The sequence below is a fragment of the Nicotiana tabacum genome, chromosome 17, assembly GCF_000715075.1.
Source record: "Nicotiana tabacum cultivar K326 chromosome 17, ASM71507v2, whole genome shotgun sequence".
Classification (NCBI taxonomy): domain Eukaryota; kingdom Viridiplantae; phylum Streptophyta; class Magnoliopsida; order Solanales; family Solanaceae; genus Nicotiana; species Nicotiana tabacum.
Window position 1 is genome coordinate 73,766,184 of NC_134096.1, and position 72,089 is coordinate 73,838,272.

At 38.7% G+C, this 72,089-nt stretch overlaps 3 protein-coding genes across 5 annotated transcripts; 2 read left to right on the forward strand and 1 right to left on the reverse strand.

Annotated features, from left to right (window-relative positions):
- Positions 1 to 2,652: 2,652 nt before the first annotated feature.
- LOC107827496 (reticulon-like protein B13) lies at positions 2,653 to 4,175 on the reverse strand. Of its 2 annotated transcripts, none has more exons than XM_016654643.2 (5): positions 3,913 to 4,175; positions 3,750 to 3,821; positions 3,447 to 3,633; positions 3,095 to 3,306; positions 2,653 to 2,989 (listed from the first exon to the last, which is right to left on the reverse strand). In XM_016654643.2, exons 1-5 carry the CDS (start codon positions 3,962 to 3,964, stop codon positions 2,796 to 2,798), a joined length of 717 nt encoding a protein of 238 aa, XP_016510129.1. In that variant the 5' UTR covers positions 3,965 to 4,175; the 3' UTR covers positions 2,653 to 2,795. The 2 variants fall into 2 exon arrangements, with proteins under 2 accessions (XP_016510129.1, XP_016510130.1); XM_016654644.2 differs by having other exon boundaries at positions 3,756 to 3,821; positions 3,913 to 4,174.
- A 12,014-nt stretch (positions 4,176 to 16,189) lies between these two features.
- Positions 16,190 to 20,040, forward strand: LOC107832365 (L-ascorbate oxidase homolog). The gene is made up of 9 exons (XM_016660205.2): positions 16,190 to 16,367; positions 16,451 to 16,637; positions 16,730 to 16,839; positions 17,582 to 17,852; positions 17,962 to 18,058; positions 18,153 to 18,498; positions 18,805 to 19,170; positions 19,260 to 19,338; positions 19,654 to 20,040. The coding sequence occupies exons 2-9, from the start codon at positions 16,494 to 16,496 to the stop codon at positions 19,855 to 19,857; spliced, it is 1,617 nt and encodes a 538-aa protein (XP_016515691.1). The 5' UTR covers positions 16,190 to 16,367; positions 16,451 to 16,493; the 3' UTR covers positions 19,858 to 20,040.
- Positions 20,041 to 35,437: 15,397 nt separating this feature from the next.
- Positions 35,438 to 39,879, forward strand: LOC107832366 (L-ascorbate oxidase homolog). 2 transcript variants are annotated; one of them, XM_016660206.2, is made up of 8 exons: positions 35,438 to 35,540; positions 35,904 to 36,077; positions 36,455 to 36,564; positions 36,737 to 37,007; positions 37,113 to 37,212; positions 37,312 to 37,657; positions 38,395 to 38,760; positions 39,336 to 39,879. In XM_016660206.2, the coding sequence occupies exons 2-8, from the start codon at positions 35,934 to 35,936 to the stop codon at positions 39,607 to 39,609; spliced, it is 1,611 nt and encodes a 536-aa protein (XP_016515692.1). In that variant the 5' UTR covers positions 35,438 to 35,540; positions 35,904 to 35,933; the 3' UTR covers positions 39,610 to 39,879. The 2 variants fall into 2 exon arrangements, with proteins under 2 accessions (XP_016515692.1, XP_016515693.1); XM_016660207.2 differs by lacking the exons at positions 35,438 to 35,540; positions 36,455 to 36,564 and having other exon boundaries at positions 35,945 to 36,077.
- Positions 39,880 to 72,089: the final 32,210 nt, after the last annotated feature.

A 72,089-nucleotide genomic window follows, 5' to 3' on the forward strand; every position in this document is an offset into this window, starting at 1 on the left:
TTTGAGTGTTTTGTCCAGCATTTTCGCTTCTGCGGCGTCGCAGAAGCGACAACATACCCGCATCTGCAGTTCCCACGCTCTTGCGGTCAACTCTTCCGCATCTGCGGAACTTCCACTTCTGCGGTCCTAAATCCGCTTCTGTGGACTCGCTTCTGCGAGACAAAGACCGCTTCTGCGGAGCTCCCCTTGCCAGGTCCCTTCCGCTTCTGCACTGCCTCCTTCGCATCTGCGATCTCGCAGATGCGGAATTTTCCTCGCATCTGTGACCTCTGCCCACACTGCTCCAGCCGCTTCTGCGTCCCAAATGCCCGCTTCTGCAAGCTCGCACCTGCAGTCAATCTTGCACAAGTGCGATTACACAAGAGCTGGTGCTTTCAGCCATTCACACAAGTTCAAATTTGATCCGTTAACCATCTGGAGTCCACCCGAGGCCCCCGGGACCTCGGCCAAACATACCAACCAGTCCTAAAATATCATACGGACTTAGTCGAGCCTTTAGATCACATCAAACAAAGCTAAAAAATACGAATTTCACATCGATTCAAGCCTAATGAACTTTATAACTTCAAACTTCTACATCCGACGCCGAAACCTTTCAAAACAAGTTCGATTGACCTCAAATTTTGTGCCTAAGTCATAATTGATATTACGGACCTATTCCAATTTTCGGAATCGAAATTCGACCCCGATATCAAAAAATTCACTCCCTGTTAAACTTTTCAAAAATTATCCAATTTTTCAACTTTCGCCAATTGACGCTAAAATGACCTACGGATCTCCAATTCAACATCCGAACATTCTTCTAAGATCAAAATCACCTTACGGAGCTATTGAAACCGTCAAAACTCTATTCCGGAGTCGTCTTCATACAATTCAAACTACGGTCGATTCCTACGATTTAAACTTTTATTTTAAGGACTATGTGTCCCATTACACTCCAAAACCAAAAATAAATCCTCCCGGCAAGTCACATGACCACAAAATGAAGTAGAGGGAGCAATAAATAGGGGTTCGGGGCTAACATTGTCAAAACAACCGGCCGGGTCGTTACAATGAAGTTGAAAAATACAAAGGTCGCATTGTCGCACAAGGATTCTCACAATGACCTGGAGTCGATTATGAAGAAACATATTCACCCATTATGGATGCCATAACATTTTGATATCTCATCAGTTTAGCCTTAGGTGAAAGGCTTGAAATACATCTGATGGATGTGGTTACAACTTATCTATACGGGTCACTTGATAATGAGATTTACGTGAAAATTCCTGAAGGATTTAAAATGCTTGAAGAAAATTCAAAATCTCGAGAAATGTATTCAATCAGATTACAAAGATCTTTTTACGGTTTAAAGCAATCTGGGCGCATGTGCTATAATCGCCTTAGTGAATATTTGTTGAAAGAGGGTTACATAAATGATATTATTTGTCCATGTATTTTTATAAAGAAAATGACATCAGAATTTGTTATACTTGCTATTTATGTTGATGACATAAATTTTTTGGAACTCCAGAATAGCTCCAAAAGGCAATTGAATATCTTAAGAAAGAATTTGAGATGAAAGATCTTGAAAGACAAAACTTTGCCTTGGTCTGCAAATTGAACATTTAGCATACGAGATCTTTATACATCAATCTTCCTATACATAAATGGTCTTAAAACGCTTTACATGGACAAAGCACACCCATTGAGTACACCAATGGTTGTTCGATCACTTGAAGTGAATAAGGACCCGTTCCGACCTCCAGAAGAGGATGAAGAACTCCTTGGTCCTGAAACACCCTATCTCAGTGCAATTGGTGCGCTTATGTATCTTGCTAATGCTACAATGCCTAACATAGCATTTTTTGTTAACTTACTAGCAAGATATAGCTCTTCTCCTACACAAAGACATAGGAATGGGATTAAGCATATTTTTTGATATTTAAATGGAACACTTGATATGTGTTTGTTTTATGCTAACAAAGGTTGTGCAGATCTTGTTGGTTATGCAGATGCAAGTTATTTATCTGACCCTTATAAAGCTCGATCTCAAACCGGGTACGTGTTTATATGTGAATGTACTGTCATATCATGACGCTCCATAAATCAATCTATTATTGCTACTTCTTCAAATCATGCTGAGATAATAGTTATTCATGAAGCAAGTAGGGAATGTGTAGGGTTGAGATCAATGATTCATTTTATTCAAGAAAAATATTGTTTGGAATGTGATAAAAGATCTACAATTTTATACGAAGACAATGTTGCATGCATAGTCCAATTAAATGGAGGATTTATAAAAAGAAATAGAACGAAACACATTTCACCAAATTTATTCTATACATAGGATCTTCGAAAAAATGGTGACATCAATGTGTAACAAATCCGTTCAAGTCACAATTCATGACTCAAATATTTAGAACAAGATTATCTATCATAAGGGAGTGAAATAGGTGGGTTTTTCTTGTAAGGTCTTTACTTTACTTGTCTTTACTTAAAAACTCTCGATTGCAATCCGTGCAAAAGTGCGGGGATTGAACCCGAAACACGCAACCTTTTGATCTGGAGTTAGACGCACTACCATTGCGCCACGGAACATTTTCCTATTAAATATTTTATAGTATTTACTTGGTGCATCAACATTAATTCCGTAAAATCATCACACTCGTGCAAAAGAAAATTTATATCATTTGTATATACATATACCTAATTACAACATATGTAAACTGAAAGATTCCAATTCATAGAAAAATCACATTCACTTTATTACTACCGAACAAAGTTATTTTTTAAAAAAAAATTTGAACCAGTGACTACTCCATTTTCTTCCTTTTCTTCTCCTGCATCTTGTTCTTCATTTCCTGCAGCTTGTTCTTCATTTCCTGCGCCTTCTGCACCACCGTGGCATAACATCTTTGATACCTCACTCTTACTTTCTGCCCCCACTCCTTAATCTTGTGCTCATATTTCACATATACAAATGGTCCAGTCAGTCCCACCACGACACCTGCTCCCAAAGCCAGGGAATTAAGTATGAACACATAATTAAATCCTTCACCAAAAATGAATTTACTCTCTCTCTCTATATATATATATTAAGAGATTGTATTACCAAAGTAGAGAAGCGAAAGTAAATCAAAGTAGCTAGCAACCACCGAGATCAAGCCCAAAGAAGCTACACTTCCGGCAAAAACGAGCCATTCTTTCTCGGCACTCACGCTAAATACTAATCGCAGGCTTTTTTCCACATATTCCTGGATTTTGGCCCCCATTTCCCTAGCTGATTTCTCGCTTATATACATCGCTGACATGTCCACTGGCTCTCTGCAGAAATAGTGACCGCACTAATTAATAGTAATATGTAGCTACTACTCATGTTCAAAGCTAAAATAAGCAGAACATACACAAATATATATATTGATAGAACGATTACTAAAGAAAAATTAAGTTTGGCGGATGCTTACTTCCCCAAAAGCCTATGTATGTTACCCCAGAAAAAGAGAAACGCAACCGCGAGCATGGACATCCAGGAAAAGAGTGTCACGAATTTCAATTCATAGACTTCAAGTGCTAGCCATATGGCTGTAGCTGCTAAAAGTGTTAGAACACTCAAATTCTTCCTCTTCCATAATATTACATCTCTGACTATATCTGAAAGATATACCGTAAAATACTTGTATCAGTAACTTTACGCAAAGAGACCAGGTGAAGAAGGAAAAATTAATTAAGGCGAGTGGGTTATCAAGGAGAAATGAGACTAACGTAACCTGTACCGTTGCTAACATCACGAGTTGGTGAAGGGGTTGGAAACTCTGTTGAAGTAGTGTGCATGTTGGATGCTGCAAATAAAGCAAAAATTATAGACAGAAAGGGAGTTAAGAAGGGGATCTTTCACTGGACAGTACTGTGACAATTGAGTTATGGAGATACCTGAATCGTTGCCAATTTCACGAGTTGGTGGAGAATCTGTTGAAGTCTGCATATTGAAGGCTTCAAACAAAGCAAAAAATATAGACAAAAAAGGGACTTATTAAAGTTTCTGGTACACTTTGAAAGAGCAATTTGAGATAGGTATTGTGTTCAGCTGAGAAATGTGAAGGACAACAGAGTGTAGAACAACTGAGCAGGTCATTCGAGATAAACACATGGCGCTCAACTAGACGAAACGTGGACCGAAACCATGCAGGGTCGCGCCACGATGTAATATAATGATCGTCATCTAAACGGGCTGCTTGTAATTAAACCCACTCTACCCATAATGCCAGGGCTCGCATTCTTATATTTGATAGAAGAATTAACTCAAATAATAGCCGCCAGACGTATAATATATGTATAATTAATATATAATTTATATATACATACTAAAAGAAGTAAATATTGAATATGACCGACTATTTATATAGCTAAAAGTCCAGGCCCTATAGAGTAGCAACTCGAAAAGGTCTTTACAAGGTTGAGATCACAAAGCTGGGTGAAATTTAAAAATAGTCAGATTTACAAGTGGCAATTAAAAAATAGCCACAATTTTAAAAGTAATTGAAATTTAGCCACTTTTTATGTAATATACTGGAAGTTCATACACAGGTGCACCAATCTCCAGTATATTATGCTGAAATTTTCCGTGTTGCAGTAAAATAGTAGTTATTTTTCAATAACTTTGCAAATATCGGCTATTTTTCAATTACCAGTCAGAAAACTGGCTAGCTGGTGCTATTTTTACCTCAAAGCTGCATCAAAATGTTGGGCCGCACCAGAATGTATGGTAAAAGAATCCTAAGCAAAATAGCCAAGGTGAGACCGGCCATCAATTCTCTACTTGCACTGCAATTTCCTAACATTTCAGTGACATAAGCTTTGTTGTTAAAGGAAATAATCTCCTATTATCATTTGCAATTTGAATGGAGTAAAAATGATCTAGTTTTCATGTCGTAACTCGTATGTATCCATCTCTCGCAAAAAAAACATATATAAAACTGAAACAATATATTTTAATGAACTATACATCGATCTCATCTTTATTTATTTTTTTAGAGCAAATTCATAAAAATTCAAATTTCGCGTCTGTTAGTGTTAGGCGAAAAAGGATTTTTTAAAAAAATTTCTATAAGAGCAGCCTATTTCTTTATTAGAAGAGTATTACGAGTAACGTTATCGACTGCTTTTTAATAGACTAAGTTAGGAAGCTAGTTCTTGAGGGCATTGCAAATCAAAAGAAGGTAAAGATGAGACTTTAGTGCAAGTGAATTGCGCGCACCTAAGTGGTACAATGCAAAGTTCAACAATTTCATTATTCCGTGGAGAAAGGTTGATGGCTTTTCTCAATATTTTGTTTCCAGGGTTTTGTTTCTTCCTCGAAATGAATAGAATGCCCAGTAGCAGACGATGACCTTTCGAATTGCGACTTAAAGATATCCAGCGTGTGGTTGCCTTTGCAATGTGATAAAAAGAAAAACAAAGCGGAGAAATGAAGAAACAGACATGCCACGTGCAAGCTCATCACAAAGTTAAGAATTATGCACATACACTTCACTTTTCCCTTTTCCCTTTTCATCAGTTTGAAGAATAACGAACCACGGTGTATTTATGCCATGCATTGTTGAATAAATTAACTCAACATGCTAGCCAAGAGGATTTTGGGGTATGGTCATGCACCATTCACTATGCAAATTAAGGGTCTTGCACCTACGCTAATTCAGGATTTAAATCATATTGATTTAATTTTCACGATTTTTAGCATTGAACTCATTATATTTTTAAAGTTATGGGTTCATAAATATTATTTTTACGATTTTAATAAATTTTTACATATAAATTTTTACTTTGCATCGAAAGTTATAGATTTAATTGAATCCGTTAGTTGAACACTACCTTCGCCATGGTCTTGCAGGTACATTTTACTATATAACATCATGATGACGATTTTCGCGCATAACCCTGATTCACATGACTCCTTTCGAATGAGATTGGTAAGAAACAACATAGAAAACTCATAATAAAACACGTGGGATCTTTGTAGAATTATTTTTTTCATAGTCAAATTATAACAAGTTATTGGAGATTATTTCATTGATTTCATAGTTACCGATACATCCCTAAAGTTCAGTGCTAAAATGTCACAAAATATGTCTAATCGGTTTTGATATGTGAATTTCACCCACATTTAAATTGAAAAGCGTATGTTTAGAACTTTGTGATAGTATATACTCCTTCCTAAGTTCGAGCTCAAAAACATTTATCCTAGAACACTCAAAAGGATTCTCATGTCACAATTCAAAAGTAATTATCTCCAAACCAAATCAAACCACTCATACACAAAAATAAAAATAATTATAGAAAAACCCAACACAAATAGGGTAAAGAAAAAGCAAAAAGTGTTATGAAATAAAGACTGTAAAGTAAAGACAAGTATAGACAGAAACTGATATATTATTCAAATTTCAAAGTTATGTACATAGTGAACTTAAATCTCCTTTATTTATAGAAGAAAGGAAGTTGTTGTGTAATCTGCTTCTGCAAGCTGCTGTGTAAGCTGCTTGTAAGCTGCTACTGTACCATATATATAGATAATCTTCTACCGGGGTGATGTTTATCCATAACGGAGAACCGAAAGGATAAGCTCATTGTACCAGATATAGATAATCTTCTACCGGAGGCCGGTGATGTTTATCCATAACGGAATACAGAAAGGATAAGCTCATTGTACCAGATATAGATAATCTTCTACCGGGGGTAATTTTATCCATAACGGAGTACTGAAAGGATAAGCTTATTGTACCAGATATAGATAATCTTCTACCGGGGGTGATGTTTATCCATAACGGAGTACCAAAATGATAAGCTTCTTTAGGAGGCTTATTTTCAATAGAGTACTAAATAGATAAATATATTTACGGCGGAGTCTCATATAGATAAGTTTCTCCAGGAATCTTATTTACAACGGAGTACTAAATGAATATCCATAATATAATATATTTATAACACTCCCTCTTGGATGTTCAATTAAAAGATAATGTGCTTCATTAAATCCTTACTAGGAAAAACCACGTGAAAAAAAATCCTAGTGAAGGAAAAAGAGTACACATATTTAGTAATACGCATAACTAGTTGTCTCATTAGAAACCTTATAAGGAAAACCCTGTGGGAAAAACTTTAGTAAGGAAAAAAGAGTATAGCGCGTATTATACTCCCCCTGATAAAAATCTTGTTTTAAATATTTGAGTCTCCGCATTCCAATCTTGTATACCATCTTCTCAAAAGTTGAAGTTGGCAAAGATTTAGTGAATAAATCTGTCGGATTGTCACTTGAACGGATTTGTTGCACATCAATGTCACTTTTTTTCTGAAGATCATGTGTGTAGAATAATTTTGGTGAAATGCGCTTCGTTCTATCTCCTTTTATAAATTCTCCCTTTAATTGGGCTATGCATGCAACATTGTCTTCGTATAAAATTGTGGATTTTTTATCACATTCCAAACCATATTTTACTTAAATAAAATGAATCACTGATCTTAACCATACGCATTCCCTACTTGCTTCATGAATAGTTATTATCTCAGCATAATTTGAAGAAGTAGCAACAATAAATTGCTTTGTGGAGCACCATGATATGACAGTACCTCCACATGTAAACACGTACCCGGTTTGAGATCGAGCTTTATGTGGATCAGGTAAATAACCTGCATCTGCATAACTAACAAGATCTGCACTACCTTTTGTTAGAATAAAATAAACTCATATCAAGTGTTCCCTTTAAATATCGCAATATATGCTTAATCCCGTTCCAATGTCTGAGTGTAGGAGAAGAGCTATATCTTGCTAGTAAATTAACAGAAAATGCTATGTCGGGCCTTGTAGCATAAGAAAGATGCATAAGTGCACCAATTGCACTAAGATAAGGTATTTCGGGACCAAGGAGTTCCCTATCCTCTTCTGGAGGTCGGAACAAATCCTTATTCACTTCAAGTAATCGAGCAACTATTTGTGTACTCAATGTGTTCTCTTTATCCATGTAAAAACGTTTTAAGACCCTTTCTGTATAGGCAGATTGGTGGATAAAGATCCCATATGCTAAATGTTCAATTTGCGGACGAAGACAACGTTTTGTCTTTCCAAGATATTTCATCTCAAATTCTTTCTTAAGATATTCAATTGCCTTTTGGATCTCTTCTGGAGTTCCAACAAGATTTATGTCATCAACATAAACAACAAGTATAACAATTCTGATGTCATTTTCTTTATAAAAAATACATGGACAAATAATATCATTTATGTAGCCCTCTTTCAGCAAATATTCACTAAGGCGATTATACCACATACACCCAGATTGCTTTAAACCGTACAAAGATCTTTGTAATCTGATTGAATATATTTTTTGAGATTTTGAATTTGCTTCAGGCATTTTAAATCCTTCAGGGATTTTCATATAAATTTCATTATCAAGTGAACCGTACAGATAAGCTATAACTACATCCATTAGATGTATTTCAAGCTTTTCATATAGTGCTAAACTGATGAGATATCGAAATGTTATGGTATCCATAACAGGTGAATATGTTTCAATCAAAATCGACTCCAGGTCATTGTAAGAATCCTTGTGCGACAAGATCTTTCAGTTTTATTTTTATCATTACTTTTTCGCACAAAAAACTCATTTATGACCAACTAGTTTTAGACCAGCAGATGTTTGGACTGCTGGTCCAAAGACCTCTCTTTTAGCAAGTGCATTTAATTCTGATTGAATTGTCTCTTGCCATTTTGGCCAATCATATCTTTGTCGACATTCTTTGACAGATCGGAGTTCAAGATCCTCACTATCTTGCATAATGTTAAGTGCAACATTATATGCAAAAATATTATCCACCAATATTTCAGATCGATTTAAATTAATCCCTTCATCAGTAGAGCTTATTAAAATCTTTTCACTCACTTGAGTCTCGGGTTCATTGATTTCTTCAGGAATCTCAGAACTAATCAGATCTTGGGTCTCTTCAAGGGATACCTTCATAGTATCGTTTTGATCATTTGTCGATTTTCTTTTTCGAGGATTTTGATCCTTAGAACCCAAAGGCCTACCACGCTTCAGGCGTGCTTTAGGCTTACTAGCTCTCATGCTAGTAGATGGTCATGCTGGGACATAAATTCGGATAGGCACATTCTCTGCAGGGATATGTGACTTAGTTATTCTTTTCAAATCAGTAAACGTGTCTCGCATTTGATTTGCTATATTTTGTACATGGATGATCATCTGTACCTCTTGATTACATATAGAGGTACGTGAATCAAAATGGGATAATGATGAAATATTCCACACAATTTCTCTTTTGATTTTCTTTTTCTCTCTCCCTAATTGTGAAAAATTTATTTTATCAAATCGACAATCTGCAAAATCGAGAAGTAAATAAATCTCTCGTCAATGGTTCAAGATAGCGAATAATAGAGGGTGATTCAAACCCAACATATATTCCTAACCTTATATGCGGGCCCATCTTACTGCGTTGTAGTGGTGCTATTGGCACATATACAACACATCCAAAAATTCGTAGATGGACAATATTTGGTTCATGACCAAAAACTAATTGTGACGCCGAATATTTATTATAATGTGTCGGTCTGAGACGGATAAGTGATGTTGCATGCAAGATAGCATGGCCCCAAACAGTAGTGGGAAATTTTATTTTCATAAGTAGTGGTCTTGCTATCAATTGCAGGCATTTAATAAATGACTCTGCAATGTCATTTTGAGTATGAATATAAGCTACAGGATGTTCAACTTTTATCCCAATCGATAGACAGTAAACATCAAAAGGTTGAGATGATAATTCTCCAGCATTATCAAGGCGAATAGCCTTTATAGGATAATCTGGAAATTGTGCCCTTAATCGAATTATTTGGGGTAATAGCTTTGCAGACGCCAGGTTGCGAGATGATAGTAGGCACACATGAGACCATCCTGAAGATGCATTTATTAAGACCATAAAATATCTAAACAACTAACTTGGTGGGTGAATAGATCCACATATATCCCCATGTATACGTTCTAAAAAAGCAGGGGATTCAATGCCAACCTTCATTGGTGATGGTCTAGTGATTATTTTGCCTTGATAACAAGTATCACAAGAAAATTCATTATTTATAAGAATCTTCAGGTTCTTTAATGGATGCCCACTCGAATTTTCAGTAATTCGTCTCATCATTATTGAACCAGGATGGCCCAAACGGCCATGCCAAAGCACAAAAATATTTGAATCAGTAAACTTCTGGTTTACGAAAAAATGTGCTTCAACTGTACTAATCTTTGAATAGTATAAGCCGGAAGATAAAGTTGGTAACTTTTCTACAATGCACTTCTGGCCAGAAACATTCTTTGTAATACAAAGATATTCCATATTCATTTTATCTATGTCTCAACATGATACCCATTTATCCATAAAACTCAACAAGTTTTTTGGGACTTGGAGGAGAATAATGCATTATCTATTGTAAGTTTTGTTCCCTTAGACAGAAATATAGTGGCTCTTCCGGAGCCTTCAATCAAACTTATATTACCGAAAATTATTGAAACATTTACTTTTTCCTTATGCAAATAAGAAAAGTATTTCTGATAAGTTGTTCCACTATCAATTACACAAATATCTTCATGATTGGTCTTTGATCCAAACATAATTTGAGGATTATCCATATTATTCAAAATGACATAAACAAAATTAATATGATAATAAACATCATTATCAAAGCATAACTTTTATTTATGTATAACAATTACATAACCATACTATCTACTACAAACAACAAAAATTAAAATATTTACATTTCTACAGATTCATCACCGATAACATAACTTGTTTCTCCTTCCGGGAATGCAAAGTAATCAGCTACATCCAAATGCAAGAAGTCTAAATTATCTTTAGAAATAAAATTTGCTTCAACATTTTTCTCTGTCTTATTCAGGGAGGCTTGATACAGTTCAACCAGGTGCTTTGGCGTACGACAGGTACGTGACCAGTGCACTTTTCCTCCACATCTATAACATGCATTTTCTGCCTTTGCTGCTTGTACCGCTTCATGCTTTTATTCCTTCCCTTTTCACTACTGGTGGTGAGGAGGGGTTCTTTGGTGCATTATTATTACCATGACTAGATTTTCTTCCCTGACCATGGCCATGACCACAACTGGGGCCACGTCATCTTCCACACTTCGCTTAGTGGAAGTTTGTCTCATTCACTTCAGGGAATGGACAAGAACCAGTAGGTCGGCTTTCATTATTTTTCATTAATAGCCCATACAAGAAGATGTGAGATAAGTTCAGAATATTTTTTGAATCCCATCTCTCGATATTGCTGCTGCAGGAGGATATTCGAGGAATGAAAAGTGGTGAAATTTTTCTCCAACATATCATGATCAGTAATATTATCACCACATAATTTCAATTGGGAAATAATTCTGAACATAACATAATTATACTCACTGATAGATTTAATATCTTGTAACCTTAGATGAGTCCAATCATAACGTGTCTGTGGAAGAACGACAATCTTCAGGTGGTAATATCTATCTTTTAAATTATTTCATAGTATGACTAGATCTTTAATAGTGAGATATTCTATTTTCAAGCCTTCATCAAGATGATGGCGTAGGAATATCATTGCTTTGGCATGGTCTTGGTTTGATACTTGATTTTTGTCCTTGATGGTGTCTGCCAGACCCATCGCATCAAGATGAATTTCAGCATCAAGCACCCAAGACATGTAACTTTTGCCCGATATATCCAGGGCTACAAATTCAAGTTTAGAAAGATTTGACATTATTTAGAAAAAGAAAGTTTGTACCTCTGATATTTTCAAAGTATTTGCTCGAGATGGCAGAGTCTCGTGATGATAACATATTATGAAATAAAGACTGTAAAGTAAAGACAAGTATAGAGAGAAACTGATATATTATTCAAATTTCAAACTTATGTACATAATGAACTGAACTCTCCTCTATTTATAGAAGAAAAGAAGTTGTTGTGTAAGTTGCTTCTGCAAGCTGCTACTGTACCAGATATAGATAATTTTCTACCGGGGGTGATGTTTATCCATAACAGAGTACCGAAAGGATAAGCTCATTGTACCGGATATAGATAATCTTCTACCGGGGGTGATGTTGATCCATAATAAAGTACCGAAAGGATAAACTCATTGTACCAGATATATATAATCTTCTACCGGGGGTGATGTTTATCCATAACGGAGTACCGAAAGGATAAACTACTTTAGGAGGCTTATTTCCAATAGAGTACTAAATAGATAAACATATTTATGGCGGAGTCTCATATAGATAAGTTTCTTCAGAAAGCTTATTTATAACGGAATACTAAATGAACATTCATAATATAATATATTTATAACAAAAAGAGATTAGCAGTGAAAACGAAAAAAAAAGAAGAAAAATATATAAAAATAAAAGGTGCCTAGATCCTTTCCTTTTTTACCATGAAATTTTTGTGTTACTCCTCCGACTCTCTTCTTTTTGCACTTCATTTCTCTACTTCTTCCTAATTTTAAAATTAACATAAATAATCGTCTTAAATTAAAAATAACCGATGTATATAATTAATATATAATCTATATATATTTGTTAGAAAAAATAAATAATAAATATAGTGTAAATATCTCCTTTTTCTTTTCTTGGATATAAAAGGAATTTGAAGTGCCTCCTAAACTGGAAGCATGGCGGTGGATAACCCCTTTCCGTGTGGTACCCCACTCCACCCCATATTTTCCGATCAATCAAACACAACACACAAATCAACCAACACATCACATGGGTGCCCATCATTCATTAGCAAATAGTATTCCTTATTTCCCTATTGACTATTGAAATATATATTAAGTATTATGTTAACTAGTAAAATTAAGATTTTGGCCAACTAATGCTTTATTTATTTAAGTTCTCTATCTTCCTTGTTATACAATATTCCATGAACTCATTAGATGTTTAGGCCCACCTTATTATTGCAAATGATTCGCCACTTGCCACTAATGAAATTTTGAGTTGAAAGCAATCAAAAGCATAAGGAAATTAAAACTCAATTCAGGCCTTAATTTTCCGTCTCCAAAGGGATCATTGATTAGTACCCTATGGAAACTTCTCGATTTCCAGAATGGCGTTAACTTTAAATTCTATCTAAAGCTAAAAAAAAGGTCAACTGTTATTTTCGCTATGTGATATATAAGGGGAGGAAAGGAAACAGTACTAAAATAATTTATCTCGCAGTTCCTGTTGATTAAATTATTTGTCTATTTCTAAGCATTAGTTTTCCTATTTTTACTTTTCTCATCATTTATTCTATCAAATTCGAACTCACTATGGCAAGGTAAATTTATCTCGTGGCCTGTTGTTAGAACACAGCCGACTGAGTACTACGAGTTTATCTAAATCCATAATTTTGGACGCGGAATATAGATTTATATATAAAAACTTACTAAAATTTAAATAAATATTAGATTTGAACCCAAAATTTTAACAGTATAATGAGTCTAATACCAAAAATATTAAAAAATGAACTCATTAAATTTAAATTCTAAGTTCGCCTATGCTCATTCTACTGTTCAAATTGTTATTTTCTCGTAGAGTTCGAGCAAGCCTGTTAGATTTCCTTCTACCTAAACCCATCCATGAATAAATAGGGGATGCACTCCATTAATCAAGCAATAAAGAGATTTCATTAACAAATCCCATTTCATTTCCATTAGCATCTTCATTCATAATTTCCAGATTAATACAAGTTTATAGATATAATGAAAAACATGTTTGCAAAATACCAACATTTCTAGTTCAATTCCCCATATCAAACACTACCCACAACCTGTCTACGTAGCCTCTAAGTGCTACAGAAGAGTAGTGTGGAAGTGCCGGCAACAAGGCCTGTTGAATAGAGAGTGACAACTCAAATGACATCAGGCCCGGAATAGTGTAGGGCTCACCAAAACCTGTTGAATAGAGAGTGACTGCTAACGAGGACCAAAGCTGCCCGCTGATCAAGGAAATAACAATTGAGGAACTGTTTACGGTATAATAATTTTTTCATCCCAAGTTAGGCTCGCTATTAAAATAATACTTGTTGTATTAAATGGAAACGGTTTCAAATAAATTTACTTTATAAAGAAGTTGACAATTGTTCAAATAATAATGGAACCTAAACTTACTTTAGTAGTAATACTTAAATAATGAAAGAATAGTGATTAGGGTAGAGAATTTCATACTTTTAAATAACATAAGTAGAAAGTTATAGGATGCTTAATTTGTAAGAGAGATTGTTATTTTACTTGCATCATAATCCTCAGCCAGTTCATTCCTACTGTGGAGGACATTTATTGTTTTGACTTTGCTAATATCAAATTGATGGTACCATGAAATTCACCACCTCTGCGCAGAGAGGGTCGCTTGAATTGCAAGAACCATTTTAAATTCGAAATTTCTTCTTGCAAAATTTTGATATCATACCAATCTTCTTGCGAAACAGAAATTAAGTTGATTGAGACTTTCTTTTTATAAAAAATATTGCCGAAATTTAGGTTAAGAATTAGTATATTTGTTTCAATTTTTGAGCTATATCAAAACTAATATTGTCCTTTTCATTGGTTCAAATATAAAAAATATTGTCGATCACTGTATCTATAAATGATACAGGTAAAATGTTTACGTTTTGAAAAAGTAGTCCTCAAACGCCCTAAAACAAAAAAGACAAACTGAAACAAGTAGGCAGATTTTTAAATTAAGTCTAAATTTAGAGAAGAAGAAACTAAGAAAAAGAAAAAAGAGATTGAGCTCTTTGGATTCTGAATTCTGACCATGAAATATGCATGTGAAAGCTGACATCCATTCTCAGCCATTAACTGATTACATCATTTAAATTGTAAATATTCAGCCGCACTAAAAGGAAAAAAAAAATTCTAGCACAAAAAAAGGAGAAAAAAAAAAGGAGAAAAGAAACTAGCAAGCGGTAATATCGCGGCTACTACCCCTGGTAATTAAAGGAAATAACATGCTGTATTGCTTACTGCTTTTAAATTTTTTCAGGTGGCTCACGTTCCTGTATTCAAATCTCTCAACACTCAACAATCCCAATAAAACTACAGATCCAACTCAACCTCTACTATCTTTATACTACACATACCTTTTATTTTGGTCAAATTTATACTTCACGTAAAAAGAAAGAGTAAAGATAAAGTCTAAAAATTTAAATTTTGATATTGCGATTCAAACTACAATGTTACGACTCTGCTCTTGTTCTATTCTTGATTAGAGATTTCTCCATGAAAAATATGAATCGGAGTTTGAAGAAGGGGAGGGAGAAGGAGCCCTTGACCCGCAGGAGAATTTATTCAATCACATAGTTTGGGCTCCTAGAATATGATGCCCTTGGGGCTTTCTATTTGATTGTATCGAAAGGCCCTTGTTCAACTTGAATTTTATTTTTCCTTATTAAATATGTTTTACTAAGTTTAAATTTTGTGTATTAAGGATGCAAATAATAATTATATAATTAAGTTACTTATAAAATAGTTACAAATAATTTTTTTACGGTAAGCATCAATCAATAAAGTTATTACTAATTGCTATCACCAATGGCATAGCCACCTTTGTCCCATAACTAGATATTTTTTTTAATTATATATATATCAATTTTCTTTATGCTTATTTCTTTATATTTTATTTTTTTTGTGAAAATTTTGGTACACAACTTTTGGTCACATAGTGAAGTGTTGAAATATGTTACTCCCTCTGTCCCAATTTATGCGTTATGCTTTCTTATTTAGATACAATAATTTTAAACTTTCAACTTTACCCTTAATGAGATAATTTATAGTCACACAAGTATTTATAATTTAATTTAGACCATAAATTTTAAATATCTTCAAACGTTTTAAAATATCTTTAAACGTTTTAAAACTTCAAACAATGCCGTGAACGGAGACTGAGGGAGTAGTAGTTTAAACATTTTTACATTAAATAAATCCTTAAAAACAAGTTTATATTGACCGGACAAACGGCGAGATTTATGGGAGGTTTAACTTTCAACTACTACTTACCTTGTCTTTCCACGCTTCTTTACAACTAGCAAAATGAAAAAAAGTGAACCAAAAGTAAAAGAAAAAAGAGTGAAGAAAAACATTGGGAGGTTAATGTCTAATAATAATAACGCGGAATCGCGTGAAGTGCGCCGAATATGAGAGTTGGCATTATATAGGCCCTATCCAGCGAAGCTCTTTTCCGCAACTAAGTCAGTATTTATGTGCTGCTTTACACAAATCCTCCACTAGATCTATTAGACAGTGATACATTTGTTCATTCTTTCTATTTTTAGAAGAAGTATACTTCAGCTCATACCCACTCAAACCTGGTATATTTCCATTTTCTTCTCTCTGTTTCTGTTAGATACTCTGTAGGATTGGACTTATATATGTGCATTTGGTATATTTGCAGGTATTAAGGGGTTTTGGGTGTTGATTCTTTAAGCATTGCTGCAATGGGGAAAGTTGCTCTTTTTTATTTGATTTGTGGTATCTTGGTTTTTGGGAGCGTCTCTGTGGTGAAAGCAGAGGATGCTTACAGATATTTTACATGGACTGCTACTTATGGAACTGCTTCTCCCCTTGGTGTTCCTCAGCAGGTTGTTTTCTTGTTTCCTATTTTCTACTGCTAGCTGTATGGTTAATTTAGAAGTTGAATTTTCTGATGAAGTTTTCATGTTTGAACTTGTAGATAATCCTGATCAATGGTCAATTTCCTGGTCCAAAACTTGATCTTGTCACTAATGAGAATGTAATCCTTAACCTTATTAATAAGTTGGACGAGCCTCTTCTATTGACATGGTGAGTCTCTTTTCCAAAAACTTTCCTTTTATTTATGCTTATATAATGTTGCTCTTCGTTTGAATTTGGTCTAGACTTTTTTCTCATATAACTATCTTATTGGCAGTAAGTTTGTTAACTACACTGCTTCTGCCAAATGTATTTCCGTCATTGAGCTTTTTTTATGCGAGTCATGTTATTCGAAGAAGTATTGGGGAGAGTTGATTAGACAATACATGACTATGCTGAGGACATGATCCTAGATACGAATGTGTGTAGGTTGAGAATTAAGGTAGAGGGTTAGGTAGCCGAGTGTTGTCCTTGCGCGTTCTAGTAGCTTTAGTGCATTACTCAGTGTTAGTCTTGCGTTTTCTTATTATTTAGATTTCTGTTGTTACTTGTTGTTTCTTTCACTTCGGTTTCTGATTGCACCACTGTGTTAGTCTTGTATTTACTCTTCAGTATTTTGATTTGTTTGCTTGTTGTTGCTTCTTCCTTTTAGCTTTTCTGAGCCGAGGGTCTACGAAAATAGCCTCTGCCTTCCTATAGTTAGGTGTAAGGTTTGCGCACACACTCAGACTCCACTTGTGGGATTACACGAGATTTTTTTTTTTTTTTTTTTTTGGTTGTTGTAGTCCTCGTCTTCATGTTATTCGAAAAGTGTAGTATTTTGGTTTCTCTTTATTTTGCTGTTGCTTTTGTAGTCATAGAATTGTTGAGAACAAGTGTTAGACCTATAGCCTTACATGTATTTACTGTTTAGGAACGGAATCAAACAAAGGAAGAACTCATGGCAAGATGGAGTTTTGGGAACTAATTGTCCCATTCCTCCAAATTCAAATTACACTTACAAGTTCCAAATGAAAGACCAAATTGGAAGCTATACATACTTCCCTTCAACTCAATTGCACAGAGCTGTTGGAGGTTTCGGAGCACTAAACATATATGCAAGATCAGTAATCCCAGTTCCATATGCTAAACCTGCTGGAGATTTCAGTTTACTTATTGGTGATTGGTACAAGAGCAGCCATAAGGTAATTCTATTGCCTGTTTCTTGCATTCTTTCAAACTGTATTAGATAATATAGCTGTCCAAATTGTGTGCTGAAAATGCCCTCAATATCTTTACCTTTGGTTTTTGCAGGTATTGCGGCAAATATTGGACTCAGGGAAGTCTCTTCCTTTTCCAAGTGGCCTCCTTATAAACGGACAGAAGCAGTCTACCTTCACTGGCGATCAAGGTCATACTGAATTGTCATTAATCATCGAATGTGTCCTAGCCATTTAATCCTGTTGAAGATCAACTCATTAACAACAATTTTTTTCCATCTTCAGGAAAAACATACATGTTCAGGATCTCTAATGTAGGTTTGAAAAATACCTTTAACTTCAGAATTCAGGGCCACAAGATGAGAGTCGTCGAGGTTGAAGGATCCCATGTGATTCAGAGCCTCTATGATTCTCTTGATGTCCATGTTGGTCAATCTATGTCCGTCCTTGTTACGTTGGATCAGCCTCCAAAGGACTACTACATTGTCGCTTCCACAAGGTTCACAAGGACTGTTCTTACTGCTACTGCAGTTCTCCACTACTCTAACTCTAAGGCGTCTGTTTCTGGACCCATGCCATCTGCTCCCGCTGGTCAAATGCACTGGTCTATGTTGCAAGCCAGAACATTCAGGTACCTTCTTATCCACAAGAATTGCCATGTACATTCACATTATTGCATTTGACACTTCAGACATTACAAGACTAGTTGAAACTCTACAATTAGGATTGTTTATCGTTCTCAAAATGGTAAAACCTTGATGGTGGGAGGTAGCAGGTATCTAGTCGAATTAGTCGAGGTGTGCGCAAGCTGGTCCGGACACCATGAGAAAAAAAATTACATATGATAAATAAAGCATTTCAAGAATAGTTGGCACTTGACAGCTAGGATTGTTTATTGTTCTCAAATGACCTAATTCTCTATTTTTCTGAATTGAAGGTGGAATCTGACAGCAAATGCAGCTAGACCAAATCCTCAGGGTACATTCCACTATGGTAAAATTACAATATCAAGGACTTTTGTGCTGGCTAACTCTGCACCTCTTATCAATGGGAAGCTGAGATATGCTGTGAATCGGGTCTCTTATGTTAATCCTGATACTCCACTAAAACTTGCTGATCATTTCAACATCCCCGGAGTCTTCAGCTTGAACTCCATTCAAACTTTTCCCTCTGATGGTTCTCCTTACCTAGCTACAGCTGTGTTTCCAGCTTCTCACCATGATTTCATCGAAATCGTTTTCCAAAACAATGAGGCTACTATGCAATCTTGGCATCTTGATGGCTATGACTTCTGGGTCGTCGGGTATGTCTTAATGCTTCAAAGTTTTCCATTGCTCCCAGTGATATAATTGGCTGACTTTTCTAATCCTTTCCTATTGCTAAAATCTGCAGTTTTGGATCTCGCACATGGACACAAGCAAGTAGAAATAAGTACAATCTTGTTGATGCTCCTACTAGACATACTACACAGGTAAACTTCAAATTCAGCCACTGTAGTGCAGCAGTTCCATGAATGTGAAGGGTTAATTCAGTATGATCACTAACTTCTATCCACTATAATAGAAAAGTCACAAACTATTTCTCTAAAGTAATTGATTGTTACCCACTATAACTATCTTTTGTCACATTAAAGTAATTGAACTTTGCTTAGTATAATAGTAAAGTCGCACAGTAAAGTCACCCTGATGGATAAGTTCTGTTGTTATAATGGTTCAGTGACTATATGTGAAATTAACTCTTATCTGAATATATAGTCCTAATCATGAACATGGAGTGGTTCTTGCAGGTTTATCCAAAATCCTGGACTGCTATATTGGTATCATTGGACAACCAAGGAATGTGGAATTTGAGGTCAGCAATGTGGGATAGGCAATATCTTGGACAACAGGTGTACCTCAGGGTCTACAACCCAACCCAAAGTCTAGCTAATGAATATGACATACCTACTAATGCTCTTCTATGTGGCAAAGCTGTTGGTCGACATCCTTAATTTGATGAGTCCTTTAGGCTTCTGTTTTATTACTGGTCATGAGAGGTTGACTAGGAGAGATTTGCGGCAAAATATAATTACTTGGTTACTTGTGTTGTAATCAGATACCTTTGTATTTTATGGTTGTTGGCTACACTAGTTTTTGAAATGCCAGCTAATACGAAGTTCATTGTTAGATAGTAATTTCGTCTTTATATTCGTTTATTTGCAGTGAAACTCCAAAGAGTTCTACCGAGCAAACTATTGCGGTCAAAATTATTGCGTATACGCATTGTTGTATTGAAACTAGTCTCTAACTTAGAGATTGTTAATCTGCATTGAAAAGTATTGTTGACCAATTTTAGAATGCAAAAGTAGAGCGAAATGAATAAAAAGTAATTATATACTCCCGATCTATACTGGTTTGAAATTAAGGAGTGATTAACTGCTTGATATATTAAGTGATTGGTTTAATCAGACGCAAGCAATGAACTTCGTATTAGACGAAATTATACTGAACTTTCATTTCTTAATTTAATGTCACTATTAGCACACAAGTTTTCGTCAGTTGTTCTTTGTTTATATCACCTGTTTAGTAAGTGACCCTCTTTTATTTCTCTTGTAACTGATGGGCCTATAATCCACGATTTAAAGTTTCTTATGAAAAATTAAAAATCTTATGAGAAAATGTATAACCACGATCTAGAATTTTGTAAGTTATTGCAACATTAGACCTCAGTCTAATATTTTGTGAACAAACTAAAAATTGCATGAGCAAACGGTAGACTCAAATGTTACGTTGTCCGGAAGGGTAATTTCCTAAGGCTATATTTTGCACAACTTTTCTAAAGAGGAACAAAATCTAAACAATAGACATTTGCATAATCAGCCCTATTAGCGAGAACGCCGACTGGCCCATTTGTTGATTTTATTGGGCCAAAACTTTCGCCTTCTAGCCCGGTTACAGTAGACTACATGTGTAAACTGGGCCAACATTCTTGTTAGGATAATCTACGCGGTATGCCCATTGAAAATATCAGTTAACACCATATATAATTAAAATATTTATTTTACTTTGTATATTTACTTTATAAATTTATTTTATCATATATACCTATTGTATTCTAAATATAATACTGTATATTTTAAATTAGAATATTATGATATTGTATTCCAAATTAGAATACTGTAGCATGTTTAGTTTGAATATTATATTCTAAATTAAAAAATTATCGTATATTTGGTTTGGATACTGTATTCTAAATTAAAATATTATAGTATATTTGGTTTCAATATTCCAAATTAGAATACTGTAATATGTTTTGTTAGAATATTGTATTCCAAAATTAGAATATTGTGGTATTTTTGGTTAGAATACTTTATTACAAAATAGAATATTATGGTATGTTCCACTTGGATATTGCATTCTAAATTAAAATATTATGGGTGTTTAATTTGAATAATATATTAAAAATTAGAATATTATAGTATATTTTATTTAAATATTTTATTCTTCATTACAAAAATATGGTATGTTTGGTTAAGATATTGTACTCTTTATTAGAATATTAATTATGGTAAGCTAGGTTCGGATTTTTCAAATTAGAATATTATGGTATATATTATTTGAATATTATAGTCCAAATTAGAATATTATGAATAGTTTGGATATTGTACTCTTCATTAGAATATTGTGATAAGCTAAGTCTGGATTTTTCAAATTAGAATATTGCAGTATGTTTTGTTTGAATATTGTATTCCAAATTAAAATATTATGATTTGTTTAGTTAAAATATTGTATTCCAAATGAGAATATTATGGTAAGTTAGGTTTGGATTGTTGATGTCGCCCAAACTCACACCATTAATTTAGGTTGCGAGGCGGTCGATGCAATAATAAAAATCCAACGCGAGTCGGGGTCTATTCCACAGGGAGCTTAATGTGGGATTAGTTATATACCTAGAGTGAATGTACGACATGCCTAAGATTACACTTTCACATTTGCAATTGTGGTTTCTACTTCTACTTTTATGCTAATGCATGTAATTGTAAAGCTAAGAGATAATGTTTTTGGTTTTGGTTATTTTTCAAGTTATAAAAGATCTAGGGTTGCGACTTCCGCCTAGTTGGTTACCTAACGGATTTAGAGCTTTAGGGCATGTTTGGTTGATCGGTATACAATATAGTAATCACACGCAATTACTCACTCTATACCTCTCGGTAGTTTGAGTGATTTTGCCCAATTTGGCTTTCTCAAGTCCAAATAGGTATCTCACGAAACAAGTGATAAATGCTCAAATCGGGTCTTACTATCTCTAGATTCGACCCTTTAATTAGGGATATCAATTTCTTGAGTTCACCCCAAATTCTTGTTAGCCAAGTTTTCCTAGACTTAGTCTCACTTTCTTAAGTAAAGACTAAGTCAATTAGGCATGAATCAACATTTGCAACCATCAATTCTCAAATTCAAGCAAGAACTAGGCTAAATATCATATACCCAATTATAAATAAGCCCTAAATTAATCATCCATTAAGTACCCATACTAGGATTGGGTCACAACCCTAGCTAAGGGTTTAGATACTCATGGAAAATAAAAAAATTAAAGAATAAACTAAGATAAAATGCATAATAATTGATTAAGGAAATAAAATCTAATGTTTAAATGCTAAACTAGTACAAAGTTACCCAATACAGTAAAATAAAAATGGCTCTAAGTGTTCAGGTGCACCAAACTTGACCTAAAAATGACAAAAAGATCTATTTATACCCAGTTGAAAATATCTGATAAAATTGCCCATGCGAAGGTTGTGCGGCCGCACAATTATGTGTGCGGTTCGCACTTTGAGATTGACTGGTTAGGTTGCTTTCTGCGGTCGCATAAAAGTGAGATGCGGCAGCACAATTATGTGTGCGGTCCGCACTTTGAGATTGACTGGTCAGGTTGGCTTTTTGCGGTCACATAAAAGTTAGATGCGGCCGCACTTCCTCTAATTGTGCAGACCACATATTTCTGAGTGTGGCCACACTCTTGCTCTTGGACTGGATCTGGGCTTCATTTTGCGGACCGCACATTTATGAGTGCGGGCGCATTTTGGCATCCTACGGCCGCACAATAATAGTGCGGTCCGCACATCTTTAAGCTCCCAGACTATAAGTCTCTGAATCTAGTCTTCTGCGGCCGTACAATAATTATGTCGTCCGCACACTGTGAAGAAATTTTATCAGTGCATCTTCAGAGTTTGCGGCCGCACACAGTATTGTGCGGTCCACACTATAGCCCTTTTTGCCTTATTTTGGTTCTTGTCCAGTTTTACTCCTTTTTTAGTTGATTTTCACTTCTTTGGCTCGTTTCTCAATATTCCTGCAAGAAAGTACATTTTATTAGTTCTCGGGAATACCTTTAAATATTTTTGGGCTAAAATGTAAGTAAAAGAGAGCAAATAAGCGGTCAAAATCCCTACTTATCAATTGTATTCCAAAGTAAAATTTTGTGATATGTTTTGGAATATGGAGGTATAACGTGTAATAGTTTTGAGATATTTGATATAATTTCAAAGATTAGGTATACCATAAAAGTGAGTTTTACAAATGGGTATATTATGTAACTTCTCCTTTTGTTTAGTGGAGCTTAGGCATTGTATGTTGGATAAAATTTACAAATAGACAGTTCTTAGAGTATGGACTAAAAATTATCCTAGTTATGTGGGGGCCAAGTCAACATTAAGGGACCCTTCGAAGGCTGCCACATGTCATCAATGTGTTTTCAACAAAGGACGAAGATGAGGTCGAAGTGATCTGACGAAGGACGAAAACGAGGTTGATCTGACTCAGCAGAGGGACGAGAACGAGCACTCCCTTTAGAAGGGCATTAGCGGCTAGTTTTAGAGATAAGACATTATAGAGAATATTCTACGGGATATTCCTCCCATCTGTACTATTAGGGGTGTTTTGGCCCATGTGCCTCTATAAAAAGATATGTGGCTATAGGGGGCATTGGACATTCATTGTAAAAAAGAATACGTTGACATTCTCTGAGGATTCTTGCTTTATTGCATAGATACCAAATATACCTTTTTCGTTAGATCTGCATCTAACTTTTCTCCCACGATCTAAGGAGAATTCGAATATTCAAGAGCTCATCAATCATTTATCATTGTCAGGAGGAATATCAAAGAATCTCATCCTTTTTCGGTTGACTCACTTGCATTTATTTACATAAATATCATTACATGTCATTTATTACTATTTAATGCTATTCTTTTTGTTCTTGGACTGTTAAATACTGTTTACTGTTGCACATTTATTGTTATTTGAATGATATTGGTGACATTCTGCTACAAAATCGGTTAAATAATCTTTTGAATATTAATATTGGCTAAGATTAACTCTATTATATTAGAAAATTTAATTGTTTAAACCTAGATCTTTTGGGTCAAACAGTTTGGCGCCGTCCGTGGGGATTTTCTCAGTCAATTTTTTAGTTTTCACTAGATCTACAACTCACGTGACTTGTTAATCTGACAGACCACAAGGTTTATCTATCCTCTCTGTGCGTACGAAAATTTCCATGGCAGGTAACTAAGGAAACAGAATGAGGGTAACAGATAACGTTCCCCTCAACCTCATGACTGCTATCAACGAAGGCTATGACACCCAGGGCGAGGAAGTGACGCCCACTACCTCCCCCAGGCGGGAGAGGTCTCCTCCCCCTTTATGTAGCATAACAAAACCAAATGAGAAAGGAGCCTCCACGTCTGTAGGAGAGGGGATGCCACCTGCTATGAAAAAGCTCTTCGAAGCGTGGCTAACTGACACCATAGTCAGCGTGCTCAGTAAATAAGCTCCATGCACGACCACAGAAACCACGAGAGTCCATGCAACACAACGAGGGGATGAACAGGACGACCAACCAGACCCTCCGACTTCAGGTAAAACTCATAATATTACTGATATGCAGGTGATAACGTCCTCACTGCTGTGCTGAAAAGAATGGAAGAAATGGAAAATGAAAACAAGGCGCTCAGAGACCAAATGAAAGAGCACCAGGAATGAGTAGACAAAATACCTAGCGCCCCCTACTTGCTGCCAAAAAGGGACGACAGTAGGTTCATAGAACAACCATATAGTGCGGAAGCGGCTCCACACACCATATAGAAGACCTTCAAGATTCCCCCATATCTCAGAATATACGATGGGACGACTGACCCCGAAGATCATGTAACTCACTACGTTACCGCTGTGAAAGGTAACGACCTCACCAAAGAGTAGGTGTCCTCTATCTTGCTGAAAATATTTGGCGAAACTCTCACCGGAGGGGCATTGACATGGTATTCACAGTTACCAGCCTGTTCCATAGAAACGTTCGAAGAAATGGCCGATAAGTTCGTAACGGCGCACACCGGGGCCAAGAAAGCTGAAATAAGAGTAAACGACATCTTTGCCATCAAGCAATCCCCAGGAGAGGGACTTCCTCGCCCGGTTCAACATGGTGAGGATGACCTTACCAAATATTTTCAAAGTAATGGCTGTCGCAGTCTTTCAGAATGGGTTGGGTAGAGAAGGTTCGAGGGCGACCAGAAAGCTACTGAGTCAGTCAAAGAAGTATCCACTGACCACTTAGGATGAAATATATAATGTCTACTATGCCGAGGTCAGAGCAGATGGCGACGACCTCAACAAACCAACTCGACGACTCACCTCGGTACAATCCGAGCCTAGGAAAGAACGTAGAGATAATATGAGGAGAGATCATCCAATATCGCGGCCAAGCAGGGAACGACACTAGCTCTATGTTAGGACACCCGTTCCCCCTTTATTTATGAAGACGACCCGTTTAGGCCAAGATCAGGAACTCACAGGAACGACAGAGGTATGCCCCTTGTAAAATGGCCACCCAAGATAAGGTCGGACCCAAACAAAAGGAAATCTGACACCCTCCACGAGTTCCACCAAGAACGTGGACACAAAACAGAAGATTGCATTGCCCTAAGGCTAGAGGTGGAAAACTTGCTTGCAGCAAGAACACCTCAAAGAACTGCTCAGTGATAAAGGCAGGAACATCTTAGCGAGGGGTCGAGAACTTCTAGGCCCGCCAAATCCCCTATCACCAGCTCGTACCATCAATATGATTATTGGTGGCAGCGACGATGCCTCTATCAACGACATCAAATTCACCGCCACCCACAATCCCAAAAGATTGATCACTCATGAACGATATGACATACTCGAAGAAAGTATCATCTTCGACGAGTCAGATGGCGACAATTTGACTTTCCCTCATAATGATGCACTTGTCATTACTTTACGAATTTTAGATATCGATGTTAACAGAATTATGGTAGACGACGGAAGGGGAGCGTGCATCATCCATCCCCGAGTCCTTGCATAGATGAGGCTCGAGAACAGGATAGTGCCACGTTGCATCCACTAACCGATTTTTAACAATGCAGTTGAACGGACTTCGCGAGAAATCACACTCCCCGTTCTCGCTGGCAGAGTGACTCTAGAGACGACATTCCATATCATGGATCAGGACACCGCATACAATGCCATCGTAGGACGACCATGGATACATCCCATGGGAGACATCCCCTCCAGTCTATACCAAGTGATCAAATTCTTAATACCTTGGGGAATATTCAGCATACGAGTTGAACAACGTACATCTCGGGAATGCTACCGAATCGCCATGGACAACATGATAACTCAAGAAAAGAAAGGAAAGGAAAAGGAAGCATAGCAATCAGCAAGGTCGAGGTCACTACAAGGCGAAGATGAGGAATCCATTATGGATCCAGAGACGGTCGAAGCCGCTGAATCAACCATAGAGAACCTCGACCCCATTCAACTAGATCATAACAACCCCAGTAAGAAGGCCTACATCAGCTGCAAACTCCGAGAACTAGGTAAATTTACTCAATTTTTCATAACTAACGTAGATTTAGTTTCCTTTAGTCATGCAAACATGCCAGGTATCCCCAAAGAAATCGCCACAACACAAGTTGAATGTCGACCCCTTCCACCCCCGGTAAGGCAGGTTCGACGAAAGTTCAACCCCGCCACCAATGAGTCCGCCAACGAAGAAGTAGAGAAGTTATTGGCGAACGGCTCCATTAGGGAGATGAAGTACCCCAAATGGATAGCCAATATGGTGATGGTCAAAAAGAAAAACAGGAAATGGAGGATGTGTGTGGACTTCACAGACCTAAACAAAGCATGCACAAAAGATTCATTCCTACTACCACACATCGACCAACTCATCAATACAACGGTCGAGCACTAGCTGTTAAGTTTCCTAGATGCCTATTCTGGTTACAATTAAATACTCATGGAGGAAGAGGACCAAGATAAAACTATGTTCATTACCCACATGGGAAGATATTGTTATAGGGTCATGCCATTTGGGTTGCAGAACACAAGCAAAGGTTGGTCACAAAGATGTTCAAAGATCAACTCGGCAAAACCATAGAGGTGTATATCGACGACATGTTGGTCAAGTCGTGAAGGCAAAAGATCATATCGTCCACCTATATAAAGCTTTAGATATACTAAGAAAGTATGAAATGAAATTAAACCCCAAGAAATGTACGTTTAGCGTAGCCTCGGGAAAGTTTTTAGGTTTCTTAGTATCACAACGAGGGATTGAGGTCAACCCAAATCAAATCAAGGCTATCGACGGGATACCAGAATAATTGACCACTAAAAAGCAAGTCCAGAGACTGACCAGTCGAATTGCCGCCCTATACAGATTCATCTCGCTGTCGTCCGATGGATGTCACAGGTTTTTCAGCATACTCAAAAAGGATAACGACCTCGAATGGACACCTAAGTATGTACAAGCACTGCAAAAACTGAAGGCGTACTTGTTGTCACCACCCCTGCTCTCAAAATCTGAGCCCGGGGAGCGCCTCCTCGTCTACTTTGCCGTCTCGGATGTAGCAGTAAGTGCGGTCTTGGTTCGAGAAAACAAAGGTACGCAATCTCCAATTTATTATATCAGTAAAACATTGGTCGACGTCGAGATAAGGTACCCTCACCTTGAGAAACTAGCCTTGGCCCTGGTCGTAGCTTCACAAAATCTTAGACCCTATTTTCAGTGCCACCCTATCTCGGTCGTCACCATTTTTCCTTTATAAAGCATATTACACAAACCCAAGTTATCGGGGAGGCTGGCCAAATAGGCCATCGAGTTAAGAGAGCACGGCATTGCTTATCAGCATCACACAGCAATAAAGTCGCGCGTATTCGCCGACTTCGTCGTAAACTTTAGCACAAAAGTAATGCCGGAGGATGAAAAGGAAGTCATTCAGGCTTCTTTTCAGACACAAGACCTTTGGGTCCTGCACACTGACGACACATCCAATGCATGCGGGACTCGTACCCGAGGTTCCCACTGGTGAGATAATTCGCCAATCCATAAAATTCCCGAACATGACTTATAACGAAGCCGAGTGTAAGGTCATAATTATAGGATTAAGATAGTCATTCAAGTATGGAGCGAAGTGATTAAAGCTTCATTGTGATTCACAGCTCGTAGTCAACCAGGTTACTGGGAATTTTCAAATGAAAGAGCAGAGGTTATAGAAATATCAGACCGAGAACTGTAGATTGTTACCCAATTTCGACGAGTGCCAGCTCGACCAAATTCCACGAAATCAGAACGTCGAAGTAGACGGTCTCGCCAAGTTGGCCGCCGCTACCAAAAATGTAACTATGGGGATAAGAGTGTAGTTCACATCCTCAGCTCGACATTGGATCATATCGAGGTAAAATCTGTAAATCTAACTTGGGACTGGCGCAATTTTATTATAAACTATTTGCAGGACGGCACCCTCCCAAACGACAAAAAAGAAGCCAAAAATTTGAGAATGCAAGTTGCCAGGTACAACCTCCTCCACAACGACTTATACAAGAGAACGTACGACAGTCCCTTAGCAAAATGCTTAGCCTCGATTCAAACCCAATGCGTCCTTGAGGAGGTCCATGAAGGTCATTGTGGCAGTCAATCCGGTGACCGAGCACTCGGCAAATGCATCATACGACCCGGGTATTATTGGCCCACCATGAAAAAAGATACCCTAGGATTTGTGAAGAAATACTAGCAGTGTCAAAAATACGCCCCGATAATTCACCAAGCAGGCGAGCACCTCCACCCCGTCACTTTTCTATGGCCTTTCAGCAGTACTCTAACCACTGAGTTAAGTAGGTCATTTATAAATGGGGAATGGACATCGTGGGACCACTTCCATCAGGATGAGGTAACGTAAAATTCCTTTTATTTTTAACTGACTATTTCTCTAAGTGGGTGGAAGCAGGATCATTTGCCCAAGTGCGTGAGCAAGAGGTAATTACCTTCAAATGGAAACATATCATTTGCCGATTCGGCCTACCAAAGAAATAATCTGTGACAACGGGCACAGGAAGAAAAACCACCGAGTTCTTTACAAAATAGCACATTAAAAGGATGCTTTCAACTCCGTATCACCCAGCCGACAACGGGCAAGCAGAATCCTCCAATAAGTCCATACTATACATCATTAAAAAGAAACTCGAAGAGGCTAAAGGATTGTGGCCGGAAATACTCCCAGAAGTATTATGGGCACACAGAACTACCCCTAAGACAAGCACATGAGAGACACCTTATTCTATAGTCTACGGAACAGAAACAGTTATACCCGTCGAGGTCGGAGAACCCAGCCTGAGGTACTCCCATGAAAGCGATACCAGCAATGACGAGAGTAGGAGGCAAGATCTCGGCGAGGTCGATGAGCGAAGAGATATGGCATATATAAAGATGATTGCCCAGAAACAACAAGCAAAGCGTTACTACAACAAAAAGGCAAAGGTCCGACTACTCAAGATCAGGGACTACGACTCAAAGACAAAACCTAATCAAACAAGGATCCACGAGAAGGCAAGTTGGGAACCAACTGAGACGGACCATATAAAATTCCAACTGGAAACCATGGAAGAGAAACCCTGCCAAACAATTGGAATATCATCCACCTCAAATACTTCAATTTCTAAAAAACAAGAAATGCCCTGTAAGTCGTACTCTTTTTTCCCTTACTTGAGTTTGTCCCAATACGTTTTTTTCAAGAATGTTTTTAATGAGGCCACGAGTGGGACGCTTCGAGTTGAAGTACACAAGAGCATACATATTTTTCATTGCCCGACTCCTCCATATTCTCCAAGTCGAACAATGAAGGGACTAGATATACTGGGACTCGAACGCCAGCCAACACCCAAAACTTGTAACTTTCTTCAAATATTGCCCAAGGGAAAAATAATGTAATCAAAGAAACAACATCAAAATAATAGAAGTACACATTTATCGAAACTGCTCCAATGAAAGGTTAAGCTCGAACAACACCTATCATCCCTCGGCCACGATTTAATGAAAAGTTAAGTTCGACCAAGCTCGAACAATACCTATCGGCCCTCGGCCACAATTTAATGAAAGGTTAAATTTGACCAAGTTCGAACAAGATGCACTAAGGCAAAGGGAAAAGAACGAACAACAGCCATACTTTACCTGAGAGGAAAATCGGCAATGTTCTTTGACAAGGTACTGTCATTTATCTCCATGATGGTCACACCCTCGGTGTCGGAACAAAGAGGACCAAGAGCGAGGACCACCTACTCGGTATTTCTCAGAAAATCATGATCCATTGGGATTGTGATGGTCCTCGAGCTTCCCTCCATCTCCACCTCAATTTAGGTGAGTCCCCCATCAATCATTATAAGGTCGTCAGGGTCCATGTCGGAACCTGACTCATCGCCCTTAACGATGACGTCCTTTCCTCTATCCTCAACGGCCGGAAAAGCATCCGTTGCCGGCCTAGAAGATGAAGTCTCCTCCTGCCTCGCAGACATGGAGACGTCACCAAGTGTCCTCTCCACGACCATCTCCCCCTCAGGACATAACAACACGCCCGTGTTCGCCTCTTCTAGTTGTGGGGCCTCAGAGGTCTCCCCAACATCGTATCCTATGTGTATCATCGCCGTCTCCCGAAGAGTGAAGTTTTCCTCCACTGAGTCAACGGCCAAGGGAACTCCCCCTTCCACCCGACGTCCACAACCTTCCTTTTACGGGGCCTTAGGTCCCCATCATAAGGAGAGACTTCGTCATCCTCATCAATAAGTGAAAACGACTGAGGGGCGGGTGCAACAGCTAGGAAGGGGGCGAAGGAAGAAGGCAGCAGGCGCAATAGCCGCGACGGGGACGGAGAAAGAAGGCGTGGCAACCCTTCTCCTTCTAAATGTGGGAACGGGCACCTTATTCCTTGTTGAAGACCCCCTAACTGAACCTGAAGAAGAAGAAGCATGGGGGTTTACAACGACACAATCCAATATAAGAAACGATCACGATCATAAGAGAAAATATACTTGTCGAAGGGAGGACCGGTCTGAACTTCTGAAAGAAGCTCGGCCAGTATGAATCCCCACGGTATAGGGGAGAACCTTCCCGACCCAGTCAGTGATACGTATCGCCAGAGGAGGAGGACGACTATTGGCTGCAGGGAAAGAAGAATTATTCTACCAATTCGAGATAGACAAAGTGCTTTAAAAGGTAAAAACAAAAGAACCTCGAATACTTACGTGTATAGTTCCAGGCCTCAAGGAAGCCGTCGACATTAGCCACAACGGTCTCAGTCTTGACATAGAAGTAGTCGATCTAGAATTGTTGATTACCCTTATCGTCCATCTTCACCACCAAGCATTTTCCCCCACGATGATGAAGGTTCAACATCGTCCCTCTGTAGATGCTATGTGCAAATAAATGCACTAAGTGTCTCACTGTCGCCTCGACTTCAACAAGCTCAGCAAATTTTGAAAGCATCTCGATGACCTTATAAATATAAGGGGCAAGCTGAGCAGGGCAAATGCCATAATGGCGGCAAAACTCCTCCACCGGCGGGAGAAGGGGGAACGAATAGCCAATGGTAAACGGGTAGGCGTAGAGAGCACAATACCCGGGATGGTGAACGTGTACTTCGTCCTCATCAGCGGAGATCAGTTCAACGTGGTTGGGAGGGACAAACTTGGCTTTGAATTCAGCCAAGTGCTTAGGCGCCATCGACGATAGAAATTTTTCGAGCGTCGCATCAGGGTTGCGAGAAATGATCTCCTCAATTAAAGGAAGAGATTCATCTTGTGCGACGGCAATAGTGTCCTCCCCGTGAGCAGGGAACACAACAACCAAAGGAACGATGTGACTCGCTTCATCAACATTAGAGGAAAGATTAGACATGGTTATGAAGCTTATAGAAGACGAGAGTATGAGAAAAAGTTAAAAATCGGGAAGCAAAGAAGATTCAAGAAAAGAAACGGAGTTTATGAAAGCAAGGATGGTATGAGAAGAAGTAAAGTTTGAATAACGAAGAACCAATCCTTATTTATAGAGATTAAAGTACTAAATCCGAAACAGTTTATCATAAATGGCACTAGAATCGAAATGGCAGAACCAATCAAAGGTCACGCGTGAATCAACACAATGCGTCGGGAATCGACATCATCATGATGCATGGCGTCATGATGTCACTTCTTCTCTTAGACCAGATGGTTCCACCAAATCACCCGGGAAATTTAAGGGTTTGAATGCGCCCCACAAAGAGCCACGTCACTTGTTTGTCACAACGATCACGACCACTGTTATCTGTTCAGCGAACTCGACCACAAAGACGATCATGAACACTATTATCCGCTCCTTGAACTCGCCCACGAAGACGATCTCAAGAAGCGGAGGGACTAACTGTATGGGCTAAAAATTATCCTAGTTATGTGTTGGCCAAGTCAATATTAAGAGAGTCTTCGAAGGCTGCCATGCGTCATCGATGTGTTTTCAACAAAGGACGAAGATGAGGTCGAAGTGATCTGACGAAGGACGAAGACGAGGTCGAGCTGACTAAGCAGAGGAACGAGGACGAGCACTCCCTTTAGAAGGGTAGTAACAACTAGTTTTAGAGATAAGACATATGGAGAATATTCTAGGGGATATTCCTCCCATCTGTACTATTAGGGTTTTTGTGACCCATGTGCCTCTATAAATAAAAAGATATGTGGCTATAGGGGGCATTAGACATTCATTGTAAAAAGAACACATTGACATTCTCTGCGTATTCTTGCTTTATTGCATAGATACAAAATATACCTTTTTCGATAGATCTGCATCTAATTCTTCTCCCACAATCCAAGGAGAATCCGAATATTCAAGAGCTCATAAATCATTTATCATTGTGAGGAAGAATATCAAAGAATCTCATCGCTTTTCGGTTGACTCACTTGCTCATAAATGCCATTATATATCATTTATTACTATTTAATGCTATTCTCTTTGTTCTTGGTCAATTGAATATTATTTACCGTTGCATATTTATTGTTAATTGAACGACACTCGTGATATTTTGCTACGAAATCAGTTAAATAATTTTTTGGATATTAATATTGGCTAAAGTTAACTTTATTCTATTAAAAAATCTAATTGTTTAAACCTAGATCTAAATTTTGGGTCAAACACTTAGCCCATTAATTGAAAATTAATCGTTGTCATGAAGTTTTGTCATTTAGAGAACAATAAACACAACCTGATACAACAAATTAAATTGTACTAATAACATAAAAAATATTTATATTGTTAGTGCATATAATTCAAATCCATGCTAAATGAGTTTTAATTAATCCCTGAGACCACTTGGTAAAAGTAACTCTTAAAACATGTGTACGACAAACACGGATATGATATATAATTGCTAAAGGCAATATATTGCTAAAGAGGAGATCTGCTTTCTATCAATTCAAAAATATTGATCGAAAAAGGATTCAAACTTGCCATGGACGTCAATGTTGGCGCCAACTATTCCAATTTCCATTCTACTATACTTTTGTTTTAAAAAACAGAGACTCCAAAATCGACGCACGCACACACAAAGAGGAGTACCGTGTATTAAAATTTCCAATACTAGCATTTTTTTGAAAAAGGTTTTTGGTTTGTTTACCTTCATTTTTTTTTGTTTTATGTATTACTCTTAAAGAGTTTAAATTATACATACATGTCATTGTTCAAATTTTAGTATTATGATTCGAATTTAATGACTGCCTCATTATTATTACGCAGTTAGATCTCCATATTTTCAGGTTAATTGTGTTTAAATCTAATGAACGAAAGGAAGTAGTGAAGTATGGGGAATGAAGCAGTAAAGATAAATGTTGCCGCCAGATCCATCACGAAACTCCATAAAATTTTAGTTCAGTTTGATGTTTAAATTTTAGGTTTAGATCCAAAAAAACCTCCCTCTGTCTTCGTTTATTAACATGCTTTGCGCCTTTGCATGCAAGTGGTATTTTAAATCTTAAGCAAGAGCTGGCACACTGTGATGCGTGAATTTCATTAGTGATATGGTTGGTATTTATTCAAGCAAGTATTTACACCACAATTAATTCAACATAGAATCTCACTTCCTTTTATCAATTAAATAGCCTTCATTATTTTGGTTGAGTAGGAAAATTAGAGCACTATTTAGTGATGATCCGTTCTAGGATTCAACGTTCTCGCTTTTCCAAAAATCTTCCTTTTTAGTTCTCATGACCACCGACGCTTCCAAATCTGAAAGACAAACACATTTTTTTGTTTAACAACTATTACTGCATCGGAAGAAAATATCCAATCATCAATAGTTGTTTAATACTCCCTTCAATTCTAAATATTACTAGTGATTTTGTTAAATTGAATTTGTTAGGAAATATTTAAGGATCTAGAAAGATATAAGATTATTTATTATGTTTCTTTTCCTTCTAAATTTACCTTTGTGTTCCAATTAGTATCGTTTTAATTAAACTCATTATTTAAAGGACAGAAAAATGATACTTTAAAAGTTATTTCAAGGACGTACAAAAACTCTAAAATATATTATATTATTTTGCCAACATTTCATATTACTATATGTTTTTTAATATAAGTAAACCATTTAAGAAAGAAATTAATAATCTTAATTATAAGTGTATTTGTCTAAACGGTCTTTTATTTCTCCTTAAACGTCTAATACTCAACTATTAGAAAATGGTAGATTTGAAAAATATTAAGTAATAAATAATTTCTTAATTATTTTGAAAATAATTCTATATAAATAACAATAACAATAATAATAACAATAATAACGTCTTAGTCCTAACAAGCAGTGTTGGGAATATGAATTTTTATTTCTTTCTCAACTCATGTTATCATCATTACTAAATACAGCAAAAGTAAAAGCAAAAATGACTAATCTATGAAACAACAAGAAATAGGAGTAGATAAGATGAGTAGAGGGGGTATTTCTTTCACCTAAAAATAATGATTAACTTCTTGAGGAGGAGTTGGGAGCTTCCTAATAGACAGTACTACTGTACTAGTACTATACTACTACTACTACTACAGTAGTTGAAGCCAAAGGTAAAGCAAGAGGCATCATTAATGAGCATAAAGTGCGCCGTAGATGAGCTTCGATTTCTTGAAATTTGCGTTGTATGCATTTCAAGTCTCATGGCTTAGTATAGCTAATTATGGCAAGTTCAGTTTCCTGCAAGTCACCTCTCTTAGTCTCTTATATATATTCCGTATAACTTCGCATTCCCATATACATATCTACTTCGTGCAATTTTTTCTCTTATCTCCTCGTCACTTTTTAGGTGATTCATTATTCTTCCTTCATTTTCCTTATTATTGGTAAGTGTTCTACATTCTTTAGTTTGTTTCTTGGACTTATTTCTCTTTTCTCATTGATCCTAATTAAATGGAGAGGGTCAGCATGCACTTTCTTGCCATGTATTTCATTTTTTTCTCTTGTATTTTAGTTTGACATTTCACATTGATATTTTAGTCTGTCATGTTAGTAATTTAATAGCAATTTTTTTGTACTGAAAGGCATTTTTCAAACTATTAGATGCCCATAATACATGTAACTGGACTTCTTCGTTATGCTGACCAAAAAGAAAAGAGAAAGAGAAAAGAGCATCATTTAGCAATATATTGATGTGAGATTACTTTCTTAGAAGTGCGATCTTATATATAATTAATTATATGTGGCAGAAACCTTGGAGTACAAATATTTGAGATAATATGAGACGGGCCATATTCCTACATTTTTTACTTGGAACTGTGGCCTACTTGATTGCTTCCGTCGTGAGGGCTGAAGACCCATACAAATATGAAACTTGGACTGTTACCTATGGACAAATCGCTCCTCTTGGGGTCAAGCAAAAGGTAAATTTTCGAGCATCTAAATTTTGATAACCTTAATTGAGTACTATTTTGGTTATAAAGTATACATACGTAGTTACTCTCTCAGGTCCAAAATAACTGATTTTTTTTGAATGTTTTCACATAGATTAAGAAATTCACCTTTTAACATTAATTAGCAATAAAATTGATTATATTAACCTTTACTATCTCTTCACATAAACACCCCTAACACATACTCCAACACTATTTACTCCAAGGGCAATGTAGGAAAAAAATAATTAATTCATTATTGAAATCTGAAAAAATCACTTATTTTGAATCACAAAAAAAGCCAAAAAATCACTTATTGTGGACCAGAGGATTAATGTTTGACATATAATTCTATGGAATTCATGCAGGGAATCCTCATTAATGGGCAGTTTCCTGGCCCTACCCTAAACGTTGTAACTAATGACAACGTTCTGATTACAGTCATTAACAAGCTGGATGATCCTTTGCTCATAACATGGTGATTCACTGAATTTTTGTGTCACGCTTACTGTGTTACATGCCATTGATTACAAATAAAACTATACACTGACAGTATAAAATAATTTTTTACACTATGAGCTCACCTAATTAATTAGTACTCTAGGAAAATATGTTGATCAACTATTTTTGTGATGTGAATGAATCATTAGGAACGGTGTGAAACAAAGGAAGAGCTCGTGGCAAGATGGAGTTCTTGGTACAAATTGTCCAATCCCACCAAACAGCCAATGGACCTACAAAATGCAAATGAAAGATCAAATCGGAACCTTTACATATTTCCCATCCACGTTAATGCACAGAGCTGCTGGTGGTTTTGGAGGATTGAACATATTAGCTAGGTCTGTTATTCCAGTCCCATATCCTAAACCTTTTGAGCAATTTACTCTGCTTGTTAGTGACTGGTGGAAGACGGATAACAAGGTAATAATTCCAATCTCCTCCTAATTTTCTGTTAATATAAGTAATTAATTTGATTGTAAATTATAAGTTCATTCGAATGGTTGACATTATGGCCTACAACTATAGGTATTGAAGCAAAGGCTAGACCAAGGGAATTCTTTTCCTTTTCCAGATGCTCTACTCATTAATGGACGCCCTAATTCTTTTAAATTCACCAGCATGAAAGGTACGCATTCATTGTAACAATATATTATAAGTTGTAGTAGATAACCTGCCTTATATTTCAAGTTACTGATCTCGTTTTTTACGATGATTGTTGTTTCAGGTTATACATACTTATTTAGGGTGTCGAATGTAGGATTAACAACATCGATTAACATTAGAATCCAAGGTCACACGTTAAAATTGGTGGAAGTGGAAGGAGCACATACCATGCAAGAAGTGTATGAATCGTTGGACATTCATGTTGGCCAATCCATGGCTTTTCTGGTGACTTTACATGCCAATCCGAAAGACTATTATATTGTGGCATCCACTCGTTTCACTAAACCAATTTTAACAGCAACTGCCATCCTTCACTATCAAGGTTCTAATACCCCTGCTTCCAAACCTTTGCCCATTGGTCCTACTTACCATGTTCACTGGTCAATGAAACAAGCCAGAACCATTAGGTACATGCACTCTTACGTTCTTTTTCTCCTTGTTTTTGTGATAGAGTTTAAGTTCTATATATTTCAATTTCACTATGTATAGTCAGCTGTAATAACATGTAACTATATGTAATAAACATAATAAGTTAAACTGGAAAATATAGCAAATACTAACAAAGGCAGATTTAGGATTTCTATAACATGAGTGTACCACTAAACAAAGGAGAAAAAAAAGTGTTAAGTGAGAATTGATCCTTTGGATAAATAACTTAATATTAAACCAAGTACACTATTATATTCAGCATTTGCAGAGCATGGGCGCCAACATATATATATTAGACTAATTCTAGAAAATACACACATAAAATACCTAGTTTGATAGAAAGACCATGGTTCACGTGACTCAATAAAATACCCTATAAATCTGCCCCTGAATACTAACATGTTATAACTGGTTAAATTATACTAACGATATAAAAATTCTTTAAACTGGCAGTATATATAACTTAAATCCCAAGCCATGCTTGCTCTGTTGTTCCTATGTTCAGCAGTGGAGCCACATGCCATAAAGGGGATTCAAAGCTATACCGCTAATAGAGTAAATATTTCTTTGTACATATAAAAAATTTTGAATTCCCTTTCCATAAGAAAGTTCATGTTCTCTATTTTCTTAAATTCCCTTACCATAATCTCTTGCTCTACCACTGCCTATGTTCCTTCTAATTAACATCCTTTTTTTGGTCCTGTCAATCATGAAGATGGAACTTGACGGCAAATGCTGCGAGGCCGAATCCACAAGGAGCATTCCATTACGGGACAGTACCAGTGACGAGGACACTTGTGCTGGCAAATTCTGCTGGCAAAATCAATGGAAAGAGGCGTTATGCTATAAATAAGGTCTCTTACATAAACCCAGACACTCCATTGAAGATTGCTGATTTTTACAACATTCCTGGAGTGTTTCAGCTGAACAAAATCAAGGACAATCCTCCACCTGGTCCAATTGTTCTTGGCACTTCTGTCTTTAACTTCTCTCTTCATGACTTCACTGAAATTGTCTTCCAAAACAACGAGAAAACCATTCAGTCTTATCATTTTGATGGCTATGATTTCTGGGCTGTCGGGTATGTCCAATTTTCCTAAGCAATTTCTTCAAGATTTAATACTACAAGTAATTTGAGTATCTTTTTAGTAGTGTTGGTATGTTTACTTTAAGTATTTCTTTAGTCTTTTAGTCCTGTTAGAGAGAATAAAGAGAACTTCAAATGCATTTTATTTTTATTCTACTATATAATAATGATTTAAGATGAGTTTAAATAGCATGACATGATCAATAAGAATTTATATAATTGACTCAAACTATTGCTTGGGGTTTGAGGCACAATTATCATATTTCGTTGTTGTACTGTTAACATTAAGGGGACGTTGGGCAGGGTTCAATATTTAATAGGGTTAATAATGCTGAAATTAGTTATACTGTAATTATTTCTTATCGACTGTTTAGTTTGGTATATATAAAAGGTTTTGAAAGGACATACTTGTCTATGTATTAAAAATTATGGTATTACTAACGTCATGATTAGTTATATATAGGTTGAAAAATACTATCAAATAATATATATTAATAATACCAAAACTAATACATATATTATTTTCCAATTTTCTCACTGCTCACTCTATGATTTGGTTATTTTTAAAGGTATGGGCCTGGGCAGTGGAACCCAACAATGAGAAGAAAGTACAATTTAGTAGATGCCACAAGCAGATGCACAATTCAGGTGTATCCAAATTCATGGAGCACAATATTGGTGTCATTGGACAATAAAGGAATGTGGAATTTGAGGTCAGCAATATGGCCAAGGAGATATTTGGGACAGGAAACATATTTCAGAGTGTGGAATACGGAGCATAGCCTTTACACTGAATATGATATTCCACCAAATGCCATTCTCTGTGGCAAGGCCAAACACTAGCACTAAGATAATTTTATACTCAACTGATGTAATCTCTTGTTTTTCTTTTTCTTTTCCCTTTTAAGTTTCCAGTTTTTCTCTTTTTTCCAGCAGTTTCTGATTCAGTTACGAGGGTGTGACTGTAAAAGAAGTACTAAAAGAAAAGGGGGGACTCTTATAGAATGATAAAATTGTGGATGCAAGGAAGTTACAGTTTCATTATGCTCAGATTTGTCCTATTATTATCACAATTATCGCAATTTCGCAATAAAATAGTAGTACTACCACTCATCTCCCTCCAATTTATTGTGCTATATATTATAAAAATTTCAAGATATATCAACTTTAAAGGATTGTCATATTATTTTCTTGTTAAAAAATTAATTATTTTAATATACGCTACCCCTGCTCATGACATGCTATGGTATAATATCTCCATCATGCCAGGATCTGGAAGAGAATCTTTTAATAGTAGTATATGTTAATTCTCTTTTCTATTCCATCATGACATCACATACCATAAAGTAAAATACGAAAAAGAGAATTAATTTGACGCTGCAATTTTTCTTTTTAGATTCGTATTCAATATATATAGAAAAGTAAAAGCAAGAGAAGCAAAAAGAAGGGGAAGAAAAAGAAACTGCAGACGAGACAGAATCCAAACAATACCTTCTCAAATATTATATGCAGGAGAGCCATTCCGTAACTATAAGAAGAAATGTAGTACTTCTGTACGGGTAAAATCGGGAATAAAGTTATCCTCGATTTTTCGATGAAGAAGAGAGACAACGTGGTTCGACGCAGGCTCGGGTAAAGCTGAGGGTTCCCACGGATCAGAACCCGGGGGGACAACTAACACACCAAAAATCGGACATGGCCAAACATGGGAAGAATCGAGCTCAAGCAAAATAAAGAATCGAGACTAAAGGGAAGACGGTTGGAGAGGACGAACGAAGGGCTGAAATATCCGCTATCAACCGGATATTACGACGTGAATCTCGTCCAATATCAACTATGGATCATGTTTTACTAGAAGAGAATAATTTTTACCTTATTTAGACTTGTACTAGTACTGAAACTGCTCTACTATATAAATTGGAGTACCTTTTCACTTTTCAACCACTATTGGCACACATATCAAAGCAATAAAGTTTATTATTGTTTTCTAGTTGTTCTTCAAAGTGTTCTTCAACTATTCACTTCTTTAGCTACAACCGAGCTCATCTCGAGGGCTCGATCGGAACCGGTCTGAGCGTTCAAACTTAAAGCTAGGCTTAATTGTTCTATCACGTTTGGTTTGATCGTTTTGTTTCCCTTTAATTTAATTATTTGTTGCTCTTAGATTATCCGTGTTAAATTAAATCACGTATTCTTTAAACCGCATACAAATTTAATTGTTACTCATTTTAGGGGTAAACAGTTTGGCGCCCACCTTGGGGCTAAGGATAATAATGGTGATTTAATATGAATCTCTATAACACACCATATTTTATGCTTGCTCTTTGAAGTTTGATTTCAGGTCTATCCAAAATGTCAAATTCTCAGTCTACTCACTTGAACGTTGACGCCGAGTTAGGCCACCACAGTGAAAATAATAACGTGGTACCAAACAATGGCGTGTTCCCTGTTGACCCTAATGGCGTTCCAATCGCTGACCCAGTCGGCGCCAATTCACAAGTTGCTATCAATATCAACCTACCAACCGATTATTTAGGAGGCTCCCCGGACATCTGCTCGAGAAGTGCCCGAATGAGGAGGTGATGGAGTTAGCTTACGTTTGATTTTTGAAATGTTACAAGCTCAACAAGTGGAAATAGCACAACTGCAGAGTCAAAATCATGCACAGAACACGGCCGAACCCGAGCGAGTCGGAGAAGATGCTCGTAGAGACGAACAGATTGTCACGGAACCAGATGGGTTCGGACCCGGGGAAATTTCCGAGGTGATGAAAATGCTAGAAGCATTAACGAAATGGGTGGAGTCCGGCGAAAAGAAGATAGAGGCAAATGACAAGAAGGTGGAGACTTACAATTCAAGGGTCGATCAGATTCCGGAGCGCCTCCGATATTGAAAGGACCAGTTCGGATTGAAGGGAAAATGGACCTAGTCGCCACCCGACCAGGAATGATAGGAGAAGCGACCAAGGTCCAAGCAACCGAGGTTTGGTGAGTTCATACGGTTTCGACATATCACTCGGGGGCAGAGAAGCCCAAAACTATCAGAATATAACTTTAACGTAGATGCAACGACTAAAGTGTCGGCCATCGGTCTCATAAAGGAGACCAAATGGCCAAGGCCACTCCAGTCTGATCCTGCACAGATGGATCACAACTTAATATATAAATATCACGGTACTCACGGTCATAAGACCGATGATTGTCGACAGCTAAGGGAAGAAATGGCATGTCTATTTAACAATGGGCATCTTCGGGAATTCCTAAGTTGCGAACCAAAAATTATTTCAAAAACAGGGACGCCAACAAACAAATTGAGCTGAAGAACCTTAACATGTGATCAACATAATCATCGGGGGAGTAGATGTCCCACGAGGGCCAATGATAAAACGCACCGAAGTTTCTATCACTAGGGAAAAACACACTCGAGACTACGTTCTTGAGGGGTCCATCTCGTTCAGAGACGAGGACACCAAGAGGATAATTCAACCTCACAACGATGCATTGGTAATATCCATACTTATTAATAAAGCTTGGGTTAAGCGTGAGTTAATTGATCCAGGTAGCTCGGCCAACATCATCCAGTAGAGAGTCGTGGAACAACTAGGGTTATTGGACCAAATCATACCGACAATTCGAGTATTGAACGGGTTCAACATGGCATGCGAGACAAGAAACAGAGAAATCACCCTACCAGTCAACACAGCCGGGACCACCCAGGAAATAAAATTTTATGTCATCGAGGGGGACATGAGATACAACGCCTTGTTTGGGAGACCATGGGTCCACAGCATGAGGATGGTGCCCTCGACCTTGCATTAGGCATTGAAGTTTCCAACCTCAAGCGGAATCAAAACAGTCTACGGGGAACAATCGGCCGTAAAGGAGATGTTCACTGTCGAGGAAGTGATCCCAGTGCCCGCAATCACGACATCAAAAATTGAGGGGTTGGTCGAAAAGAAAGGAACCAAATAGCAATCACTGATCCCGACCCCGACTGGGCCGGAGAAACAACCAACGAACAAGGAAGACGACTTTGGGGTCCTGTGATCATTCGTAGCACCAGATGATACTGATGCCTCCAAGACGACGACCGAGGAACTAGAACAAGTCATACTGATCGAGCACTTATCGGACAGAAAGGTACACCTGAGCACGAGATTAACCCTCGAGCTAAAAAAAAACTCATTAATTTACTTAAAGCTAATGCCGATTTTTTTGCCTAGTCCCACTTAGCTATGACAAGGATCGCGCCAGAGGTGACAACTCACAAAAATTGAGCTAGGATCTGCAATTCTGCCTAGTCAAATAGAAGAGGAGGCCGCAGTCCGAAATCAAGCACGCATTCATCAAAGAAGAGGTATCTAAACTCTTAAAAATACGTTTCATTGGGGAGGTTAAATACCCAAATTGGCTAGCTAATGTAGTAGTCGTACCTAAAAAAGGAAACAAGCTTAGAATGTATGTAGATTATAAGGACTTGAATAAGGCATTCCCGAAGGATTTATTTCCTAACAATCGACTGAATGACCGATGCAACGACTGGGCATGAGACATTGAGCTTTCTCGATGCCTATTTTGGGTATATACAAATACGGATGGACCCGGGTGACCAAGAGAAGACTTCTTTCATAACTAAATTCGGCACCTATTGTTATAACGTGATGCCGTTTGGAGTAAAAAATGCTGGTGTCACATATCAACGCCTAATTAACCGAATATTCGATGAACAAATAGGGAAATCAATGGAGGTTTATATTAATGATATGTTTATTAAGTCCCTGCGAGGAGAGGACCATTTGAAACATTTGCAGGAAACCTTTAACATACTAAGGAAATACGACATGAAGCTGAACCCTGAGAAGTGTGCCTTTGGAGTTGGCTCGGGAAAGTTCCTCGGTTTTATGGTATCTAACCGAAGGATATAGATCAACCCGGATAAAATAAAGGCCATAGAAGATATCATCATGGTCGACAATTTGAAAGCAGTACAGAGACTGACCAGACGGATAGCCGCATTGGACCAATTTATTTCTAGGTCATCGGATAAGAGCCACCGATTCTTATCATCACTAAAAAAAAGAACGACTTCTCTTGGACCCCGGAATGTCAAAAGGCTTTAGAGGAACTCAAATGATACTTATTAAGTCCTCCTTTGCTGCACACCTCAAAGAGAAATAAGCAGTTATACCTCTATTTGGCAGTCTTCGAGGTAGTGGTAAGTGGTGTCCTGGTCCGGGGAAAAGAATATGCGTAGTTTCCTATCTATTTTAGTAGAACCCTAGGTGATGCCGAAACAAGGTATCTTCACTTAAAGAAATTAGCGCTTGCCTTATTAAGTGCATGTAGGAAACTAAAATCATACTTTCAATGTCACCATATATGTGTCGTGACCTTGTATCTACTAAGGAATGTTATGCACAAACCCGAGATTTCGAGTCAACTAGAAAAATGGGCTGTAGAGGTTAGCGAGTACGATATTGAGTACAAACCCTGAACTGCTATAAAATCATAAATTTTGGCAGACTTCGTGGACGACTTCACACCGGCCTTGATCCCTGAGGTCAAGAAAGAATTATTGCTTGCCTCGGGGACTAGCTCGGGGGTATGGACCCTATTTGCTGACGATGCTTCTAATGTAAAAGGGTTAGGGTTGGGAATCGTATTAAAACCACCCACAGGTAATATAATAAGACAGTCTATTAGAACTGTGAAATTGACTAAGAATGAAGCTGAATATGAGGCTATGATTGTAGGTCTAGAATTTCCTAAGAGCCTGGGGGCTGAGGTGATCGAAGCCAAGGGCGACTCCTTCTTTATTTTTAACCAAGTCAACGGGACATTTAAAGTAAAAGAAGACCGGATGTGGAGATACTTTGATAAGTTGCAGGTGACATTACATTAGTTTAAGGAATGGACAGTACAACATGTACCCCAAGACCAGAATAACGAGGCTGATGCATTGGCTAATCTAGGTTTGTCAGTCAACTCCAATGAATTCAATTCCGGAGCGGTGGTGCAATTGATGAACTCAGTGATAGAGAAAGGTCACGCCGAGGTAAACTCAACAAGCTTGACTTGGGATTGGAGAAACAAATACATAGACTACCTTCATAAAGGGAAATTGCCATAATATCCCAAAGAATCAAGGGCCCTGCTGATAAGTGGCGATTTTGACTGCTTATTAGCACCTTTGTGCTTTTGTTTTAGTCCGAGAGTATTAATTTGTGTTCGCAAAATTAATAAAATTGTGCAAATTGTAGTAATGTTAGAAGTTTGGTCTCCCATGATAAAATCCGACTCAAAAAGGAGTGTTCCGAAGCACAAGAAAATAAAGGGCGCAGAAGCAAAGAGGTGCGGTCTGCAGAAGCAATTGCGGACCGTAGAATTCCATATGCAGCCGCAACCCAAGCTAAAGAATCCAACAGAATTTTGACAAATGTGCAGACCACACATGAATTGTGCGGCCGTAGAACTTTGGTATGTACTGACAAATAGTTCCAAGTTCAGAGAGTGTGCAGAAGACCAAGTCCTGGCACCTTACTGAAGTGCGGACCGCACAAGATTTTTGCGGCCGCAGAAGTTACTTCACAGCCGCAATCTAGAAATGTGCGGCTGCAGAATCCCATCTCCTGCCAACTGAAGAACTCTGCGGTCCACACATGGAATTGTGCGGCAGCAGAATTCTAGCCCACTACAAATAGACGAGTTTCACAATTTCAGGTCAAGTCTTGAAGTTTAAAGCTGTTGTAGCCGTTACCTTTTGACATTTTAGGAAGTTTCTGATTTTTTTAGTTTTTAAACATTATACTTCATCAATTTAATCTTTGATTATGGGTTTTATGTGCATTTCTTCTTTATTGTTTTTAATAGCCACTATGAGTAGCTAGATTTTTACTAGGGTTTTGACTCAACCCTAGTGCGTAAACCTGATGGGTATTTAATTTAATGTTTGTTTATGATTGGGTGTTAATTATTTAGCCTAGTTCATGCTTTAATTTTAGAATTAATGGTTTCAGATATTGATTCATGCCTTTTTGACTTAGTCTCTACTTGAGAAAGAGGGATCTAGTCTAGGATAACTTGGCTAACGAGGAATTGGGTTAATTGAGAGTTCTATTAGCCTAATTAAAGGGTTCAAACTAGAGATATTAAGAACCCGACTTGAGCTCATATCAACTATTTTGTTTGATACCCATTTGGGCTTGCGAAAGCCAAATTGGGAAAAATCACTCTCTGACCAAGAGATATTGAGCGGGTAATGTAGTGTTGAGAGCTATAATACACCCCAATCAACAAATCAAGTATTAACGTCTCTATACCATTAGGCGAACACCTAGGTTATGGTCACATCCATAGGCTTTTAAACTATTTGGAAATTACCAAAAATATTCATTTCTAGTTTATTTTCCGTAGCTCACAATTGTTAGAGTAATAGTAGAAGTAGAAATCAAAACTCTTTGTGGAAGTGCAAATTTAGTTAATCCATTCGCTTTCTTCAAATATATACTCCTAACACCCCTTATAACTCTCTATGGATTCGACCCCGACTTATAGTTGAGTAATTTATATTGCATACGACTGTATCATATCTCTTATCGAGGTGTGTTGTTGACGTCATCACATGCGAACTAAGGTTGCCAGGTTTAGCTTGGATAGAGGAAAACTATACCGAAGATCGTTCTTCGAATCATTAGCGAGGTGCTTAGGTCCCGGGGAGACCGATTATATGATGAGGAAAGTCCACGAGGGTACTTGCGGAAACCATTCAGGAGCAGAATCATTGGTTCAAAAATTGATTAGGGCTGGTTATTATTGGAACGAGATGCAAAAAGATGCGAGAGACTTTGTTCAAAAGTGTAAAGAATGTCAAAGTCACGCCCCGATGATCTACCAACCGGGGGAGATGCTTCACCCGGTCCTTTTCCTTTGGCCTTTCATGAAATGGAGAATGAACATCATGGGTCCTTTTCCATGGGCACTCGGCAAATCCCAGTACATCTTACTTAGGGCCGATTACTTCTCTAAGTGGGTTGAAGCACAGGTGTTCAAGAAAGTTAGGGAGAAGGAGGTCATCGACTTCATCAGTGATCATATAATATGCCGGCTCCGGATACCGGCCGAGATCATATGTGACAATAGAAGACAGTTCATCGGCGGCAAGGTCAATAAGTTCTTCAAAGACCAAAAAACAAAAAGATACTATCGTCCCCTTAACACCCGAGTGCAAACGGTCAAGCGGAGTCAACAAACAAAACTATACTGCAGAACTTGAGGAGGAGATTGATCGACTCAATAAGAAAGTGGAAAGAAATTTTGCCCGAGGTCCTATGGGCATATCGAACAACTTCGAAGTATAGTACCAGTGAAACACTGTCCTATCTAGTCTATGGTGCAGAAGCTTTGATTCCAGTTGAGTTAGGAGAACCAAGCTTAAGGTTCCAATATGCTACGGAGATGTCAAACGACGAGGCCATGGCCACAAGCTTAAATTTAGTAAACGAAAGGTGAGAAACCGCCCTAGTCCAATTAGTGGCTCAAAATCAACGAATGGAGAGATACTACAATCGAAGGGCAAACCTTAGACACATCTAAGTCGGGGACTTGGTATTGAGGAAAGTTACACTGCATACCAAGAACTCGAATGACGGGAAACTAGTCCCGAACTGGGAATGACCGTAGAGAGTCATCGGTATAACCGAGGAAGGCTCATACCAGGTGGAGTCCAGAAATGGTATACAACTACCTAACAACTGGAATGTGGCACACTTAAAACGATACTACTACGAAGGTATGAACATAATCTTCTTTGCGGTTTATTACACTTTGAACTAACCCGCGCAGGTACTCAGTCGAAGTCAAATCTAAGGATTAGGTCTAAAAGTACGTGTTGCACTCTTTTTCCCTTGGACCTATTTTTTCCCGAAGTGGGTTTTACGACAAGGTTTTTAACGAGGCAACCGTAAGCGTGCTATCCTAGTTTTGAAGACCGATCTAAGATCGGAGACTTCAGACCGTCTGTATAAGATAAATAGTATTTGAGCCCTCGAAATTCAGTCTCGAATATGATAAGTGTGTATTTTGACCACTTATTAGTACCTTTTTACTTTTGTTTTAGTTTGAAAGTGTTGATTTATGTTCCCAAAACTAGTGAAAGTGTGCAAATTGCAGGAATGTTCAAAATTGGGCTCTTATGAAGAAATCCAACTCAAAAAGTAGTGTTCCGACTCACAAGGCAGGAAGGGGCGCAACATACTAGAAGTGCGGTCAGCAGAATCAAGTGCGGACCGCTAAATACTCTTTTGGCGGCTGCAGAACTGATGAAGAAGCCCAGAAGTAATTGAAGCAGAAGTGCAGACCGCACACAATTTGTGCGGTTGCAGAACATGGTCCGCACTGATAAGAATTCAAGTAGTTCAGAGAGTGTGCAAATGGCCAAGGCTGTAGCCTTGCGTGAAGTGCAGATCGCACATGAATTGTGCGGCCGCAAAAGCTGAAAGCAAATTGTGCGGCTGCAGAATCGGGTCTCCTGCAAACTCAAGCAATATGCGGACCGCACATGGAATTGTGCGCCTGCAGAACCTCCCGAGGGGCAGTTTTGTCAGCAAATTTCGGGCCACTATAAATAGACGGGAATCACATTTTTTGGTCAAGTTTTGAACTTCTCTCAGTTGTAGCCTTTGTAGTTTTCCATTTTAGGAAGTTTGTGATCATTTTGGGATAATAACATCATAGTTTATCATTATAATTTATATTATGGGTTTAATTTGTGCTTTATCTTGCCGAGGATATGACCCACAATATAAAGGTGTGGAGGTCGAGGATTAGGGTTGTAGGTTGACAGATAGTAGTGTGTTCCTCCTTGGCCATTCAATAGTACTAGGACTATTTTTGTAATTTCCTATTTACGGTTATTTATTACGCATGTTGCGGCATTCGCACACGTTACTATGTTACATTGTTGCTAACATTCTTTGTTACTTGGTGCTTTATTTTCATTATTTCTTGAGCCGAGGGTCTATCAGAAACAACCTCTCTATCTCTATGAGGTAGGGGTAAGGTCTGCATATACACTACCCTCCCCAGACCCCATTTATGCGATAAAACTAGGTTTGTTGTTGTTGTCGTTTGGTTTAATTAGTATTTCTTCTTTGTTTTATTTATTTTTTTACTATGAGTAGATAGACATTTACTAGGGTTGTGACCCAACCCTAGTGTATAAACCTTTTGGGTATTTAATTAAATACTTTTTTATATGGGTGTTTGTTATTTAGCCATGTTCATGCTTTAATTTTAGAATTAATGGTTGCAAATATTGATTCATGCCTTTTTGACTTGGTCTTTACTTGAGAAAGAGAGACCCAGTCTAGAAAAACTTAGATAACAAGAAATTGGTCTAGTTAAGGATTTGACTAGACTAATTAAAGGGTTTGAACTAGAGATAGGGAAAATCCGACTTGAGCTCATATCAACTATTTAGCTTGATACCCATTTGGGCTTGAGAAGTCAAATTGGGCAAAATCACTCTATGACCGAGAGGTATTGAGTGGGTAACTTAGAGTTGAGAGATATAATACACCCCGATCAATAAAATAAGTGTTAATGTACTTAACCCATTAGGCGAACTCCTAGGTGAAGGTTACATCCCTAGGCCTTTTACCCATTTGGTAAAAACAAAAAAAAAATAATTACTCGCTTTCTAGTTTCTTCTCATTAGTTTATAATTGTTAGTGTTAATTTAGAAGTAGAAAACAAAATCCCTTATTTGGAATCGCTATTGAGTTATTTCATTTAATCTCATAAATTGTACATCCTAACACCCATATTAAACTCCCTGTGGAAATAGACACCGACTCTTGTTGCGTACTATTCTTCCAACGACCGTTTTCACTCACTATTTAGTGTAGATTGGACGTGGATCAATTTTTGGCACCGTTGTCAGGGAGTTAAAATGGTGTTAGCTATATATTTGAGTGTATTTTTGGAATATCTTCTTTCCTTTCCGTGTTACTAATTTGTTTATGAATTTATAAGTACAAACATGCGAATAATGATCTTGGAAATTTGCCTTTTGGGAATTGGATGTCGAGGAGGAACAAGTAGATGAGGTACCTCAAGTGCCACAACGAAGAGGTCGGAGTCCACAAGAAAATATTCCAGTTCCACCCCAACCTCCACCACATCCACCATAAGTAGTTCCACACAGGATATTGCCCAAGGTTATGCTAGTGTAATAGTCCCTCCCCGTATTAGGGCGGACAACTTTTAAATCACCAATGTGATGCTCACCTTGCTTGTGCAATGTGGTTTCTTTACTGGTGCTCCAACTCAAAATACTTACAAACATTTAAAAGGCTTTGTGGATACATGTTGGGGGAGCAAGCAAACTAATATTTCCGAGGATGCATTTAGGCTAAGACTTTTGCCCTTCTCTCTACGGGGGAAAGCTTTAGATTGGTTGGAACGATTGCCATATCATTCAATTCATACTTGGGATGAGTTGGCGGCAAAGTTCATTGCTAAGTTATTCTCTTCCGCGCACATGGATGCACTTCGAGATGAGATATTGGCATTTAAGCAAGAGCCGAATGAACCACTACACGAAATATGGGAGCGCTATAGAAAAATGGTTATGGAATGTCCCAACAACGATATGATGGAAAAAATGATTCAACAAACCTTTTATCGCGTAATTAACAGCACCAACCAATATGTAGTGAATCAACTAGATGGTGGGAACTTTATGACTACGCCTTATGTGGAGGCGTGTGAAATCTTAGATGAGATGGCGGAAACGTCGTCGGCTTGGCAATCCTGGGCCAATGTTCCACAAGGTGATCTGAATATGATCCACCTTCACAAAGAATTGCAAGACCATGGGCAAAACATTGTCGAATTGACCACTACTATGACTCTACTAGAAAAGTCCCAACTAAATCAAGTGCAAACTCCTAAGCAAGTTCATGCTATAGAGGGAGTAAATGTTCTGGTAAACAAGAGGAGGACCAAGGATCTACAAGTGCAAACCCGAATAGTGAACTATGTACAAGATTATAGCGGTTTTGATCAAGATAATTCTTAAAATAAGCAAGAGGAAGAAGTGCAATATGTGAACAATTTTCAAGGGCAAAGAAATAACTTTTAAGGACCAAACCAGCAATAATGGCGATCACAAAACAATCATGACAATTGCAATTATAACAATCAAGGGAATTGGCATAACAACAAAATCAAGGAAATTGGAGTGGAAACAACTAAGGAAATTGGGGAGGCAACAATCAAGGTGGTTAGGGTAGCAATTAAGGAAACCGGGGGCCGGGTTTTCAAAGGCCCCCAATGTATCAACAACCAAGCAACCCACCTCTTTATTCTTCCCATGATTCATGTTCTTCAAACAATAAGATGGGACGTATTGAGAATATGTTCAAGCAAATGATGGAAAAGAATGCCGATTCGGATGCCCAACTTGCCTCACACAACACATCAATCCGCAACATAGATGTTCAAATAGGGCAAATCTCTCAAGCTCTAAATTCTCATCCTAAGGGTGCACTACCAAGTGACACGGTGGTAAACCCAAAGGGTGGTAACAATACGGGGCATGCTATGACAGTTATCACAAGAAGTGGAAGAGGCGGGAATGCACCCATCTCAAGTGGAAGGCGACTTGTTGAAGATGATCAAGTGATGCAAGAAGAAGAGATCCTGAAAAATGTTATTCAACCAAATGATGAAGTTTAGATTAATATTGATGATACCGTGGAAGAGATTCAAGAGGAGGTAAACCCATCTAGGGAACACATTATTGACATACCAGAGCCGGTAATGCAAAAGGCAAAGGCACCATTGCCTAAGCCTCCACCTCCATACCCTCGAAGACTTGCCAAGCAAAATGGTGAGAATCAATTCAACAAGTTCATTCAAATGATGAAGAGTCTTTCAATCAATGTGCCATTGGTCGAAACTTTGGAACAAATGTCCGGTTATGCAAAGTTTATGAAAGATCTATTGACAAGCAAACGGTCAATGAATTTTGAGACTATCAAAGTCACTTATCAAGTGAGTGCAATTGTTCATTTAATAGCTCCTAAGTTGGCGAATCCCGGTGCTTTCACGATTCCTTGTACAATTAGAAGTGCCGAGTTTGCTAAAGCTCTTTGTAATTGGGGCAAGTATAAATTTGATGCCCTATTCAGTTTTCAAGACTTTGGGGATTGGACAACCAAGACCCACTTCGATGAGATTTCAAATGGCCGATCATACCATGAAATCGTCGTTGGGTGTGATTGAAGATATTTTGGTCTGGGTTGATAAATTCATTCTTCCGGCAGACTTTGTCATTCTAGATTGTGAGGTTATTTATAAAGTACCCATTATTCTTGGGAGACCTTTCCTTGCTATGGATAAGGTTCTTTGTGATGTTGACGCCGGAGAACTCACTTTCCCAATTGGTGATGAAAAAGTGGTATTCCATGTGTGTAAGTCCATGCGGCAACCAAATAGCAATGAGGTGTGTTCTTTTGTGGTTTTGGTGACCGATATCATTGTTGATGATACGGGTGCTACAATTAATATGGGTGGTATGTTGGAGGCCGTCTTGCTCAACTTTGATGATGAAGAGATGGATGGCTTCATGAAACGTGTGAACTCTTTGCAAGTAATGAGGTCGTACAACTATGCACCCCAGAAATTGTTCTTGGATCTTGAAATTATGAAGAGAAAGAAGGCTATTGGGTGGACCTTGGTGGATATTTGGGGTATAAGCCCCTCCTTTTGCATGCATAAGATCAAGTCGGAGTATGTCGCTAAACCATCTATTGAACAACAAATAAGACTCAATGAGTCTATGCAAGAAGTTATCAAGAAGAAGATTATCAAGTGGTTGGATGCCGAGGTTGTCTACCCCATCTATGATAGTTCATGGACTTCTCTGGTTCAATGTGTCCCAAAGAAAGGGGCATGATGGTGGTCACAAATGACAAGAATGAATTGATTCCTACAAGAACAATGACCGGTTGGAGGGTGTGTATGGATTATCGCAAGCTCAACAAAGTAACAAGGAAGTATCACTTTCCACTTCCTTTCTTAGATCAAATGCTCGATAAATTGGCCGGTCATGATTTCTATTGTTTTCTTGATGGGTACTCGGGCTACAACCAAATTCTCATTGCTCTGGAAGATCAAGCAAAAACAACCTTTACATGTCCCTATGGTACTTTTGCTTTCAAGCAGATGCCATTTGGTTTGAAGGTTATTTTCAACGGTGTATGAAAGCTATTTTCACGGACATGGTGGAGTACTACCTTGAAGTTTTCATGGATTACTTCTCGGTGGTTAGGGATTCTTTTGATGATTGTCTTGCAAATTTGGACAAAGTATTGGCTAGATGTGAAGGAACCAATTTGATACTCAATTGGGAGAAATGCCATTTCATGGTTGAGGAAGGTATTTTCCTTGGCCATAAAATCTCAAGAAATGGAATTGAAGTTGACATGGCAAAGATTGAGGCAATTTCTAAGCTTCCACCCCCCACTTCAGTGAAGGGTGTGCAGATTTTCTTAGGCCATGCGGGTTTTTACCGATGCTTTATCAAAGATTTCTCTAAAGTGGTGAACCCGTTGTGTAAGCTTCTTGAGAAGGATGCCAAGTTTAATTTCAATTATGATTTCATGAGACCTTTTGAATTGTTGAAGCTCAAGTTGAAAACTACTCCCATCATCACCGCTCCAAATTGGAGTGTCCTTTTTGAACTCATGTGTGATGCAAGTGACGTAGAGGTTGTGGCTGTTTTGGGGCAACGTATCAACAAGATTTTCCATCTAATCTACTATGCTAGTAAGACTATGAATAGTGTTCAAGTCAACTATACTGTTACGGAGAAAGAGCTCCTTGCTATTGTGTTTGTGATTGAGAAGTTCTGCCCGTACTTGATGGGTAAAAAGGTTATTGTCCACACAGATCATGCAGCACTTCGCTATCTTATGAGTAAAAAGGACTCCAAAGCTCGGTTGATAATATAGGTACTCTTGTTACAAGAGTTTGATATTGACATTCAATATAGAAAAGGTAGTGAAAATCAAGAGGCGGACCATTTGTCTCATTTGGAGGAGGAGGGGAGGTCGCTTGATGTACTTAAAATCAATGACTCTTTTTCCGATGAGAAACTTTTGGAAATTTGAATAAAAGAGGTGCCATGGTTCGCGGACTTAGCAAATTTTCTTGTGTGTGGAATCATTCCGGTTATAAAGCTCAAAAGGGATTGTCAAGATTATTATTGGGATGAACCATACCTTTTCCGGATTTGTACGGATGAGGTGATTAGGAGGTGTGTACCGAAATAAGAGAAAGGTAATATTCTTGGGGCTTGTCATTCTTCGCCATATGGTGGTCATCATGGTAGAGCAAAAACGGCGGCCAAAGTGCTTAGTTGTGATTTCTATTGGCCTACTTTTTACAAGAATGTTAGTGAGTTAGTGAAAAGATATGATGAATGTCAACAGGCCGGTAGAATCTCAAAGAACAATGAATGACTCACACAACCATCTTGGAGATTGATATTTTCGATGTTTGGGGCATTGACCTCATGGGCCCTTTTGTGAGTTCTTGTGGAAATACATACATCTTGGTCGCAGTGGATTATGTGTCCAAATGGGTTAAGGCCGTCGCTTTACCCAACAATAAGGTGAGAAGTGTAGTGACCTTCTTGAAGAAGAATATTTTCACAAGATTTGGTACTCCACATGCAATCATAAGCGATGGGGGGTCACACTTTTGCAACAAAGCGTTTGATACTTTACTTAGCAAGTATGGTGATACTCACAAAGTCATGACTTCCTATCACCCATAAGCTAGTGGGCAAGTGGAAGTCTCCAACCGGGAGATAAATAGTATCTTGTTTAAAATGATGTATGCTAATCAAATGGATTGGTCCAAGAAGTTTTATGATGCGTTATGGGTTTATCATACGGCTTATAATACCTATCGGAATGTATCCATCGTGGTTGGTATTCGGAAAAGCTTGTCATCTTATGGTGGAACTAGAGCACAAGGCAATGTAGGCTCTAAAGAAGTTGAATCTTGATTGGGATGTAGCTGCTAACTTGAGGGTTGCACATTTAAATGAATTGAATGAGTTCTGGTACCATGCATATGCAAGTTCGTCCTTGTACAAAGAAAAGAATAAATATATTCATGACAAATATGTTTGGAATAAAGATTTCAAGATGGGCGATCTTGTATTGTTGTTTAACTCAAGGCTGAGAATGTTTCCCAGAAGCTAAAATCCAAGTGGAGTGGTCCATTTGAAATTGTTGGTGTAACACCTTTTGGTGCATTAGACTTGAAGAACAAAATAATGAAATATTCCGAGTCAATGGTCACCAGGTGAAGCACTACTTGGGCGAGGTTGGATATAGCCACGTGGTGGCAGTCATTCACTTCACTTAAGGGTATTTTGTGTCGTGCCTTGACGTTAAATTATGCGCTTCTTGGGAGGCAACCCATATTCTTTTCCTTTTTATTTTGTAGTTGGGTGTTATTTGTGTTCTAACTTAATTTGAAGTGTGCTACAAGGTTGGGTGTTACTTGAAAGAAAGGTGACTAGAAAACAAATGGCTAAGTGTTCAAGGATCTGAGGACCGCACTTTATTTGTGCGGATTGCACATTTCTGTGTGATATAGCAGGAGGGAAATTGCGGCCCAACATTTCTCATGCGGACCGCACAATTGGAATATTGAAAAAGTGTAAAAATGTTAACTCTCTAAAGTTTGAGCTTGTTAGTGTGGAGGCTGATCTGCGACCGCACGTGAAATTCGCGGCCGCATCCAAAAATGTGCAGACCGCACAATAAGACCAAAGAAAATTGACCCAGGTGATAGAGTGCGGACCGCACATGGAATTGTGTGGCCGCACTTGACTCGTTTCCTTCTTAAAAATTCTTGGTATAAATAGAAGTTTGAATGTCATTTTACACTTTTCACTCTCTTAACAAACACTGTTGCTCTGATTGATTTTCTTGAGAGATTTTCATTGTCCCCACACACAAACACCTATGCTTATTCACCCATTTCACTCACTCTATCTGGTATGCTTTATTTCATGTTAAATTTTTTTGTTAGTTTAATTTTTTTTTAAAAATAATTTTTAGTTTTTTTAGGCCATCTGTTATTAGAGTTCATCCATGTGTCCATGTGGGGTAGATCTGAACTGGGTAATCATAATACATGCTTTAATGGGATTAGGTTAGTTAAATTTCGTGTTTATACCATGTTGCCATGTCTATTTGTGCAAGTAATTGAAAAATCAAAGTAGAACAATTTGACTGTACGTAGTTTTTGAAATCTGCGGCCGCACTTGAAATTGTGCGGTCTGTAGATTAGGAGTTATAGGCAACTAGTGAAGCAAGTGTAGCTGCGACCGCAATTTAAAATGTGCAGACCACAAATTTCTCCTGCGTCCACAAAACGGCCATCACAGTCTTCAGAGAGGCTTCTGAGCCTCTGAACTTTGAAAGTTTGAAGTGCGGCCGCACTTGCAATTTTGCGGACCACACTTCCATTTTGCGGCTGCACATCAAACTTTCGCGGACCGTAATTCCCTTCTATGGTCGCACATAAAAAATGTGCGCACCGCAGAACCCAAGTCCTGCAACCTTCTGTTTTAGTCATAACCCTATTGTGTCCCCATGTTCCTCCCTTGCATACAAAAGTCTTGAATGTGTTGAATGATGACTTGAAATTAACAATTTTCTTTTCTTTGATACAGATAATGGTTTGATCGCGAGGCCGAGGTGACACTTCAAAAGGAAGAGGTGAATCTTCTAGGGGTCGAAGTAGCGGTACCTTTCCCCTTGGCTAGCCTAGAACCATCAGAAAGAAAGCCACAACAGGCAGAGGGAAAGGTGCAGACCTCTCCAAGTCTAGTTACTATGTCCCTTCTAGGGACATTTCAGAGGGCAACTCAGCCTCTATTCAGGAGGAGCAGACAACCACTCAGTCTAGGCCACATGGGTGATTTCAGCTCAGGGATGAGCCCTCTTCATCTCACAGCACCTCCGAGGGGTCAGAGAGTGCTAGCCAGACCTCTGAGCCAGCAACTACTGTAGAAGCAGAGGCACAAATTGTACAAGATATCCCCGATGATATTAGATGGGGAGATGGTACGTCCGCGGGTATGGAAAGATCAAAGAAGAAAGAGATATGTGAGGATAGGTTTGTCAGCTTGGCTGACTTCACTGATTTTTGTATGTGGTGGCCAGTGAGATCTTTGACACTTGAGCGGCAGTTCCTATTGAAGGATTTGGATAAATACAACCCGGTGATCTTGAGGCAGTTTAGAGCAAGAAAGGCTTGGATGTGGTTTACTGAGAGAGTTGAGGATGCCAAGGAGTACCTCGCCCAAGAGTTCTACGCAAATGTTTCTCACATCAAGAAGGGACGAAGGTGACCAAAGTACGCAACCTCAAGGCAAGGTTTGATCAGCATATGCTAAACGCCTACTTGGGATTTGAGAACGTGGAGCCAATGGAGTATCTGGAGAAATGTGCAATGAAGAAAAAAGTCCGGCCTTGGATGGCTGAGTATTTAACACCACCAGGGACACCACCACCATGGATTACTGTTGGAGTTCCCATTCAGTGGAACACATTGAGCTTTGAGGCGAAGGGCTGGTAGACCTTTGTTTGTAGCAGACTTGATCCGTGCCAGAATGAGACTCATCTACCTCTTCCTCAGGTTGTTCATGTGGCTTCCATCATGGCCGGGTACCCAATTAATGTGGGTGTTGTGATGTCGGCCAACATTTCATTGATAGAACAACAGACTAGCTTGGCCTACCCTTATTCCAACACTATCACAAAGTACCTCACTGATGCAAAGGTAGAGCTGAGATCATTTGACACCAAGGTGAAGTCAAAGAAGCCATTTGACTAGTATTCACTGATGGATGAGACCAACCCAAAGAAGAGAGCCCAGCCTTCTACCACCACAGTCCGGTCTAATGAGCCGACCGTGGTAGTTACTGAGACAGAAGACATTCCATCCTCCTCTGTTGAGCCCTCTTCTAGTGTTGTTGCTATGCCTCTGCCATCATCCTCATCTCCTCACAGCCCCCAGAGCAGCTCTTGCTCCAGCTCTGAGGCCAGTGCCCATGCCTATAACTCCATTATTCTCTTCGCGAGTCTCCCAAATATTGGCGAGTCTCAACAACTAGATGCAGATAACTACTTCAAAGATGTCTGACTTATCTAGTACTGTTACAGCGCAGTCATATACACAAGCACCACATGTCTTCTCTGATCTTGATGAGAAGTTGCAGAAGATTCTAGACATCTAGAAGATGATCATGGACACTCTGGAACAACATAGGTCGATTATTGAGGCGTTGGGTAAATAAGTGAAGAAGATGAGGATGTCCCAGGCAAGCAAGAAATCAATTGACAAGCTCAGAAAGATGGTGACCAGATTTGCGACAATGGGGGATCTACCTTTTGACATGCTACTTGACTCGCACCAGTTTGCCCCAGATCCATCAGCACCATCTGCACCAGTTTCACCAGCTGGCTAGTTTCAGGAGCCAGACCTTGCTGCCGACACTGCTGAGGTAGTGCGTGCGATGTTCACTACTCCTGCCATGCCTAGATTTGATGATGATGAGATACAGTTGGCTGACCCTATGGGAGATTATATTGCTGGGGACACTGAGATATCCAAGGATCCTTAGGGATTTTTCTTCACCCTCTCTTCTTTCACTCTTATTTTGTTAAGCATTGGGGACAGTGCTTACTTTTATTCGGGGGGGAGAGTTTACGGGAGGGGTGGAATTTATTTGATTTGACATTGACATATTTTGGATACATTTGGACTATAATAATTGGATGATTATGTTCATTTTCTTATTTGTAGTTTATCTATCTTTAGTAGTTATTGTTCATTAGCTTAATTATTTTTTCACTTTAGTTCTTGTTTAGTTAGTTGCTTCTTTGTATGCTTTCGTAGATAATAAGCCTTTGGTTTTTTTAATGCCATGGTGCTTTCCAAAGGTAGTTTTTGTGTGAACCAGGTGACTCGTCCCAACGATGGATGGCATGACAACCTTCTTAAGGGAATGAGTCTATTTTTGTGTGTAGGTAATAATAATAGTAGTAGTAATGAATAAAAGGACTAACCAAATCATTCTCGAAAAAGAGTTATTCATGCTTCATTTGGCACCAACTCACTTAACTACATGCTTATGGTTTGAAACAAGGGTTTTGAAAGAAAATATCTCTAGTTAGTGACTTTGAGACTCTTGAGTTGACTTGGGAAATCATCGAGTGGTTTATTGGACCATAGTGATCTTTAAACTTGAGTGTGGTTGTTATAATCTCTAGACTCTATCCTCTTTTACGGTCTAGTTTCGTGAGGGGTGAGATGATTTGTTGCTAGTCCAAGTATCCGTGCGAATGGTCTAAAACTTGACCCGAATGTGCTTTAAGGCGAAATATCAAGTTTTGCTTGGTTTGAGAAATTATTGTGAGCTTTCCTTGGCCCGTTTTAGCTTTCTATTACCAACCAATGTCGTTATCCCTAGTCAACCCCCTTCGAGCCTCTAGTTTTTCTCATTTGATAACCATGTTATAAGCATTTACCCATTTTGTCGTGATCCTCTCTTGGTACCCGGACCTTCCTTAACACTCTTGTGAAATAAGTGGATTAAGGAATAACATGATCAAAAAGAGGTAATGATCCCTAACATGATCGTTAAGGGAGAAAAAGAATGAAATGAGCAAGAAAGAGTGATGTCAAGTCTCTCTATCCCCAAATAAAAAGAGAATGCCTCTAAGAATTGGTAATCGTGAGCCGACAAATGAAAATGTGGAGTGCTTAAGGAAAGGTGTAACCACTTGCCCATATGGTATACTACCTTAATTCAAAAGCCTTCATTACAACCTGAAATAAGTCATACTTGATTTCGAACCGAGTGAGCTTACATTAGTGGTGATCTACATGGGGGAAAGCCTATGGTACTTGAAGCCATACTTGTGACATTCTCTTGTGAGAGAAGAGTGATCCTTTCATGAATCTTAAATTGAGTGCTAACTTTTGAAGTGAGCTTGGAAAATGAAATGTAGAGAAGGAAGAGTTTGGGGTCCACCATGACCTATATGATAGAACAAGGGTCCTTGATGAGTAAAGTCAATACTTGATGGGTAATTGTTGGTTCCAACTGAGTATGAATTGCTTACCATTGTCTCGCTAAAATGACCTTTCACTTTGAGGAGGTGGGAAATAATCTATTTGCTTGAGGACAAGCAAAGACTTATGTTTGGGGGAGTTGATAAGTGTGGATTTTGACCACTTATTAGTACCTTTTTACTTTTATTTTAGTCTGAAAGTGTTGATTTATATTCCCAAAACTAATGAAAGTGTGAAAATTGATAGAATCTTGGAAATTTGGGCTCTTATGAAGAAATTCGACTCTAAAAGGAGTGTTCCGACTCACAAGTCAAGAAGGTGCACAACATACTAGAAGTGTGGTCCGCAAGTAGAAGTGCGTACTAATAGGTGGGGATTTTGACTGCTTATTAGCACCTTTTAGCTTTTGTTTTTGTCCGAAAGTATTGAATTGTGTTCCCAAAACTAATAAAATTATGAAAAATTACAGAAATGCTGGAAGTTTGGTCTCCCGAGATGAAATCCGACTCAAAAAGGAGTATTCCGAAGCACAAGGAAATAAAGGGCGCAGAAGCACAAATGTGCGATCCGCGGAAGGAATTCTGCGGCCGCAGAAGAAATCGCAGACCGCAAAATTCCATTTGTGGCTGCAAAACAAGAAGAAAAATGTAGCATACATTTCGGCAATGTGCGGCCGCAGAACTGGGCTAGGAGTCAAAGAGCAAAGAGAATGCAAAAAGACCAAGTCCATGAGCCTTTGTGAATTGCGGAATGCGCAAGAATTGTGCGGCCACAGAAGATTGCCTCGCGGCCGCAGTTTAGAAATGTGCGGCAGCAGAACTCCACTTCTTGCTAGCTAAAACAATCTTGCTAGTATAGACGAGTTTTACAAAATTAGGTCAAGTTTGAACATCTGAAGTTGCTGTAGCCATTTTTCTTTACTACTTTAGGGAGTTTTACATTATTTTGGTGTATTTATATTAGATTTCATTATTTTAATCTTCCATTATGAGTTTAATCATCTTTTTCTTCTTTATTTTCTTCAAAACCCATTATGAGTAGCTGGACTCTTACTAGGGTTGTGACCCAACCTTAGTGTGTAAACTTTATGGGTATCTAATTTAGTACTTGTTTATGATTGGGTGTTTATTATTAGCTTAGTTCATGCTTCAATTTTAGAATTAATGGTTGCAAACGTTGATTCATGCCTATTTGACTTAGTCTCTACTTGAGAAAGATGGACCTGATCTAGGATAACTTAGCTAACAAGGAATTGGGTCGATTGAGAGATTGATTAACCCAATTAAAGGGTTCAATCTAGAGATACTAATAACCCGACTTGAGCTCTTATCAACTATTTTGGTTGATACCCATTTGGTCTTGAGAAAGCCAAGTTGGGCAAAACCACTCTCTGACCGAGAGGTATCGTGTGGGTAGTGTAGAGTTATGAGATATAATACACACCAATCAACAAAACAAGCATTATCGTCTTTATCCCATTAGGCAAACACCTGGGTTATGGTCACAACTCTAGGCCTTTTACCCAATTGGAGAAAACCTTAAAAATATTTATCTCTAGTCTATTTCCCTTATTTTGCAACCGTTAGATTAGCATTATAAGTAGAAAATAAAATTGTGCCGTGGAAGTGCAATCTAGATAACCCATTTGCTTGCTTCAAATATATACTCCTAACTCCCATAATAACTCCTAGTGGATTTGACCGCGACTCCTAGTTGGGTAATTATTATTACGTACTACCGTGTCATATCTCTTATTGAGGTGTGTTGTAGACGTGATCAATTTTTGGCGTCATTGCCGGGGTGTTAAAACGGTGTTAGCTATATATTTGGGTGTGTTTTTTGGAATATCTTCTTTTCCTTCCGTGTTACTAACTGGTTTGAGAAATCGTAGGTATAGCCATGGCAAACAATAAGCTGGGAAATTTGCCTTTGGGGGATGTGGATGCCGAGGATGACCAAGTTGATGAGGTTCCTCTTAAACCTCAAGCCAATATAAGAAGTCGAGTGCCTCATGACAATGTCCCCGCTCCAACCCCACCTCCACCTCAGGCGGCTCCACACCGGGTGTTACCTAATGAAGGATATGCCAGTGCAATAGTCCCTCTCCGTATTAGGGTGGGTAACTTTCAAATCACCAATGTAATGCTCACTTTTCTAGAGCAATGGCGTTTCTTCACCGGTGCTCCAAGTCAAAATATATACAAACATTTGAAGGGGTTTATGGACGGTTGTTGGGGGAGCAAAAAACAAATGTCTTCGAGGATGCATTGAGACTAAGGATTTTCCCTTCTCTCTAAGGAGGGGGGGGGGAAGCTTTAGATTGGTTGGAACGTTTGTCGAACCATTCCACTAACAATTGGAATGAGTTGGCGGAAACGTTTATCTCTAAGTTCTTCTCTCCGGGGAACATGGCTACACTTCGAAATGAGATTTTGGCATTCAAGGCAAGAGCCGAATGAACCACTACACTAGATTTGGGAGCGGTATCAAACAATGGTCAAGGAATATTCCAACAACGATATGACGGAAAACATTATTTAACAAACCTTCTATAGTGGGATTAACACAACCAACCAATATGTAGTGAATCAACTTGCCAGTGTTAACTTTATGACTACGCCATATGCGGAGGCATGTGAGATTTTGGATAAAATGGCGGAAACATCATCGGCGTGGCAATCCTGGGCTAATGTTCCACAAGGTGATCTGAACGTGATCCACCTTCATAAAGAGTTGCATGACCACGGACAAGCCATTGCCGAATTGACTACTACCATGAATCAACTAGAAAAGGCTCAACTTCAACTAATGCAAAATCCTAAGCAAGTCAATGCCATGAAAGGGGTGAACATGATGATAAACAAAAGAAGGACCAAGGGTCCACAATTGCAAAATCGAGTGGAGAATTATGTGCAAGAAGATAGTGGTTTTGATCAAGGTGATTCTTATAATGAACAAGAAGAGGGGGTGCAATACGTGAACAACTTTCAAGGGCAAAGAAATAACTTCCAAGGCCCAAACAAACAACAATGGCGATCTCAAAACAATCAAGGCAATTGGAATTCTAACAACCAAGGAAATTGGAGTAGTGGCAACAATCAAGGAAATTGGCATAACAATAACTATCACGGAAATTGGAATGGAAATAATCAAGGAAAATTGGGGGGGGGGGGAGAGGGTAATGATTAAGGCAGATGGAACAATAATCAAGGCAACCGGGGGTCAGGTTTTTAAAGGTCCCCGATATATCAACAACCGAGCAACCCGCCCCCTTATCCTTCCCATGGTCTAAGTTCTTCAAACAATGAGATGGGCATATTGAGAATATTTTCAAGAAAATGATGGAAAAGAATGCCGATTCGAATGCCCAACTTGCCTCACACAACACATCAATCCGCAACTTAGAAATGCAAATGTGGCAAATCTCTCAAGCTCTAAATTCTCATCCTAAGGGGGTACTAGCAAGTGACACGGTAGTAAATCCAAAGGGTGAAAATAATACGGGGCATGCCATGGCCATTACCACAAGAAGTGGAAGAGGTGAGAATGCACCCACCTCAAGTCAAAGGCAACTTGTGGATGATGAGCAAGTGGTACAAGAAGAAGAGGCCCCGAACAATGTGGTACAATCAAATAGTGAAGTTTAGATTGATATTGATGATAGTGTGAAAGAGAGTCAAGAGGAGGTGAACTCGTTTAGGGATCACATTATTGACATACTGGAGTCGATAGTGCAAAAGGCTAAGGCACCATTGCCTAAGCCTCCACATCCATAACCTCAAAGACTTGCTAATCAAAATTGTGAGAATCAATTCAAGAAGTTCATTCAAATGATATAGAGTCTCTCAATCAATGTGTCATTAGTTGAAGCTTTGGAACAAATGCCTGACTATGCAAAGTTTATGAAGGATCTAGTGACAAAGAAGCGATCAATTAATTTTGAAACCATCAAAGTCACCCATCAAGTGAGTACAATTATGCACTCTATGGCTCCTAAGTTGGAAGATCCCGGTGCTTTCACGATTCCTTGTACAATTGGAAGTGCCGAGTTTTCAAAAGCTCTTTGTGATCTTGGGAATAGTATTAATTTGATGCCCTATTTGGTTTTCAAGACCTTGGGAATTGGGCAACAAAGACCAACTTTATGAGATTGCAAATGGCTGATCGAACTATGAAAAGACCTTTGGGAGTGATTGAATATGTCTTAGTTCGTGTTGATAAATTCATTCTTCCAGCGGATTTTGTCATTCTATATTGTGAAGTTGACTATGAGGTTCCAATTATTCTTGGGAGACCTTTCTATGCTACAGGGAATGATATTTGTGATGTTGAATCCAGAGAACTTACATTCTGGGTTGGTGATGAAAAAGTGGGTTTTTATGTGTGTAAGTCAATGCAGCAACCGAATAGAAATGAGGTGTGCTCTTTTATGGATTTGGTAACCGATGTTACTATTCATGATCCAAGTGCTATGATAAATGTGGGTGATATGTTGGAGGCCATCTTGCTCAACTTCGATGATGACGATATGGATTGCTTCATGGAATGTGTGAACTCTTTCAAGGAATGGGCCGTATAACTATGCACCCCAAAAATTTTCCTTGGATCTTGAAAATAGGACAACTCCTCCTACAAAGCCTTGTTTTGAATAGACTCCTACCTTGGAGTTGAATCCATTTCCTCCAAATTTTTGGTATTGGTCATTGTTATACTTTACCGCTTATTCTTTCCTTTTGTTTGACTAACGTGCAGGTCGACTCCACTTTGGCGGTGCTACAATAGAGGAAGAAGTCTATTGGGTGGACTTTGGCGGATATTCGAAGAATAAGCCCCGCATTTTTCTTGCATAAGATCAACTTACAGGAAGGTGCCAAACCATTTATTGAATATCAAAGGAGACTTAATGAGGCTATGTAAGAAGTTGTCAAGAAGGAGATTATCAAGTGGTTGGATGCTGGGGTTGTCTACTCCATCTTCGATAGTTCGTGGACTTCTCCGGTTCAATGTGTCCAAAATAAGAGGGGCATGACGGTGGTCACTAATGGTAAGAATCAGTTGATTCCTACAAGAACGGTGACCGGATGGAGGGTGTGTGTGGACTATCGCAAGCTCAACAAAGTCACAAGGAAGGATCATTTTCCACTTCCTTTCTTAGATCAAATGCTTGATAGATTGGCTGGTCGTGCTTTCTATTACTTTCTTGATGGGTATTCGGGCTACAACTAAATTTTTATTGCTCCAGAGGATCAAGAGAAAACAACCTTTACATGTCCCTATGGTACTTTCGCCTTCCAGTGGATGCCATTTGGATTGTGCAATGCACCGATGATTTTTCAAAGGTGCATGATGGCTATTTTCACTGACATGGTGGAGGACTACCTTGAAGTTTTCGTGTATGACGTCTCAGTGGTTGGAGATTCTTTTGATGATTGTCTTGCAAATTTGGATAAAGTGTTGGCAAGATGTGAAGAAACAAATTTGGTACTCAATTGGGAGAAGTGTCATTTCATGGTAGAGGAAGGCATTGTCCTTGTTCACGAAATCTCAAAGAATGGAATTAAAGTTGACAAGGCAAAGAATAAGGTGATTTCTAAACTTCCACATCTAACTTCGGTAAAGGGTGTGCGGAGTTTCTTAGGCCACGCGGGTTTCTACTGGTGCTTCATTAAATATTTCTCTAAGGTAGTGAATCCATTGTGAAATTTTCTTGAGAAAGATGCTAAGTTCAACTTCAATGATTATTGCATGAGAGCTTTTGAATTATTGAATTTCAAGTTGACAACTATTCCCATCATCACCGCTCTAAATTGGAGTGTCCCTTTCAAACTCATGTGTGATGCAAGTGACGTAGTTGTTGGGGATGTTTTGGGGCAATGCATCAATACGATTTTTCATCCGGTCTACTATGCTAGTAAGACCATGAATAGTGCCCAAGTCAACTACACCATTACGGATAAAGAACTTCTTGAAATTGTGTTTGCAATTGAGATGTTTCGCCCGTACTTGATGGGTGCAAAGGTCATTATCCACACGGATCATGCGGCGCTTTGTTATCTTATGAGCAAGAAGAACTCCAAAGCTCGTTTGATGAGATGAGTGCTTTTGTTTAAAGAGTTTCATATTGACATCCAAGATAGAAAAGGGAGTGAAAACCAAGTGGCGGGCCACTTGTCTCATTTTGAGGAGGGGAGGCAGCATGATGGCCTTGAAATCAATGAGTCCTTCCCCGATGAGAAACCCTTGGGTATTTCAATGAAAGAGGTGCCATGGTTCGCGGATCTAGCAAATTTCCTTGTGTGTGGAATCATTCCGGATGAGTTCTCTTCAAACCAAAGGAAGAAGCTCAAACGGGATTATCATGATTATTATTGGGATGAACCATACCTCTTCTGGATTTGTACGGATGGGATGATTAGAAGATGTATACCGGAAGAAGTGCAAGGTGAAATTCTTGGGGCTTGTCATTCTTCGCCGTAAGGTGGTCACCATGGTGGAGTAGGAACGGAGGCCAAAGTGCTTAGTTGTGGTTTCTATTGGCCCACTCTTTACAAAGATGCAGTGAGCTAGTGAAAATATGTGATGAATGTCAACGGGCCGGTGGAATCTCAAAGAAAAATGAAATGCCTCTCACTACCATTTTGAAGATTGATATTTTTTATGTGTGGAGTATTGACTTCATAGGTCCTTTTGTGAGTTCTTGTGGAAATACTTACATCTTAGTCGCGGTGGATTATGTGTCTAAATGGGTTGAGGCCGTTGGTCTACCCAACAATGAGGCGAGAAGTGTGGTGGCATTCTTGAAGAAGAATATTTTCACAAGGTTTGGTACTCCGCGGGAAATTGTAAGCGATTGGGGGGGGGGGGAGGTCACATTTTTGCAACAAGGCTTTCGACACTTTACTTAGCAAGTATGGTGTTACTCATAAAGTCACGACCCCCTATCATCCACTAGCTAGCGGTCAAGTGGAAGTTTTCAACCGGGAGATAAAGAGTATTTTGTCCAAAATGGTGAATGCTAATTGGACGGATTGGGCCAAGAAGCTTAATGATGCACTATGGGCTTATCGGACGGCTTACACAACACCTATCGGAATGTAACCATATCGGTTGGTGTTCGGGAATGCTTGTCACTTTCCGGTGAAACTTGAGCACAATGCCATGTGGGTTCTAAAAAAGTTGAATTTTGAGCGGGATGTAGTCGCTAACTTGAGGATTGCACATTTGAATGAATTGGATGAGTTCCGATACCATGCTTATGCAAGTTCGTCCTTATACAAAGAAAAGATATAATATCTTCATGACAAATACATTTGGAACAAAGAGTTCAAGATGTGTGATCTTGTATTGTTGTTTAACTTAAGGTTGAGGATGTTTCCCGGGAAGCTAAAGTCTAAATGGAGTGGTCCCTTTGAAATTGTGGGTGTGACACCTTTTGGTGCATTGGACTTGAATAACAAAAACAATGAAGTATTCCGAGTCAATGGTCACCGGGTAAAGCACTACTTGGGAAAAGTTGGAGATAGCCACGTCATGGCGGTTATTCATTTCAATTAATGGTATTGTGCGCCATGCCACGACGTTAAATCAGGCGCTTCTTGGAAAAAAACCCATATTTCTTTTCTTTTTCCTTAGGTAGATAGGTGTTATTTTTGTTCTAACTTGATTTGAAGCACGCCACCGGGCTGAGTGTGACTTACAGAAACTGTGGACAAAAATGTGTCTAAGTGTGAAAAAAGTTCGAACCGCAGTTGATTTATGCGAATCGCGCATTTATGGTTGCTGCAACAAAAGTGTACTGCGGCCGCACAATTAGCTTGCGGACCGCACAAATGAAGTGTGGCAAATGTCAACTCTCTGAAGTTTAGTCTGTCAGAAAAAAGGTCGATGTGTGACCGCAAAAGTAAATCTGCGGCCGCAACATGAAATATGCGGCCCCACATAACATTGTGTGGACCGCAGACGCGATGCTGACTTAATGTCACTAGGTAACAGAGTGCAAACCACACATGAAATTGTGCGTCCGCACTCACCCCTCTTCCCCTTAGCTACCCAAGTGGTATAAATAGAAGAATTAGGGCATTTATTTCCTCTCTTAGAACTAAACAGTACTCTCTTGCAATTTCTTGGTGAATCTATCTGTCCATACACACAACATCTTTGATCAGTCACTCATCACACTCATTCATCTGGTATGCTTCAATTTCTTGTTAATTTTTTGTTCTTTTAATTTGTAGACTTTTAATCATTTTTAGGCCATTTGTCAATAGACTGTAGTGGGTTAACTAATACAAGCTCTATGGGGACTGGGTAAAAAAGAAACTGACTGTTTGTAGTTTTTGAATTTTGCTGCCGCTACTGAAATTGTGCGGTCCGCAGATTGTAGTTTTCGGGCAACATAGTGAAAGAAGGGATTTGCGGCCGCAATATAAAACATGCAGACTGCAGATTTCCCATCGCGGCCGCAAAACAACACTTTTACTGTCATCAGAGAGTCTACACTTTTTGACTCAATTGTGTAGCCGCAGGTCTAATTGTGCGGACCGTAGAAAATAGGTTGCGGCCACACATCACCCAATTCTCTGTCATCAGAGAGTTGGCACTTTTTGGGATTCAAAGGTGCGACGGCAAGAAAATTATTGAATTGTGTGGACCGCACTACATTTTTGCAACTGCAAAACAAAAATGTGTGGTCCGCAAGGCTTCATCTGCGGCCGCAAGAAAATTATGTGGACCGCAGTTCCTTCTCCTACAAGTATGCTTTAACTGTGAACCTCATTGAGTGTTTTAGTGTATACTTGCATATCTCCTATGTATGTATGAATATTGAAATGCAACTAACAATCGCCTTTGCTTGATAAAGAGAGTGATTCGATCTAGAGGCATAGGCAACACTTCTAAAGGGAGGGATGAACCTTCCAGGGGTCGAGGCAAGAGTACCCTACCCCTTGGCCAAGAAAAGACAGTTGCAAAGAAAGCTATAGTCGGTAGGGGGATAGGTGTAGATCTTTCTGACACGAGCTCATATGCCCCGTCTAGGGAAGCATCAGAGGGCAACTCAGCCTCTATTTAGGAGCAGTCAGCCATACATTTAATGTCGTGAGTGAGATCATAGATCAGGGATGAGCCGTCCTTATCTCATAGAACTTTCAAGGACTCAGAGAGTGCTAGTCAGGCTTCTGAGCCATCGGCCATACCTGTCCCTGAGGCACATGTTGCACCAGTTCAGGATATCCCCGATGATGGCAGATGGGGGATGCTACAACTTCCGACCTTGAAAGGTAGAAGAAGAAAGAGGTTTGGGAGGACCAATTTGTCAGCTTGGCTGGCTTCACCTTCTAGTGAAATATTTGGAGAGGTACATCCCATCAGTGTTGAGACAGTTCAGGGAACGTAAGGGGTGGATATGGTTCACTCAAAGTGTAGTGGAAGCCAAAGAGTACCTGGCCCAGGAATTCTATGAAAATGTGGCTCACATAAAAAATGGGACAAAAGTGACTAAAGTACGTAACTTGAAAGTGAGAGTTGATCAACGTACACTCAACACATACTTGGTCTTCAAAGATGTTGAGAAAATAGAATATTTGGAGAAGTATGCATTGGGAGACGCAGCCCGACCTTGGTTAGCGGAGATTCTAGCTGCACCGGGGCCACCATCTCCATGGATTGCCACTAGGGTTCCTATCCACCGGAGCACTCTCAGTTTTGAGATGAAGGGGTGGAAAACCTTTGTCTGCAGTAGACTCAACCCGAGTCAGAATGAGACTTACCTTCTGATTCATCGGGCAGTTCTGATTTCTTCTATTATGGCCGGGTACCCTATCGATATGGGTGTCGTGATGTCGGCCAACATCTCAGTGATTGCTCGACAGGATGACTCGTCCTACCGGTATACCAACACTATTATAGAATATCTCACGGATGCAAGGGTAGAGCCGAGGGATACTTGGTATTCAGTGATGAATGCGAATGATCCAAAGAAGAAAGTTTAGCCTTCTACCACCGCGGGCGAGTATGATAAGCCAACTATGGTAGATGCTGAGGCAGTTGATGTTCCATCCACTTTAGCCGAGCCTTCCTACAGTATTGCAGCTATACCTCAACCATCCTCCACAGCCCCTACTGCAGTTCCTTCAACAGTTCCCACCTCGACTTTGAAGACAGTGCCCATGCCTACTGCCCCACTCTCTACACTACGAGTCTCCTAGACATTGGCGAGCCTCAATAACTGGATGCAGACAGCCACTGTAAAGCTATCTGACTTATCCAGTACTGTTGCAGCACAGTCTTTATTCAGGCACCTCAGTTTCCCCCGACAGTTAAAGAGATATTAAAGAAGCTCCTTGAGAACCAGAACACTATTTTGACTACCTTGGTACACCATGGGTCAGGGATCGAAGAGTTGGGAAAAGAAGTAAAGAAGATGAGAAAGTCCCAGGTCAACAAGAAGTGAGTGGACAAGCTCTGGAGACAGGTGACCAGGCTTGCTATAACCGGAGTTCTTCCATTTGACATGTTGATTGAACCACACTATTCAGGCCTAGATCCTACAGTACCAACAACACCGATGGCACCAGCTGGCCATTTTGAGGAGCTAGACCTTGCTGCCGATACTGCCAAGGCAGTGCGTCAGATGTTCACCAACCCAGCCACACACAGAGTTGAGGATGATGAGATTTAGTTGGATGATCCTCCGGGGGGTGACATTGCTGGGGACACAGAGATGTCCAAGGAGCCATATGGAGTTTTCTTCACCCTTTCCCCTCTTTTACTCTTATTTTGTTAAGCATTGAGCACAATGCTTACCTTTATTCGGGGGGTGGAGTTTGCTGATTATATTTGATACATTCTGAGATATTTGGCCTGTAATAACTTGATATAATTCTCTCTTTTCTTATTATGTATATATTCGCTCTCTTTCTCTCTGTATGTATATTCATTCCATCTTTAGTAGTTTTGCTTATTAGCTTCTTTATTTTATTTTATTTTACTAATTCTGTGTTTGATTTAGTAGCTTTTTTAATGTTTTAATAGATAATAAGCCCTTGGTTTTCTTAATGCCATGGTTCTTTCCAAAGGTAGTTGTTGTGTGAACCGGGTAACTTGTCCCAACGATGGATGGCGTGACAACCTTCTTAAGGGAATGAGTCTGTTTTTGTGTTTAGGTGATAATAGTAGTAGTAATGAATAAAAAGATATAATTAAGTCATGCTCAAAGAGTCAACCATTCTTCAATTGGTACCAACACACTTAACTATATGCTTATGGTTAGAGACAAAATTATTGAAAGAAATAGCTCTAGTTAGTGACTTTGTGACTCTTGTGTTGACTTTGCCAATCATCGAGTGGTTTAATTGGACCATAGTGATCTTTAACCTTGAATGTGGTCGTTATGGGCTCTCGAGTCTATCATCTTTAACAATCCCGTTGTGTGAGGGGTGAGATGAATTATTACTAGTCCAAGTATTTGTGCGAAGAGTCTAGAACTTGCCCCGAATCTGTTTCAAGGTGAAATCCTAAGTTTTGCTTGGTTTCAGAAGTGATTGTAGGTTCTTCTTTACCCGTTTGAGTTTTCTATTGCCAACCAATATCATTATCCCTAGTCAACCCCTTTGAGCCTATAGCCTTTCTCAATTGATAAACATTTTACAAGCCTTTAACCGTTTGGTCGTGACCCTCTCTTGGAACCCAAGATTTCCTTAACACTCTCGTGAAACAAATGGTTTAAAACGTAAGTTTGGGGGAGAGACGAGGAACTTGAAAAAGGTATCAAGGCACAAAAAGAGAAAAGAAATAATCTCTATGAGAGGAGAAGGCAATAAAAGAAAAGAACAAAAAGAAAAATGCAAAAAAGTGAATAAGTGGAGGGGTTGAATAGATCCAAAAAGAGGTAATGATCCCAAACATGGAGAAATCAAAAAATAAGAAAAAGAATAAAATGATCAAGAAAGAGTTATGTTAAGTCTCACTAGTCCCCAATGAAAAGAAAGTACCTATAAGAATTGGCAAAGTGTGAGCCGAGAAATGAAAGATAGAGTGCTTAAGCAAAAGGTATAACCCCTCACCCTTACTGTATCAGACCATAATCCAAAAGCCTTCATTACATCTCAAAAGAAGTACGACTTAATTTCAAGCCGAGTGAGCTTGCATTAGTGG

Excerpts from the sequence above, each read along its gene's own strand:
- LOC107832366 (XM_016660206.2), top strand. The coding sequence starts at position 35,934 with ATGAGACGGGCCATATTCCTACATTTTTTACTTGGAACTGTGGCCTAC. Across the intron at positions 37,213-37,311 it reads TAAATTCACCAGCATGAAAG|GTTATACATACTTATTTAGG; the intron begins GTACGCATTCAT and ends TTGTTGTTTCAG. Across the intron at positions 38,761-39,335 it reads TATGATTTCTGGGCTGTCGG|GTATGGGCCTGGGCAGTGGA; the intron begins GTATGTCCAATT and ends TTATTTTTAAAG.
- LOC107827496 (XM_016654643.2), bottom strand. The coding sequence starts at position 3,964 with ATGCAGACTTCAACAGATTCTCCACCAACTCGTGAAATTGGCAACGAT. Across the intron at positions 3,822-3,912 it reads TGAAATTGGCAACGATTCAG|CATCCAACATGCACACTACT; the intron begins GTATCTCCATAA and ends CTTTATTTGCAG. Across the intron at positions 3,307-3,446 it reads ATACATAGGCTTTTGGGGAA|AGAGCCAGTGGACATGTCAG; the intron begins GTAAGCATCCGC and ends CTATTTCTGCAG.
- LOC107832365 (XM_016660205.2), top strand. The coding sequence starts at position 16,494 with ATGGGGAAAGTTGCTCTTTTTTATTTGATTTGTGGTATCTTGGTTTTT. Across the intron at positions 16,638-16,729 it reads CCCTTGGTGTTCCTCAGCAG|ATAATCCTGATCAATGGTCA; the intron begins GTTGTTTTCTTG and ends TTGAACTTGTAG. Across the intron at positions 19,339-19,653 it reads CTACTAGACATACTACACAG|GTTTATCCAAAATCCTGGAC; the intron begins GTAAACTTCAAA and ends TGGTTCTTGCAG.